Below are 72,089 nucleotides of genomic sequence, written 5' to 3'. Positions count from 1 at the left end.
CAGGCTACAGACTCTTAATGTAGTCTTGCTGAAACGTTCAATTTAATCATTTCACAAATTAGTGGATTATGTAAAATAAAATAAAATAATTCATTAAATGACATAAAATGAAATAAGACAATAAAATAACGTAATCACCATGGATGTGTTATATGCCGAGTACAAATTCCATAAAAAGAAATAAAACAAAACAAATGTATTTCGAGGAAGGATTCAATAATCTTTTCTTTATCTTCATATAAAAAGACGACATGTCCTCTTTTTTTCCTCTGAGTCTCTTCTCAAAATAAGGCATATTAAGTATGGCGATGGAGAGAAAACCATCTACTTTAAAAAAATATATATATATCTTTAAAAATATATACAATATATTGTATGATATCCCTTTGCTTCTTTCAAGGATAAATATTCACATGCTTGTATGGTAACAAAGGCAAAAGAAAACTCAGTGAACGAGAATAAAGACATGGATTAAAAAAAAACATATAGTTGCCCATCAGATCAAGCAGGATTCAGGCCTAATTTTAAAAAAAGGGTAAAAAAAACCCCTATTAACAGCATTGATCACTTTATGGCTCTCCCATGTCTCGGCCCCATCCGTCCTCATGCTTCTACATCCATGAACGAAACACAAGTAAAATCATACAAAGCGTGATGATGAAATAATCATTTGTGCCATGCATGATGTGCACGCCTTCTTTTGCGGCACGCACATTACAGGGACGTGTCTGCTACAGCTCCACTCGCACATCCTTATTACTACACCAGGCAGGCAGCAGTGCCGTGCGTGCGCTGTGCCAGCCAGGCGTCGCTGCCTCACCTTGGGGACATATTGTCCCTTGTCACCAACACCTCGGGGACAGAAGGCAGCGTGGCGGGGCGCCACAGTGGGGGTGCGTAAGGTTGATGAAACCCGGCAAAGCTAATGAAGGCGAGGCCTGTGGCTTCCGTGGATCAGCCATATGCTTCTCTGAATGCAAATTACTGTCAATTCAAACAAGTATTTCATCTTGATGTATGCAAATGTGTTTATAAATACAAGTCTTGTAAATATAGTATTACACCCCTAGGCCTAAACTGTTTTTATTTATTTATTTATTATTTATTTTTAAGGCTTTCTGTAATTTTTTTTATTCAGCTGTACCTTGAACCTTGCGATTGAAGTTTGATAATTTAAGTCACAGCTCTGTGAGTGCCATTATTTATTTACTCCACATAGACTATTATGCAGCGTAGCACCCTCACTAAACTAAACACACTTGCTGAAAACCAAAAACGAAACACATCAACACACACACTGAAACCTACAAATGGTTTGAATTAAAATGTTTTCAGGAAAATCATATATGACTTATGAGGAATGTCTTGTTATTTTAAAAGGGCTGCTATTATCCAAAGAAAACTGAGGCATTCATATTGAAAATCCTGTTAATCTTATTTCAAGCTACTCAGTATTGCCTCTTCTTCTTATTATTATTATTACCATTATCGTAATTGTCATTATCATTTTCACCTGACAAGGTTTTTCCAAGAAACAATTATTTTTAATAATAACATCACCCTGTCACAGGATTTGCTTATATATCTGCATATTGTGCAGGTACTATACCGTACATGCGATTGGTCTTGATAGGAGGACAAGTGTGGTTATTGTAAAGTTAACATGCCACAGTCATCTCATTAGCCCCTGTGCTCTGGTGCTAATTTGGAGGGTTATGAATGGGATGTTAATTAATCACGCTGCTTTCAGAGTGTGGTGGCCCATTGTGCTTCTGTGAGCATGCATATCAACCAGACTGTCACCCGCCCGCCCGGGCCTTGCAGTCACTGCCACTCTGCTTGTATACGCTATTTAGTGAGAAGAGAGAAATAGAAAGTGTTACCATACGTTGGTTGTGCCAGCAGATTCAAATGTGCTGTTGTGTGTTCGTTTTGTGTCATAACACCACACACAACACACTTTGAGGATTATATTAATAAATTAAACTATAGACTACTTTCGAAACATATGGCCTATGTGTAATATACCAACATAATCACATTACACATGAGTTTTATGTAGTGCATATAGCATAGCTGTGTCCTTTGTTTAGCAAAAATAAGTATTATCTGGTACGTGCAAAACGTAGGTTACATGTGTAATGTGTAATAGGCAGATGGGTCTATTCAGTCTTTGCTGAAAACACTGTACTAAAGTGCTGCTTGAAAGTATGTGAACCCCTTGAGCAGTGCAGATGTTTATTACCATGGTTTTCTTAGTGTATCGTCACCAGTTTTTTTAATGTATGAGATGTCAGACACATTATATTTCATCAATTGCTTGTATTTGTTCAATGAAACGTTTAAGTACCCAGGCTCCGCCCTCCTAATGATGCAACACCTGTTCTTACTCAGGCAAAAATCATGTCCAGGTACATTCTGAGCTCCGTCGGGCTGGGGAACTCCACCCACTTTGTCGGGAAACAATCAAGTTTCAGCATCTCCATCAGTCCTGTGTAGGGGCGTGTTCAAGGCAGTGATGTGGTTTAAGCAGAGAAAATGTTTGATTTAAACTTCGGCGCAGCCCTTTTTGGCATCGACCAGTTGCAAACCGGGGGAGGTGGGTTAACCATGCCGTTTGGAAACATTATTCGTTATCTTCTTGGTCAGACCATAATCTTGCTACGAGATCTGAAAGTCGATGAAAATCAGGTAAGTGTTTAAGTAGCCCAAAGACTATTAGTCAGGGTCAGTTTTCCCAAAAGATGAACCCTGAAGGCAAATCGTGTTAATTTTTGGTATACAACTGATTTAGGGGTATTCAAGGGTGCTGAATCCAAATCTGTTGTATACCGGGTGCATAAATGTACGGAAATGCCTCAAACAGGCAAAATCCAAGATGGCCGCCGACAGCAGGTTAAAATCTCGCAATCCATTTTCTTTTTGGCTAAACAAGGTATGAATATGAAAACAACACTTGTTTTTATGTTTTCATATATGTTGTTTATATATAAACGTAGTTCTGGAGGAAGTCCGAGAGTGATTGACAGCTGTCATTACTTGCTCCCGCCTTCGCGCATATTTAAATCCCTCCTTCCCTCTTTCGCCTGTCATGCGCGAAGGCTTTCCGAATTGTCCCACCACCTCCCCATACTCCTCCATTTCACTAGAACACCCAGTTACACTTCCTCTATACTACACATAGGGGGGAAGCGGATCTCATCCCGCATGAGCTCCGTTTAAAGCATCCCAGGACCGAGGCCAGCTAACATGCCAAACATGCATATACTATACGTAACTGTACACCAAGCACTCAAGGACAAACTCGTGAAATGGGGAACCCCATTCTGTCATCAGATTTAAGGTCAGATTTGAAGAAAATGCTTATATCATAGGCTGGCAGCTTTTTTTTTTTTTTAAAGCAGAGAGCCTCATATTGTCAGTGATTTTGAGCATTTTGATCAAACTTTCAAGATCCACAGAAAATAATGTCTGATGTCTTTGTGAACACCAATACTACCAAAAACTGCACTGAACGGTCTATTTTCACCTGAAAAAAGAATTTTGTGTCTACCTATTTATATTCTTTAGTTACTGGCAGTAGAACATAAGATGACGCCACCAAAAAAACCCTGATTTTTGACCCAAAAATAGTACTCTTCTGTGTCCATATTTTTAAATTCAGGACAAAGTGCCTTTTATTGTGTTCATGTTTGGTACACAGCATTTCCATGAGTTTTGAAAGATGCTCAATTTAAATCTGCTGTATACCAGGCTCAAAAAATCCCCATAGTACCTCAAAATGAAGGAATCCAATATGGCTGGCATCACCAGAATACAGTATACATCTCTTTGATTAAACAAGGTAAAGTCTTAAAAGCATTATGTAGCTATAGGTTTTCATACATGGGGAAATAATTTCTGTAATCAAATTCAAAATTATAATCAAAGGTAGTCAGTGTAATAAGTTCAGTGTAGTCTGAATTCATGTTTACAACCATTGTTTTTCAACGTTTTTTTTTTTCTGTCAGGCCAATTTCTATTGAGATGTTTTCTCTAGGCCTATTTCAATTGCTTATTATAACACAATGAAATGTTTTTAATAAATCCACACTTTTGGACATCTACGCCTATGGCATAGCTCCAGATGCTGTGGCCAGCATAGGTGGCAGCCTGGTATACAGAGAATAATTTCTGTATCTCTGAATGCAAAGAAAACCAAAGAGATCATTGCGGCCTTCAGGAGGCACACCTACAGGAGGAACAAACTTAGCCCCTCTCTAATCCTCCTGCTGCATCAACAGCGCTAAAATATGATGTAGGACAGCCTCCAACCTGTTTCTCAGTTCTTTGCCTTGCTGTCCTCTTGGTACAGATGTGTCAAAGCAAGGACCAAACAACTCAACACATATTTGTTCAAGGGCCATAACCACATTTCACACACACATGCACAGAATGACCATTCATTAGTATGTGGTGTAATGTAATGTAATATAATCTAGTATCCATCAATCCACTGACCTCTTTCCATCCATCTGGTGTTGTGCAATAATTGATACAGCACAATATATTGAACTGAGTTTTGAAGTAATACAGTATACACAAGCCATGTATAATGGTTGTATTTGTCGCAGAGTGGGCCCCCCTGTAATATCTACATTGAGCAGGACAATCAATGCAATAACTTTTGGATAACTAATTTGCAATGCCAACTTGAGTATGTCCTCTGTGTTCTGTATATATTCACACACACACACACACACACACACACACACACACACACACACACACACACACACACACACACACACACACACACACACACACACACACACACACACACACCGTATGCACTCCCTTCTCTGTTCGCGTTTTTGTGTGTGTGTGGCACTACTACTTGTTTATTCGTTTCACCTATGTGTCTTGTGAATTAAATGTGTGCTCTGAAGTCAGTTGCTTTCAATCTCATTGAACATGTGCATAGTGACAAACTGTTAGGTTTAAGCTACCAACATTTATCTCTAACAACCTGTACAGAAGAGACACAGAGAACTTGAGTTAAATTTAAAACTTGCAAGGAGGGTGGCCAGGAGACTGCAATCAGTTACAATGTTCTAGCTCACTCTGAAAACAGTCTCCTTCTCCTTGCTTTTTATTGAAGGATATCCCTGGTTACAATTGTGGTTTCAACTGGTCTAAGGTGAGTAAATTTTTAGATAAGTACTTTTACTTGAGTACACATTTTCTGTACTCTTTCCACCTCTGCTCATCACACACCTCATTCAATGCCAGGCACTGCATAGTGCCAAACATGTGAAGCAATGTTCACACTTACGGTATTAAACTAATGACAATGATAGATATTTGACATAGCTTTAAGCTGTGGTATTGTTTTATCCTAGGTCGGTGTTCAGTTTTAGGTCTTATTATAACGGGTGCTGCCCCTTTAACTAATCCAACATCACAGGGTCCCTTAGATCAGAGTTCGGTGGGGACTGGTTTTAGCAAATCTTCCTCCTCCTCTATGAGAAAGATGTTTCATCCTTCTTTCTCTAACATGTGTATTCCTGATTGCATAGTCACTGTCCAAAACAGGGCTTTTTTGGTCAATTTTGTGGAGGAGCTATACCATGTGTTTAACCCAGTCGCCACCCAATCTCTGGCCTCTTCCCCTCTATCCACCAATTTTCCCGCTTCATTCCAGTCCAGATTTTTTTTTTCTTTGCATAATGGGATATGCGGTGTATCGTACAATTTGTACAACCCTTTCACAGAGTCTGGCAGTATCACTGCCGCTGCTGAGGTAGTGTGGACATCTGAATACACATAAGACACTGTTATCTTTGCTGGGGTGACCTTGTCAAGCGCCTCTGTGTATTCAGAGTCTAGTTTTTGCGTATGCCACAGTGTAACGTTCAAATCATCTGGGGATTTATGATCTTGCACGTGTTTCACAGCCCCTTTTCCTTTAACTACATGATGATCTTATAAATTACATTGTGCTCCAGACATTAAAATAAAGTTCCAGATCATAATTGCATTGTAAAGGACTTGTTGAGTACTACCACCCAACTCAAAATACATAATAAGGCAAGAAATCCGATGAAATAAAACAAAGAAACAAGTCACAGTTAAAAGTCAATCAAAACAAAATGATAACCTAAATTGCTAGCAATATTTAGCGCATGTGATCTAACTCTCAGACCAGGTCCAAATTAGGTTTACTCACAGCACCTTTGGGCCATCAAATAACGCCTGCGTTATTTCAAGATCTCATAAGAACAAGGAGATAAGAACAAGGAGAAAGCTTCATCTATTCTTTAGAAGGAACAAAGACATTTCGGTACAGTAAATCATGAAAGCAAAACTCTTTTGAAAAGTTAACATGTTCAGGATAATCCATTTAAAACAATATCATTAATGCACAAACAACGAGTATCACAAATACAAACAAATAGCCTTCAAAGTCTCTTCAGTCCAACCTGCTTCAGCTTTCTTTACGTTCAGTTTTACTTTTCCATTGTTTATATACAGACGGGGAAAATCTGGCGAACCCAGATTCCACAATTAAATTACAGCTCTTTACACCGTTCAACCTCAACCAATACCCTACTTACACAAACCATCAAAAAGAGACCATCGTAACGTTACGCTTTTCTTACACATAAAGGGCCAGGTAGAAAGAGCACGGTGGCCTTCACCACGGTTGGTGATTTCTCACTTAAGACAATGCATTAAACATTAACAATCAATTGAAAACAGTAAAGAAACAAACATAACTTCACAACCCCATTTTCTCCTACCAAAAATAAATGGGTAAGAATGTGTGGAAAAACAAAATCATGACAAAATTCTAGACCTCAAAGTTGAATTGTAGAATAAAATAAAAGGCTTCTTCTTTTTTTTAAAAACTTTGTTTCAACATGTGCACTCACAAGCTTCGGCTAAATCTGAACACAATAGAGTACCTCCACTAAACACCCAAAGAATGTCTTCCACTCTCAGACATATTTAGGCACTCACTCCACAGATACACACGTACACTCCACAGACACATATACAACCTCTCTCACACACACAGTGGGGTGTCCCACTAGGACAATTCATACAACAAATAGGGCCCACACAGACAGACAAACAGAGATCACAGTTGTTAGTAAACATATCATATTACTATATGGTATCTGAGACATTAACTGCTCAGTGAGTAATACAAATGGCTGTCATTTGCTTTTTCACACTAGTTTTGCTATAATTTCCGAGTTTTCAGATCTACATTTTTTTTTTTTTGTTGTGGGCAATGCCTTGCCCGGTGACCCTTTTCTCCACATACAAAGCATTTATCAAGTCTTTTTCTATTCGTACCGCTTTATCCAATAACACAAAGGTGCTATTGCCGTAGAGTCTTCTTTTTGTACTACTTTCCAGTCTTTACACGATAGTTCTTCCAAGAACTTCTCTCTGTCTTTGCTTTGCCCCATTCCCATTTTGAACTAAAATTTGGCCCAGTGGTTCTTTAATACCTGCAGTATTCTAACACTGGGTTTTTACAACAAGGTAGTGATCAACGACCGTTGTGGTAAGATTCTCTTCGACCTTTTCAGGTGGAATCTTCTTGCATACGAGCATCCACAAGGGCTCACTACTTTACTCTTGTTGAATTGGAATGAAACACAATCACCTAATGGTAAATGTATTTCCTTTCACACACACTTTCACACTTTTCTCAACGCGGAGAACACAGAATTTAATTAGTTTTTTCTAAACTAGGGGAGTCTGTCCTCCCTTTCACTTTTACCTGATAGTGTCTAGAATTGTCAGGGTTTTACTCTCTATTTACCGTCTTTCACATTCAATCCTTTTGAATAAAAGACCTACTCACAATTCTCTGTTCTCTTGGGGTATTCCGTCAACCCTCAGATCCCAGCCTGCGAGGGAGGGACCAGTCCCGGAAAGGGTCTTAGTGCTGCGGCCACAGTCTTTCCTGGATCTCACTCGCACGCTGGAATCGTCAGGTATTTTGGAATCCGGTTCGAAGGACCAATTAAATGTTAGGTTTAAGCTACCAACATTTATCTCTAACAACCTGTACAGAAGAGACACAGAGAACTTGAGTTAAATTTAAAACTTGCAAGGAGGGTGGCCAGGAGACTGCAATCAGTTACAATGTTCTAGCTCACTCTGAAAACAGTCTCCTTCTCCTTGCTTTTTATTGAAGGATATCCCTGGTTACAATTGTGGTTTCAACTGGTCTAAGGGGAGGGGGTAATTAGCTAAGCCAGTTGAAACCAGCTTACACAGTAGCATATTTCTTAGCAGAATATCTTGTTATTGAGTTGAAACAGACTGAATGTGACCTTGTCTTTCTCTCCTCCCTAATCGGAGAGCGTTTGCTACAGTTAAAGAACATCCTGCTCTCTCTCTCTCTCTCTCTCTGGCCTGCTGGCACAGAGGAAAAACAATGACACATTCATAATATACGTACACATACAGTATATGCCCTGACTTAAAGCCTGGGCCAAGAGTTAGTCAAAGTGGATAACTTATGTACATTACTCCAACACAAACACCATTCTATTCTATTCTATTCTATTCTATTCTATTCTGTTATATTCTATTCTATTCTATTCTATTCTATTCTGTTATATTTTATTCCATTCTATAACAGTAATTTCCATTGTAAAGTTGTATAAACAAAATATTTAGGCAGACTCGTGTGTGCACTTACTTTCATGGGTGAAAAGGTGGGAGCATTGTGAGGTGGTTTGATATGGAAACATTTAATCATGGTATAAAGCATTAATTATCAAATTGAAATCTGCCTGAGTGTATATTAAAGCACCTGTATGTACGTATGTGTACGTTGGTGTTCCAATAAGAATGTCTTCTCTGCCACACTTGTGTGTGTATGTACTCTCTCAATGTGTGGTCCACATTGCCATGTTATGCTTGATTGTTATTTACGTTAAGGGTGGCGATGTTGGGGTGGCGATGAGGGAGTGAATGTAGTGTATGTGGGTAAGTGTTGTCTTTTCAGTGACAGTGTTCGTATTGTAATGTATTCCGGGGGCCTATTCGAAAACAATGTTATCTTAAGTGGCTAACCTCATGAGACCAATACATTTAATTAATACCGAATTAAATTGAAATAGGGGAAATATTTCAATATAAATGATCAATTTATTGAAAATTAACGGTTGTAATGTCTTTTCATCCTAATCTTAAATCCGAGCACAGCAATGAATTCCCCATCTATGAAAGCCTACAGCTAGCATAATGTATTTAAGAGTTGACCTTGTTTAATCAAAGAGATAGCCTATATCTCTGGTGACGGCGGCCATATTGAATTCCTTCATTTTGAGGCACTATGATATTTTTTTGAGGCTCGTATACAGCAGATTTGGGTTAAGCATCTTTCAAAACCCATGGAAATGCTGCATACCAAACATGACCACCAGAAAAGACACTTTATCCAGGAAGCAAAAATATGGACACAGAGAAGTGTAGTATTTTTGGGTCAAAACCAGTGCTTTTTCGTGGCGTCATTCCATGTTCTAAACTAAAGAATGGAAATAGGTAGACACAAAACTCTTTTTTTCAGGTGAAAGTAGACACTTTAGTGCAGATTTTGGTATTATTGGTGTTCACAGACATCAGACATTATTTTCTGTGGATCTTGAAAGTTTGATCAAAATGCTAAAAATCGTTGACAATATGAGGCTCTCTGCTTTTAAAAAAGCTGCCAGCCAATGATATAAGCATTTTCTTCAAATCTGACCTTAAATCTGATGACAGAATATATGAACACATAAAAACAAGTGTTACTTTCATATTCATACCTTGTTTATGTGACACAGGTCATCTTGCACCTGTTCACCCCCCTCTGGGATCGAACGTGCGATCTCGTCAACTACAATGGTCCGGCAATGGGAGACACAGTACGATACCGCTGGGCCAAGAGACTAGTCTCTCGGCCCAACGGCACGAGACTGTATGAAGCTATCGGAGGGAGGTTTACCAACGTTCCACGCCAACTCTGTGCTAGTTAGCCTCCGTTACACTCTCCCCCTTAAACCTCACTCCCATCCGGGTCACGGCACCACTGTGACGGAGGTCATCTTGCACCTGTTCACCCCCCTCGGGGATCGAACGTGCGATCTCGTCAACTACAACAGTCCGGCAATGGGAGACACAGTACGATACCGCTGGGCCAAGAGACTAGTCTCTCGGCCCAACGGCACGAGACTGTATGAAGCTATCGGAGGGAGGTTTACCAACGTTCCACGCCAACTCTGTGCTAGTTAGCCTCCGTTACACTTGGTCAAAAAGAAAAGGGATTGTGAGATTTTAACCGGGTTTCGGCAGATATATCGGATTTTGTCTGTTTGAGGCATTTCTGTACATTTTTAAGTGCTTAACAAATAGGAAAAAAGAACATGATTGTTAGAGGTGGATTTAAGAGGAGAGGAAGAGAGGAGAGGCAGAGATAGCAGGAAGGCAGAGGAAGAAGAGATAGAAAGAGATCGTAGAGTCAAAGGGTCAACGTAGGTTGCACCACAAATCCCTTTATGGCATGGCCAGTCCAAGCCATAGAGGTAAAACATAAGACTAGAGGTGACCCCGCCCCCCTTTTTAAGACAATCTGTAGCGGCCACTAGGCTCGTTCGTGACGAAGCAGTAAGATTTTTGCTAGGCAGTGGGCATGCGCACTTTGCCAGTTTGATGCATTAAAATGCATCAAACTGGCAAAGTGCGCATGCCCACTGCCTAGCAAAAATCTTACTGCGTCGTCACGAACGAGCCTATTATCTGTAGGTAGACAAGAGAAATGGAAATGAATGGAGAAGGAGGCTCACCTCTGTCAAAAAATGACTTAATAATGTGAAAATGTCCATCAACACAAGACAAGTGTGTTGCTAAATATGTTCATAAAATATATAATTTGATTTTTAAAGGTATTTTATCGACTATGATTTAACCCTTGTGTTGGGTTCATAAGCTGCATACACCTGTGGTGTTCGGGTCATTTTTGACCCGTGATAACAAAACTCAGCCATAAAATACCTAAAAACACTAGTTCTCGTCAAATATTGTTTTTCATCTCATGGCTAACTTGGTATGTATTCATATCCATGGAAATATTGCTTTATGTATTCATCTTTTTGACTTTACAGGTCTTTTATCTTACATCATGCAAATCGTTTTTGATGACCAAAACTATCAAAATCTGCATAAATTCATTATTAATACCTCCTAAAGTGATACAATTAGTGATCATGTTGTCCATGTATTACAGCTGATATGAGAGTACAATAAACCCCCAAATTTAATTTATTAGTTTTTCTCTAATATTAGAAAATATCATCAATAGTGGCATTTGTGGTGTTCGGGTCCAAACCAACCCAAAGAGATTTATAGCAGGATAAAGACCAAATGTCAACTAAATTAGTTTTTCAGTGCATAAAATCAATGTTTAAATATGTTGACTTGGTGTTTTTCAATATTTATATGATTTTAGTGTGGTAAATATACAAAATAACAATTCTGTCAGAGTCACAGCTATTCCGCCAATCTAATGCAAAGATATTGGAAATGAACACCTCAATGAACATGAAAAAAGTCACACTATTCATCTGAATCCCCTATGCCATGAACATGGACCATTACAGTATGTCATTGCCACATCAACTTTAAGTATAAGACCAGTTCTACATGTTTGGGTGCCATTATGAATTTTTGATATGTTTTTTGGAAAAAATAATGTGCAAAAATGTATTTTGCAAACAAATGTGCAAAAAATCTCATTATATAATGCAGAAATTGATTCCCTGACCAAAACATATGAGTAGACACCAGAAATACATCTGTACTCCTTTCACAACAGAGGATATGACGTATTGTAGTGTATGGGACTGTCCGACGGCCATATTGGATTTGTAATATGAAAAAGCTGGCAACATTTTTTTCAGGCAAGAAATATATTTTCCTCACCATAAATCACCAAACTGAAGACAAAGGGCAACCAACAGCTTTTCAGAAATGCATACAACAATCAAAAATCTATGACAGATGTAACTTTTTCTTTTTTGGACCTTTAAAATTTACTAAAATGATAAAACACATTTTTTTGTGTTTAAATGATTGTGACAGAGGATTAGATGAAGCCTTATTCCAAGAAAATAAAGGAAAGTGTGTTTTTTTCACACTAAAACTTGAAAACGGGTCAAAAATGACCCGAACACAACATAAGGGTTAAGTAGATATTTAGCCTGACATTTCAAATCTGGTCTTTGATTAGGCCTAATGTGTTACTTCATATTCACACAGTTTCAGTCCATTTTTTGACAGGGGTGGGCGTGTTCTCCATTGACTTGCATTAGGCACGGTCGCAACCACGCAGGAAAAAGTTTGATCAAAATGTGATTTGCTTGGTCTTAAAAAGGCGGGGATAACTGCGTCGCAGCCAAGCTGGACACATCAGGACGACGAGATTTCAACAGCGGCAAAGAAGGTGGATCTATAGGTCTGTGGGTGGTTCTACCTTTTTTGACAGCGGGTGTACCAGGTCGCCCTCTCGTGGAATGAAATCATCCGGCACAAATTCCATGACGGGCTTACCGACGTTGGCACATGCTTGTAAAATCTGAGACTCTCTCTGCCACTCAAAGAGAAAGCAGATGGTCTTGAGGTAGAGATACAGGTTAACACCTGGTAAATCATGGTTTGACTCTTCGTCAAATTTGTGATGTTTTGGCTTCAGTTCCATGTAATAATTCAGTTAATTAGTACTCACTTTGGGGTTTTCATTTTGTGTTTTGGGACCCAAATCGTCATTCAGATAGGACAGTTTTAAAATGACATAAGACCGCCAAGCGCCAACCCATCTCGCGGGGATTGAACCCAGGTGTTCAATATGTAGCTTTACTATGGCGCGCCTACCACAAAGGCCACTCTGTTTCGTGCACTTTCATACATAAAAGACAACATAAGTCACTCGCAACGGTGTGTTTCCACATTCACCATCAGCAACTAAAGACTTCCTGTGTTCCGATGCAGTTTCGAACCAGGGACATCACGAATGGAAGTCAGGCGCGCAACCATTACTCTAACCGTCGAGCCGGAGGCCTACGGAATAGTACAGGTTTTGTAACCAATAGCATACATTCCTAACATGGCGAAGCTGGAACATCTGACGACAGAGTTGTTTGTTTCCCTTTTTTACTGTTGCAAGTGGGCTGTGCGACCATTCATATGGATGATACCACTCTGAGTATGCTGCATTTGAGCATGAAATGCATTTCAGCATGTAGAAAATGAAGCAAGTTCAACTACACATACATGAATCACATGAGCTATGAACACCAATCACGGCAGATTCCTCACATCATGGAGGAGGTCCCATGCCAACGCAGTTGCTCTTGTGGTACTGCGTGGCTGCTTGACAAAACTTTTGTTCCCGCGATGGTTCAACGCCATGTGACACGACTGCCGCGCAGAGGTCACTCCCTTCAACTGCGTCGTGAACGGAAATTCTAACCAGGATGCTTCACGCGGACACAGTGAGCATGCTCGCTGCCTAGCAAATTTGCTGCCTGGTTGAAAAAACGCCATCATGAACGCCCTTATTGACTGAAAGTGCCTACACTACCTTCGGAAGTTGGGAGGCACCATGTGCCATTTTCTAGCGCTGTCACGAATTGCCGTGTCACCTCTAGTCTTATGTTCTACCTCTATGGTCCTAGCACTGTTATCACCACTGTACCAGGTAGTGAGTTCTTCAATCTGATTACGTTAGCCGGAGGCTGAGTCGCAAATCCAACCTGAAAGACATCAGAAAGATAATAATCCCCAGGTTATTGTAAATTTGAAATAACTCCACATCAGTTTATCAGAATCCATAGTAATGTTTTCAGGTTTCAGCAGATAGCGAGCACAATTGTGAGTTATTAGCGGGAGCCTTATGGGCTGCGTTCGCTTGACAGTGACCCTAGGTGAACTGCAGGCATGGGTCAAACAGCGTGTTTGGAGGCTGTATGTAAACCGGCCATGGTAATAACTAGTAAAGGAGGAGCCACAAGCTGCCAATAGAGGGGTTCACATACTTTTGCACACATTACATTTTCAGTTTTTGTTAAATAAAGTATATTTGTTGAATTATAATGACACAAATATATCTCTTTTTATGTGTGTGCAGTATTTGGAGAGGGTGTTTTACAAATGAAGGTTTGGATGTCTGTTAAATAAAGTTCATCTTTGTTTACATTGGCAGTCTGGAGAGTTCACATACTTTCACCAGCATTGTAGGCTACACCATAACAAAATTGATATAACATTATTGAGAGTCTTAATTAAGAGATTAAGGCTTGGATCATTGCCGTTTTAGTAATACAGTTATGACAGAGACCCTGCACAAAGGGGTTGATGGTGCCCGTTTTAGGTAAATGGATGAATTACTGCACTTTCTGTGTTCGACTCTCGCTTCCAGGAACTATTTTGGAACTATTTCAATGGCGATCTGTGTGTACACAGCTCCATGACCCGCCATTGTACTCTTACTTCCATGGCGCTACGTAAATGGAAGACATGGGCAATGGCTCCCTCCACTGGCAAGAGAACGTAACAGGGACAAACAGCAGTGGCTCAGCTTATTTTTTTATTTTAAGGTATGGTTTTGCCTTTTATGCTGGTGGGAACATCATTATTTGGGGCTACCTTGGTGCTTCAGGCCCGTGTCTGTTTGCTATTATCAATGGAACAATAAACTCACTTGTTTATTGAGACATTTTACAGAAAGAAATGAGGTAGTCTGTCACACAGTTGAAGTGCACAAAAGGATGATGGCTGAAGCAGGACAACAACCCATATTTTAAACCCAATTGAGATTATTTGGCATGAAGTCAAGAAATCTATTCACTGGAGACACCAGAAACCTTGCTGAAGTGGGGCAGTTTTGTAAAGAAGAGGAAGACAAGATTATTCCTGATGATTTTGGATTTTACCCATCTGATCTACTGCAACTATAAGAAATGTCTGGTTAAGGTTATTACAGCTAAAGAGGGTCAACACCTATTTAATGGAAGGGTGTACTTGCTTGTTATTTGCTGTCCTGTGAATGTTTACATCTTATGGCCAATAATAATATGATAACATGCAATTGTTTAGGTGGTATTAGACAAAACATTTTTGAAAGACTGACACGTGACACGTGACACCTTTACAAGTCTTTCAAAAATTGCATTACCAGCAAAATCATGAAGTTTCAAAACAAGTGATCCACCTACGTGTTATGAGTGGTAGCGTACCGTAATTAATAAATATTTGAAACAAAATCGCCATTGCTGCAGTACAACGTGAGCTGTTATTCACCATCTAATGGCTTGGGGGCCCCAAATGGCTGCCTGCCTATAGCCTGGCGGGAAGATGCGCCTCTGAGTACTCTGATAATAATAAAGGCTCAACAATCCCATAAAATAAATATGTTAAAAAATATATTTCTCTCTGTCAGTATAAATGGCTTCATGTGCCCCAATAGTTTTACAAACCCTGGCAACAGCCCTGAGTATACACTATAGCTCTGACACGACAAAATAAATATACAACTGAGATCAGTCCTGACCTTTATTGCGCTTTGTTAGAAAAACACATTTATGTATAACAAAAAGGATGCAAGCACGCAATGCATATTAAATGATATTTGATTATCCTACAAATATTCACTTTATCTATAATGTCATTGATGGACTAACCAAAAGCATACCTTTTTGTACTAACAAAAAATCAACCCCGGTTTTCCCAACTACATGAGGTTATTTCCAAATAAAGCTTCACATGAAGCTTTTATTTGTTTTCTTGATTTCATTATTTGGCTCGTTTTCCTGTGGATTTACATGTAACTGCACAATCTTGTTGGTTCTCAAAAAACATTATTATGTTATTTTGGTCAGTAAGGTACCATGTTACCACGGTTGACAATAAATATAAATATTAAGCTAAAACATTCAGTTTAACAGGATTTGCAGTAACATAGGCCTAGGTAGGACAAGAGCACATGAACATGTTGCAGTTGGTGTGTTTTCAAGGGGAACAGCCATTAGATTGTAGGCTATTGTCTTTGTCACCAGGAACATTGTTTTAATAGGGCGTAACTGTCATCTGTAGGACTTATCGTCTTTGCAGGTTGCATTTTTTTGTTAACACTTTGTTTTACGGCACAGTAATTACATTCTGGGAAACAACAGGGTAACAGAGAGAAGTTACATGGTATCTAAGGGGTTAAAAAGGGGGGTAATTTCAAAGTAAATACTATGCAATAATACACGTCTCAAGAATAACTATGTAACTGCTGTGTACACAGGGTAACCGAGAGAAGTTATCTGTTAGGTACCATGTAATTGCTCTTTCTTACCCTGTTGTTACCCAGAAAACACAGTAATTACGTCTGGTAACTGTACCGTAAAAGAAAGTGTTACCCATTTTTTGTAATGTGTAGAAGGGTGCACCGTACGGTGTATTCGCACAGGGTGGGACAACAACACTTGTGTCCACCATGTGATTGGTACATACTTCTGTGTATCTAAAAATAACTAAGTAGACAGACAAAATGGTTTAACAGAGATGCTAGAAGTTTAAAGTGCCCTTGTCAATCAGTTATTCTGCACATTCATTATTACAAGATTTGTTACAGCTGTAATTAAAGTGAATACAAAAGAGGAACTCATACAATGTACAAGGACATATTAAACAGTACAAAAACATCAAAATGCACTTGACTGGTTTTGAATCTTTATAAATATACTGAAGTTAAAGTCACTATTGTAAATTACAACAGTGACTTTAACTTCAGTATATTTACTGGTGTGCACCTGCATTACAATCAACATATGCTGCAGTGCAATTCAATAGATGTTTAAAAGTTTTCTTTTCTTTTACTAAAGCAGCATACAACACACTTTATTACATGGAAACCTGTAAATGTGCAGATTATTTCATATAGCATATTATATGACATATTACATATCATTTACCTTTGAATATAAATGTGTACCTGAAGGCAGTTAAATCCTGTAATACATACTGTATCATAGCAACACTAGCCTAATATTCTGACCAGTGAAGATATGTCTGGATCCATTCAACAATTGAGGAAGAAGATGTCTTGGTGTCCAAGTCACATTCCAAATAATATATAATATACATTTTTTTAAATCTGTAAAACCTCTTCATTCACAACAGGTCATGCACATAATGCACGCACATTTGGCATTGGGTGATGTTTACGCAGATGCAGATACAAGTACTTGCCCCTATCTTTCAAAATATAGGAATTAAATGTGGTGACGAAGGCAAGCTATGTAATTTTTTTAAAAGAGTGAAAAAACCCAACTCAAACATATCAGAACATAAATATGCTAATATCACGGTAAAGTTCGTTCCAAAATGATTTCAAGGATGCAGACAAGGGAAAGTCTTGTGGCACTTTAGCTCTTCCCAATTCAGTAAGGATAGTGCATGTATGGAGGCTGACTAATTACAGTATCACAATGACCGTCAGTGCAGCGTTGTTGGACAACCTGACCACATTATGAACCTTGGAGCCTTTGAGTGCATTTGACTGAATCAATTAACGTTGTCAGACCCAAATCATTTCTTGACTCGAAAATGCAACATCTCAAAAGCTGTTCCGTTTTATCCAGTTGCCACACTTGCTCATTTAGAACAGATCCTTTAAGTTATTTTATATCTTACATCACATTTAGACAATCATTGGTTGATACAGTTACCATAATATGGGGCATTGACATGGAATGTTGTGTAACCTTTATGCTAGAATTTTTAAACTACTTTCAATGGTTGCATGTTTCAATGGTATTGATGCATATCCTGCGAGCCAATCAGGAAGCAGCACTCTGTTTGGGCCGGTGTGACAGACTACCTTGTGTCCCCCTAACAAGTGGTTACTCCAAATGTGAAAAAGACAGCGATCGGTCATTCTATTAATCTGAATTAAGAGTGACATTTACTTACAAACATTCAGTAAGGGAAAATCCAAAAAGCTTTTGGGAGATATTTTAGAAAGGAATAGGTCCGGTTTTAGCAACTGATTTGTTATGTAACTTTTTGGCTACAATATACATCTTTTTACAAAAGCCTTGTGCACGCCTCCTTTTTCATTACCTCACGAACAATCACCATTGCTTCCAACATCTGGGTCACCAGTTGTTACGGATCGAGATAGCATGTCATATCGGCAATAAAAGGTGAATGGATAAAAAGGAAGCAGTATCATGGAAATGGAAGAGTTCAAATTGGACAACGGCTGCTGAGAAACAACAGTACGCCTAAAGCCTGTTCACACCGAAAGCTATAAGTGCAACAATAATACCAAGAAATCAATCGCTTATTAACTAAAATGACAAATGGAAAAGTGCCTTTCCAAAGTATTGATGGCATCAGTTTTTAGGGGTCATCATTTTCCACAAGGAAGAGCGCGACACTGCATCTTCACGGTTCATCACTTTTTATTATTCTTGGTGCTGACGTTTCTGCACTTAGGCAGTGCCGAAATGTCAGCACCATTTAAAATAAAAAGTGGTGAACCATGAAGAAGCAGTCTTGTGCTCTTCCTTGTGAAAACTGATGACTGAAGTACCCTGAAAAGCTGCACCTGCTGAAAAAGAAGCCTTCGAGGTGTGCAGGCTCTCACAAAACTTTGTCAAAATCAGTTTTTAGAGGGACATGACAGTTGACAGTTCTGTGTGTACATGGTTAGAGTTGTCGCGTTAACAGTTCTTGGTTTGAACAGCCCTTTTTTGCACAGTAATGCAGCCATTGTGCCAAAGAAGTGTTTAAGTTACTCTTCACTTTGATTTGATTTCAGTGTAGTCACTGTTGTCATCCTCCTTTCCCGTCCTCCCCTCCCTGGGCCGCCCTCTGATGAAGTCCAGCGCAGCGTAGTTCAGCTCTGGTCTCTGGAAGCCGGCCAAAGAGCCCACAGATTGATAATCCCCCTCTTCTCCCTGTACCAATGAAACCATCATTTTAGTACTAGTAAAATCACAAAATCAATATATACATAGAATATTACAAAAGTGAAGTGAAGTTAAAGTGATACTGTCCCATTTTTGGAAATAAGCTTATTTTACACCTCCCCTTGAGTTAAATAATAGGGCTTTACCGTTCTCCTGTATTTTCAACCGGTCTCTGGGTATGGCAGTGCCAATTTTACCTCCAAGCTAGCAGTTAACATTGAGTCCTATGAGACCAGTTAGCCGCCAGCTGGTCACATAGGTCTCAATGTTAACTGCTAGCTTGGAGGTCAAATCTGCACTGCTATACCCAGAGAACGGTCGAAAATACAGGAGAATGGTAAAACCCTATTATTTAACTGAAGGGGAGGTGTAAAATAAGCTTATTTCTGCACTGCTATACCCAGAGAACGGTCGAAAGTACATTGGTAAGACACTATTATTTAACTGAAGGGGAGATGTAAAATAAGCTTATTTCTAAAAATGGGACAGTATCACTTTACCCTTCTCATCATAACACATTATCCTCTATTTTCCCAGGCCTATTTTGTATCAGTTCTAACAACATGTAGCCTATGAACTGTCTATAATTGCAGACTGAAAAGAGAGCTTTTCCAAAACATTAAAGACGGTTTCATGGAATATCAACCACCAAAACAAAGAAAAATGTTGTATCTCATGTTGCACAAATGCACGAATTATTAAAAAAAAATATTTATACCTTTCCAAAAATCCAAATCCAATCCCAATTTGGCAGTGAGGACGCCAAACAGGAAGTTAGCTCATATTCTGGCAACGCCTACTTGTATCACACCCTTTTGATGATCTCCACTATCCCCAAAGGACACAGACCAAAGTTGGAGCAAATCTGCCAGTAGTGGGCACTACAATTAGCAAGAATGTGTTTTGGTCCATATTGAAGATGCCAAACTAGAAGTTAGTTCATATCTTGACAGACCTTCGATGTATCTCAGCCAATTTTGGTACAGTTGGCCTTCCCCATCCCCAAAGGAGACACACCAAATTGTTGTGTAATTGTCCAACATGCCATATAGGTGGTGCTACAATAACAAAATGTGTTTTTGGACTTTCTCTGAAGGTGTTTTTCGATGCGTCCTAGCATCTCTATAAGAGGGTATGTCCGTCCGTCGGTCTATCTGTCTGTGGGTCCGTCTGTAACGCATTCCTTAAATTGTAATTCCCTCCTTTGTCCACAAGGCGGCAGAGTGCATAGACGGACACATCTTTGTCTGCCTGTCGGACTTGTTTGGTTAGACAATATGTGACAGTGTGTGTGTCTGTGTGTATGTGTCGCACATGCATGAAGGACAACACATGCTTGAAGGGCAAGCATACTCCAGCATTTTCTGTGAGATAATGCAATGTTGTTATTTTTTCTTTCCGTTTCTTTTGCATGCTTGCTTATGTTTGCATTTTTTTGTTTTCCTTTGCTGTATTTATTTTGTGTGCCATTTTCGCTTTCTTGCAAGTTCCCTTCCGTGTGCCGTGTCCCTTTGTGTGTGTGTGTGTGTGTCTGTGTGTCTCTGTGTGTGTGTGTGTATTAATTTGTATTACTTGCTATTTTGCACAGGATTTTACATTTATGTCTGTAAGCGCTGGTGTTGCATTAATAAAAGCAATTGTATCTTGGGGATCCTCGTCTGTGGTTTTTGCCTAATGAACGAACCTGTGTTTAGCCTTGGTTACTTAAAGGGGTATGCCACTATTTTGGGGCTGAATACAGTTCAAATCATTGGTTGGGGTTTATAAAGGTGGTAAAGTGTCTTATTTTTCATGTTAAGCATTGTCTTGCTTTAAGACAAGTTAAAAGAGGGAATATGTCGCTAAGCTAGTGAAAGTCAATGGATCCGTGTAGCATTGTGCTAGACAACAGCTTACATGAAAAATAAGACACTTTACCACCTTTATAAACCCCAGCCAATGATTTGAACTGTATTCAGCCCCAAAATAGTGGCATACCCCTTTAAGATCACTCCCGACAGATTATTCCCTCTACCCCCAGGTGGGGTAGTCGCAGCAGGTAGCCTACTGCACTCTCATATTGCTTCAGCGCTGCCAGACACAAACTTTGCTACAAAAACTCAATGAGGTGATATGCATACAGCTATGGAACGTCTTTGTAATCACACTGACAGCCCAACGAGCAACAGTGCAAAAATGTGCTATTCCTGTAGTCTCCCTACCTCAGCTGCACCAAATTCTCATTGTCAACTTAGGTACAAGTGTTCATCTTTGCCTCGCTTAGAATATTCGTCTGGAATATACAACGGTTATCAGCCAATCACAATCAAGAAGCAGATCGCAGAGTGTTAGGTACTTTGGTGTATGAACCCTAACTCCATTGAAGTTGGGATGCTAGGCAAATTGTGAATAACAACAATACACCAATCTAATAGCAAAGGGACATTGAATCGACGGCATTTGATTTGATGTGATGATAATTGGCGCCAATTCAATGTCCCTTTGTATCAGGGTATCATTTTCATAACGTCTGATTCTTATATTACAATTGTATAAGGAAAATAGCCTAAATCAGCTGTCAAAACTGAGCAAAATTACTGTTTTGGGGGATATTCATGAAAATGAAAAATTAACATGTCAAAAAATGTGGGACTAGTTTGTTGAAGATGATATTTTATTATGTGGCTTCCACTCAAAATAATGCCTGAGTAGCTTATATTGTTGTTCACTACAGTTGCTTAATATCATTCCATCACTGGAAAGCAGATAATATTGGGATTATTTCAGAGTGGATTTTTTTCAGAGTGGATTTGAATGTGGTATTGATTTATAGAAACAAATTCTTAAGCCCCTCTGCATTTTCCAAATAACTTTTGACAAATTATTCTAAAACTAAAAAAAGCACATTGGAATGGATGACTAATACATCCTAGCCTAGCAGTAATGGCACCCTTGAAGTTTAAGCACATAGGAAATATCTCCAGACAACAAATAATAAGGTCATAGTTGAAATTAACTGAGATTTGATTCTGATGTTCATGAGTGTTCATCTTACATGCACATGCAAGGGAGTATGTGGAGGAACACATCAGCTAACTGCAAGAGTTTTCGTATGGCCACATTTTAAATTCATATCTTATAATGGCCATGGCAAAAACAACCGGGTCTTTAAAAATTGCACCCTTATTAGCGGAAAAACAAACTTTTATGGCTGTAATTAAAGGAAGCACTTCACATTTGAGCCTTACCGTGGCACTTTCTTCTAGGATGGAGTTAAACTTTGAGCCCAGCAGCTCAGTCTTAAGCTGTTAAAAGTTAAAAGAAAATAATAGTAATGATAAAATATATATTAAATAGAGAAATGCATAGACGGGCCGTAATGGAGAAATGCATATAGAAGCTGTAATGGTTAAGAGCAGTGGTTCCCAAACTTTTTCAGCGGAGACCCCCTTTTGGACCACCCCCCACCCCCCACCATAGGCTTAGCCTAGCAATGGATTAAAAAAAAACACTTTTTTGTCCATTAATATGTCTTGATTTTTCATAAATATTTTGTCAACTAATATTTCTAGAAATCCACAGGACAGCAAATACATCTGTTAACCACACAAGTGAATACTATTACTGACCAAAATATGGAATTATGTTAGCTGTTAACCTGTGGATTTCCTGTTTCTATACAATATCCCTTTTGTCCGCAATCCCCATAGGTGTCCATAGGTGTCCTGATCCCCAGTTTGGGAACCACTGATTTCGAAAACAGTGGGATCATATACTCCAGCTAAATGTAAGAGTAGTGCTCATGCCTTGTTAACAACCTCCAGCATGGGTGATGCACATGGCCGTGTTTCCCAGATGCAGTTAAGAGGTTCTTATGGTGCTTATCATGTAGCCAATAAGATCCTGCATATAATGTCACACTTACTCAAAAGTGGCTTGATTTACGAGCTGATTTAATGAAACAACATCGTCCAAGAAGGTTGCCAACATTCAGAATTAGATGTTGAATTAAAACTGCCAAATTGTCACTTCAGAGCCTTTGAAGACATGTTCTTATTACAGTGATGTGTGCTGCATGTGTACATGTCAGCTCTAGGGAACTAATTGGAGAAGAGCCATTGAGTGTCTGTATACTGTATATGCATGCTCAGTATCCCGACTGTGAGGCTTATCCCAGATATGATCAAAATCGGGATTAGGTGTTTGGGTATATGAATACAGAGTATTATATCCCAAGAATCTACATTCTTGGCCTTTATAGAATTCTCTAGTCATATCTGTGTAGCCTGGATACCAGCAACAACATTCTATCGGAAGCCTCTGTATCCGGGATAGTGTTTCCATGCACCAATATCCCGGTTTCTTTGGAATACTCCACCTGGCATATCCGAGTTGCTGAAGTCGGCAAACGTTTTTTTTATATGTTCAAACACAAATTCAGGATATATCATATCCCAATCATTTTCTGGATACTGAACTGCATATAAATGCACTCAATGTAGCGACCCCCCACCCTGCCCCCTGCCCCAACCTTATCAGACCCATCAAGACAGCGGGCTAATTCAGCCGTTCCAAAATGATCTCTGCTGGGAACCCCTTTTGGATCTGCAAATAGTTTTCACCGTAAGAACCTTGAGTAACTGGGAAACACAATCATTGTTAGTAAGAGCATTTTCAAAAGAGTATTAGGCGCCTTTTATACATACCCTGGTATTTTGATAAACAAACATTTTTCTTCGCTACATTTACCAACATTTTTTCGTTCACACCATCAGAAAATCCGCCTAAATATGCTGCCGAGAGCTGTCATGAATATGTTAAGCCTGTGCGCGGTAAGGAGAACGCCATTCAAGTCTTGCGAGTTTTTTCTCTCTTAATGTACAAATGCTAACCAGAGTTTAAAAAAATCTCTACTTTTGCCAGAGTTTTTATGAAGCTGTGTTTTCAGAGGAAAAACCTCTGTGTGTAAATGAAAGGCACTAACGAAGGGAAAGGTCTTTGTTTACCAAATTGCCCGGGTATGTATAAACGGCCCCTTAGTAGGAAAGCAATAAGCAAGCAAAGGCATGTTAAAACAAACATATTGAGATTTTTTTAAAATTATATTCTATTTCAATGTCCCTGTTAGATTAATTAGGTACAATTTAAAGTATGTAACAACATGTGACATTATGCAATTGTACTGTACCATAGTTGTCAGGGTTATGGTTACAGAGTTTGTTTATATGCAGTTCAGTATCCTGAATATGAGGCATATCCCTGTTATGGTCAAATTTGGGATAATGTGTTGATATAAAAACAGAGTATTATATCCCTGTCTACATTCCTGGCCGTTATAGAATTATCTTCAAATGTGTGTAGCCTGGATACCAGCAACAATGTTCTATGAGAAGCCTCGGTATCTGGGATAAGGTGTTTCCATGCATCTATGGCTACGTTTACATGAAAGAACAATTCCGAATTAATAAAAAAAAATAATGATTTCCTCGCTCATAAGTATTCCACTTTCAATTGTCAGCTTTATTATGACAACAAATGGAAGAGTTTGGGAACAATAGCAAATCAGCAAAGAAGTGGTAGGCCACGTAAACTGACAGAGAGGGGTCAGCGAATGCGGAGGGTTTCCGTGAGCTACACACAGAGTTCTAGAGTCCTAGGAATTTCTGTGGCCAGAAACTGGTCGAAGTGTTTGTTGTTTTAATAACAATGGTTGCTCATATCAAGGAGTCACATGACAGACAGCAAACTATATTGATTATTTAAAGATGAACAGAGAGCATTTTTGAAGGAATTTGCTGGTGGCAAGGATGGACAAATGATAATAAAAGCTTGGCTTCGGAAAACAAATCCAATGTGCATTCTCTCATATCTAATGAGTGGAGTTACTGTAGGAAAGCTGCATGGAACTACTCAGGTCTGGTGTATATTTGAAAAAGAATAGCCTCACCATGCCACAGTCGCCTACGCTTATGGATTGAAAAGACGTTTTATATTAGTAAAGCTACCATCGGATTAACTTCTTAATGCCATTAAAACTTAAAACATTATAACTAACACATTTATATAACTCAGGGTTCACAAAGTTCACATTTTTCAGCAGCAGCATTTAACGCTGCCACAGTAGAAAAAAGGTGTATAGGAAAATGTATGCTTGAGGAGCATAGCAAGAATCCCATTGGTCCGACATCCCATTAGTCCGACAGATGCTTGTGACGCTCAGATTACACTGTGGGAACGTCTTTTCAGACAAAAAATACACACGCAAAAACAAGCCTTTGCTGACAGTCATAGAGTAAGGAAATGTATTGGTTTGGGCATACGTTTAACTTTTCAGTTAACAAAAGTGAATAATTATACAATTACAACACTAAACAATTGTATACTGACAGAACATGCCTTAACTGACGGTTAGAGCTAGGAATTGTTTTTGTTTGGACATAGTTTCAATGTGTGTGGTCGGACTAATTAATATAATATTTATTTAAGAAATGGGATGTCGGACGAATGGGTCTCTGTTTTTTAAGACAATACGTATTCAGCGGTCAATTGTCTGACTAATATAATGGGATGTGGTAGTAATGGGCTACCAGACCAATGACAAGGAACTTCCCAATATCCCACTGGGTGTCAGTTATGTCCTAGTTTGAAGCATTGCAGCCTCCCGGTCGAACAAAAATACAAACATGGACAAACCAAGATTTGAGATAATGGTATTTTTCATTTCGACACATATCATCTATGAAAGAGGCAATATTAACACAACCTCATATCCTGTTTAATTTTATATATTTGATTAATATTCTCATAAAACTTGCTAGCAGGAATGGCTTGTGTCAACAATTGTCTTTATATGTGGCATACGCTCCTGCTCAGAATTTAGGACTAAAATAACAGTAATGTTACTTGTCATTTGGAAATTTGAGAGGTAAGAGCACCAGAGTTTTGGAGTCATGGTTGGGCTGGGAAACGACACAGGCCGGACCTGAACCTGTTACCCAGGGTTCAATTTGACTGCACACTGGCCTTCATTTATCAAAGCAGCGTACGACGAGAATCATGCGCACGTCGTGCGTACGTTCTTTTTCTACGACCAGTTGGCATTTATCAAATCTCATCGTAAGCGAAGGAAAGATGAAATCCTACGACTGCTCTCAGACGGTGTACGCCGTTTTCAAGTTGGACTTGAGATGACTATCATCACCAACTGGAGCAGCAGTTGTAGCGCAACAACTCATTATCATAAATATGTGGCCTACATAAGTAGCCTACAAAATGTTTTTACATTGTATATTTTGGCTATAAGCCAACTACCTGTTTGAATTGGTGCATCCTTCCTGGGAGTGCTGCGTTAATTTGGCATAGGCCAAGGTCAACAACTGCAAAAGACATCTAATTTGTGATTTGACGTGATATGTGAATATTTGTGCAATATACAGCCTCATATTGGAACGTGCCTTCAGTCGTGGGATCAATGGGGGCCGACGTTCTTTTTAACAGCTGGGAGTTCAGGCGCACATCAATCAATACAGTAATAATCTCCCGGTTGAGTTTCGCTGTTTCGCACGACTAGTGGTGTCAACAATGATCGATTCGGCGATCCGAATCGATGCGGGGCATGGATGATCCAGAATCGATCCGGCAAGTTCCAGAATCGATCTGGCAATTTTTTAAAGTTTCAATTACTTCCAGGAATATTTCGGGAGCAAATGAATGTTAAATTAAATAAAAGCACTTCAAGACTGATACAGACTGATACAGAAAACAGCCAATAAATTGTTGCTCAGTATCTGACTACTTGTATTGCCTCATCATGGCTGATTAAACATTTGCTTTGTGTTCAGTAGAAATGTAATGCATTGCAAAGCATTGTAGAATTGAATCGGATCAGATCGGATCGGATTGGATCTAATAGAATCAAATCGAATCGGATCTACTACCTCCCGAATCGTGATCGAATCGGATCGTGAGGGCAGTGCTGATCCACACAACTACGCACGACTATCCGAATACACACCTGACACGTGTGTGTCCGATAACACTTTATAGTCGTCCATTTAGGTGGCAAAAGGGATATCCCCTCGAAGGACTGGAGCGCAGGAGAGAGTGCGCACATGAGCGCGAGAAGGACAGTGCACTGGACATGTAAAACTCTCCTTCCCCAACAAATGGTTTGGGCACTGTGTAGGACCCTTTTCTTGACCTCGTTTACAAAAAAAGGTTTATCGTCATATTTTATTTTAGAAAAAAATACAATATAATAATATAGATATAAAAATATCTTCATTATGTCCACTGTAGTCAATCAAACATTTCATTGTAACTATTTGGAAATCAATCTCTTGGCCTACCCCTTCCATATTGAGAACCGAAACACTGTTGACTACTGCTGTTGATTAGGCCTATTTACACGTGTTATTTTGTTGTCTACCTTGCGTAAAGCCTAATTTCAAGCTGTCAATCAACCACAAACGTAGATGTTTTAGCCGTTTGCGTCTCTCCATGTCGCAGACTCAGGGGTGCGGTCTCCTTCCCGCCGTTGTAGAGAAGGTGTGATTATTCTAATTACGATGGTTTTCAGACGCTGGATTTATCAACAACCGCTCGCTCTTAGTCTTACAATAAGTGCATTCGATTAGTCATCAACGCATGCATGCGCATTTAGACAGCAATGCACTCTGGATGAAAATGCTGCATGACGGTTAGATTTCCTGTCAAACTTCAAAATGTCGGTGATGTTGCGTCGACGAGGTGACATGTCACATGGTGTCAAACTATCGCGGGATGAATGCGACTGCAGTCAGATCTTGCAACCTCTGCAGTTGCTTATCCCCTTCAACGCTCGTCTGCGGACTGCCTCCGAGGTCACGTGCCCATGAACTGGTTGGTCAACAACTCACTCACGTGTGTATAGTCTTGTCTCACACCTCTACACAAGTTTGCGCAGGTCCCCACTTCAGCTCCTCCTCACTGCCTGTCCCCCCACTCCTCACACGTGGTCTATTAGTAGAGCAAAGTGCGAGCTCATAGTCACGTTCATATTTGTGGAAGACTCTAAATGCGCTGTTTTAATAACACCCACATCGTGACAACAAGTTCTCGCTCACATGTTTTCTGTCCATCTGTCGACAAAATTCTAAGTCGATCGCACCTAATGGGATTGGAGAGGTAGCCTACACATGTTTAGTAAATCTCACGTGAGCTTCATCGTACGACGAGATCTGCGTTCATTTCTGCGATGGTTTCTACGCAAGTTTGATAAATGAGGGCCATTGTATGGAACATCAACAAGTGCACCACTGTGGCTCCACGTTTGCTTATTCCGTTGTTGACCTCCATTAATAATTGAGTTAGTGCAAATGCAGTCCAGAGTTAAAATAGCACTGGCAGTTTAGTAGTGGTGATTAGTAGAGGACCTGCATATAGGACAAATTCATACAAAGAATTAGAAGCAGTAGTTTGTAGCTGAGCGCCATGTGGATTATCAAGTAAGTTATAAGACACTTAACAATCTATTTAGTCAACCCCAACTCAGAAAAGTTGTGACATTTTGTGAAATGTAAAAAAATTCTGAAATTATTTTAAAAATATATATTTGAGAATAATTCGAGGGAATATCGTTTTTTATGCTTACATGGGACATCTGTGGCCATTTCAAATGCAACATTTGAGAAAAACAATATTGTCTCATTGAAGAGACGTACTTCTGAGAAGTCTGACTCACCCAGATGTACCATATGTGCACGTTTCAAGAAGGAAATTGACCCCAGTGTGTGTTTAAGTAAGCTACGCCCATGTACTACACCGTAGCCAATGGATTTTGGTTATAGTTCAAACAAGGAAAGCTAAAGGGGTCGGCATACTTCAAGTGCGTACTTTGCGCCATTTGGCTTGAGAACCATTAATATATATAAGCCTAATGACATCATCGAAAGTGGCAGACCATTCTTAGTCCCAAAAACTCATTTGCGCCTTGTTGCCGATCTGATCCTGAAGGTAATTCATCGATGTTCAAATCTCTTTGAGACTAGTCGCAACGTCGAAGATGTTGCGTTGCTAGGAGGGCGCGGCCTGGCTACGAAAGCGTGCCCTCCGTTGTTCATGGGAGAAACGTTAGATTCTGTTGCACATTTTGTTGCAGACCACATACTAGGCCTACACAAGACAAAATGGCAGATCACTAACAATGCCATGTGCCATGCAGACCTTTGCAAATAGATCGCGAAACACAACATGCTTTACTGAACAAAGTAGACAATTGCTTCACAGCACAAAATTTTAGGAAGACGATAACATAGCTTCAAGACATTGTATTATCCTCAAAATGATGTAGGGTCCTGTTGTCCAGTTGCTGTATGGGCTACTACACTACTCTTTCAAGGCAACTCTTGTCATCTGCTATTTCTGCCTACCTACTTCCTGGTGGTCGCTGCTGGTAGACGTGCCGCGCCAGAAAAATTCCCCTGCGCACGAACTCGCGCCGCGCCAAGAATTTTGGCCTTGCGAAGGGGGACATGACGTCATTTCGGGTCACATGATGGCGCATGCTATTAGCGTGCGTGATGCACGGACTAACGCCTAGTAACGTGGAGTATGCAGCCCCCTTTACACTCATGCTTAAGAGCGTAACACCAAACCTATGCTTTGACAATTACAGAAAAGAGAGTGGCTCATTGGCATGACAGTCAGAGCACACCCAAGACCCTAGTAATGGCCACACTATCATGCGCTAACCTTTGTAAGACCTTTGGCATCTGTTAAATGTAATTTACTACGAAAATGTAAGTATTTAAATCGGTTCTGGTCAGCAAGTGGTCTTGGGTCATCTTTGAACATCATGTAGTATAGGTGACGTGTGAATCTATAATGAAAAATATGAATAACTTAAAAAAATGAAATGAAACTGTGTCTCCCTCAATGATTCTGTACAGTATTCTCTACAATAATGTGTGGAATTTCATGGTGGTCCCCTTGCCCATTCTGTTGGATAATCCTAAAGCAGCTGTTCTATGAAATAAATGAATAGGCTTTTCTTTTACTTCCTGATCAGTCTAGAGAATTTAGTCGGAAGCAACTGGCCCACTTTTTGCAACTAGCCAATTGCAAGCCAATATTTGCATACAAGGTTTATAGTTTGTCACCCCAAAACATTCCAGATGCTCTTCCTCCGAGACTACAAATAAACTACAAATACAACTAGAAACAAACTACAAATTAAAAAAAAATGGGTGCCATGTTAAATGTTGACAATTTTGATTAAATAAATGGTGAGAACATTTTGTGTAATGACAGTCATGTACCTATCAAGATATTAACAATAGGCGTATAAGACTGCAGAATGGCTTTATAGACATTAAAAATGTACTTATTTTACTATGATGTCGGCCTTCTTGGATTTTGCTTCAAAAAGTTAATGGAAAAAAGGAAACAGGTTGCTTTGTACTCAGATAGGTCCTACAAATAAATGAAACACAAATGGCCAGAGGTATCAGCTCAGATTGGGATGAGACACATTATTTAAGTTGATGAGTTCAATGTTTTTTTGGACGCCATGTTGATTTTTTTTTACAACATATTAAACAATTATTTCAATACAGTAATGTAATAGCTGACTGAAAAGTCTTGTATCCATCGTGAATATTGCAAATACAAGAAAAAACAATGACCTCATAGACTTTAAAACATCAAATACTGTATGTCATTTTTGCTCGAATGTCATGTAATGTCAGCCATCTTGGATTTTGGTACTCAAAATTAAGGAAAAAAATGGAACAAGTGGATTTGAAGACTATGGGGTTTGTAGAACATAAAAACTGAAATGGGAAAAATCTAAATAAAATGTTCCTAAACCTGATTTTTGCTACATGTTGACCCACACTACACACACTTACTTTAACCCCCTATGGATAAGCAGATTAGCAGAGGCACTACTGCATTACCATACCATAATCCAGCAGTTATTCCTTTTAAACTACAACAAGAATGAATCATATCTTCTGTAACCTGGGAGAATCAAAAGTCTGTGCATTTCCTGCTAACGTGAACAGGGCATTAATCATCATTTAGTATTCTACTGACACTGTGCCAATTGTTTGTGAAACCTGTTGCATTTGAAACATTTGAAATGACCACAAATATCCAATACAATAATAATACATAAACATTCAGTAATTGATCCATAGTCATCAGACTAATCTGAAATTCTATGTTGCTTATGTGATATGAGAAACATAGTGTTTTTCTTATTTACAAAAACATTTAACAAAACATTTTTGAGTTGGGGTAGTATGAAAAATCTCATTTAAGAGGAAAGAAAAATATTTTAACAAATTACTATTATTAATTTTTTACCATAGGCATCATCATAGTTATTATTATAATATTATTATTTCTCACCACTTTCTTCCTCAGACTGTGTTTGTCCTTCTTGACTGCGCTGTAGAACATTGAGGGATTCTCCAGTTTAGAAACCAGGTCCTGCCCAGGGTTGTCATTCTCTCTGGGGGACATCATGTGCCAAAAGTCAGACACTCTTTCTTTAAGCGCACGTTCTTTACTTAACACATTGAATCCCATGGCAGGTTAAATTACGTATTTTTTTTACTCACATACGTTGACTCCCAAATGGTAACATGTGTTGGGAAAGTTCATTTTCTATAGGAGCTAATTCAACGTTCAGTTCATACATTTCAAAATGAACTAGTTTGTTCATAGCTCTTAACTGTTTATGGCAAGTTAAATTACTTTTTTTTTTAAACTATTTTTTACTCCATGTGTTGACTCCCAAATGGTACAAAATATTGCTATTGTCTCTGGTGGACATCATGTGACAAAGTCGGACAATCTTTCATAACAGATTTGTTTTGCACCAAAGGGAGATTAACCATTTAATGAACACAGAAAGGGCAGATTTTCACAAGACAAAAGTTTTGCCGCCTATTGAACATAATGTGAAAATGAGCAGATAAGTCACTTCAAAACACCAGGTGTCATGCTTAATCACTGAATCACTCTCACCTCTTCAGAAAATCCATATGTTTAGGGTCATTGTAATCATGGAAAGCAACACAATGAAAAACAATGAAGGTCAATGAGTAATGGTAGCATATTCGCTATTCGTAGAGCAATACATCAAGATTTAATCAATGATAAAAGCCATCAAACACCAGTATGCATGCAGCCCCACATAACAGCTGTATCTCTACCATGTTTCACTTTAGGCACCATGTATTTTTTTCATATTTTTCATCTCAAACACCATACAGTTTTGATGCAGATTGATCTTGGGATCATGATTTCAGAGTATGAGTCCCATTAGCCTTCATTTTGCCTGGCAAACTCTTGGCAGGCTTTTTTTGTGACTGGACTGTGGGAGAGGCTTCTGTGGTAGATGACACCCAAATATGCCATTCCTTGCCATGTGCTGCATTTTGTGTCATGGGAAGTAATCACCCCAGTTTATATTTCTACTTCATTAGATAACTGTGGTGAACTTAAATAACAGCTTCCTATAACCATGCTCACTTAAAAAAAAAATCCACTTTCTCCCACTTCACACAACAGTCTTGTTATCAAGTCTTGTCACTTGGGTACAAGATTGGCCAGCCTAGTCACCAGACATGAACATCATTGATTATGTCTGGCGTAGGATGAAAGAGGAAGCATGGAAAATAAAATCAAAACATCTGGATAAACTCCGGGAGGCATGCAAGGCTGTTTTTTGCAATTCCAAATGACTTCATCAACAAATTGTATGCGTCTTTGCTGAAACACATGGATACAGTCCTTCAAGCTAAAAGAAGTCATATTAAATATAAATTTGGATCTTACAGCACCAGTACTTCATTTTCTGATGTTATGTAAAATATTGGTGTGTTTTGAAGTGATTTATCACATTATTTTCTGGAGGTGACAACACTTTTGTCTTGCCAAAATCTGCCCTTTCTATGTTCATTAAATGATACATCTTCAGTGCAACACACTTATTTTTGTGCATAAAACCTTATTTTGGAAGGTTGTAGCTGTTATATGAGTGAATTCTGAAGCCAAGTGATTATTTGAAAGTAAGGTTATTAGCTGTTGTTCCAAACAGATCGATAGGCGTCAAAACTTTTTGCAACGGTTGTACAGCAGTAGGCCTATACGATTATCATATGATTGATATACTGTACACCTAAAAGAAAAGATGAACTACACGATAAGATAAATTATTTCACCAGTTTTCAGTTTTATATTATATAAACGTTTAAGAAGAAAACAATAATTTACAAGCCATCTTTCACCAGTTTATATGAGTAACAAGAAATCATCCTGACTTAGAGCCAAATCTCCTTTCAAATCCCAGTGTGAAAAAAATATTTGTGCGTGTGTCTGAGAGAGAGAGAGAGAGAGAGAGAGAGAGAGAGACAGAGAGAGAGAGAGAGGGAGAGAGAGAGAGAGGGAGAGAGAGAGAGAGAGAGAGAGAGAGAGAGAGAGAGAGAGAGAGGGAGAGAGAGAGAGAGAGAGAGAGAGAGAGAGAGAGAGAGAGAGAGAGAGAGAGAGAGAGAGAGAGAGTACTTTTGAGAGTAGTAATCCTTGTAATATCTGTCGCCATGATATTGAGGTCAGGGTTAGTGTTGTTAATCCTATGTGTTCAGCTATAATTAATTTGTTAATAAGGCAATGGCTAAGGAATCATGCTGGGGGTGGGAGGCTGTGCTGCTGGGGGGCAAACATCATTTGGTTTGTGTTTGTGTGATTTTAATGTTTGGTTCAGTTGAATAAAGCACATTGGATTAGCGCAGTCTTTTCTAAACTGACCCATGGTATATCCAAAGCATAAAGTCTACTGCCTTAACTATACTGTCCTACAAAGTCAAAGTGCAGTAACTATGGTAACATTGAAACTGAGAAAAATGTCTTCCAAATTCTTGGTATATGGTAGTTATTGAGAAATTGACATAACACCATCTCTAAAATGGGACACATTTGGACTCGAGACTTTGTCACAAGATAAAGGGGGTGTAATGAAGATCCTTTATACCAGTCTAAACTCAATTTTGACAAAATGTAGGCCTAGTTAGTGCACTTTGCCTTAGCATGGCAGTATAGCCTGGCAGTGTCTGCGTTGATCAGCCTTCAGAGAAACCCTAGCCACCCTGTTCACTCTCTACCTCTCCCTCAGTGAAAACAATGGCTCATATGATTTACTGAAGAAAACGATCCTACCAGCAATTTACATTGTCGTTTTTCTGGGATTTTCAATGCTGCAAGTAAATCTGTATTCAATATTACTGGTTGTAGCTCTTATGGTAAGAGTAATCATTACACACAAATATTTGTATTTTCAGCTATGACACCTTTATATTATGCTACCCATACCAATAGGAATGTAATTAAACATTGGATGTTGATAGTACCACAAATCAAATGGTTATAAAGGTCAAAAGGCTACCAACTCTTACAATATTACACTCCTGTGCTCACAGCATAGCACTCCAGTACATAGGCCATTACACTGCCCACCAGTGAGATTTAGAATTGAGTTTAAAACTCTCCTGAAAGTCTAAGCCACTAAATGGCTTAGGCCCTAAATATATTGTAGATATGCTAGAGCGATATCATCCTAATAGATGTCTTAGGTCGCCAGTGTCTCCTCCACTGGTTGTGCCCAGGGTAAAATCCAGACAGGGTGAAATGGCACTTAGTCATTATGCTGCCAAACGGTGGAACCAGCTTCCTCTCAAAAAAATAGAACTGCCCCCAAAAAATCTGCCTGTGGTGATAGTTATCTACTTGTTCCTAGACTGCTAGTATTGTAGTTTCTATAATTTATTTTCTTCTCTCTCCTCTTTTGTCTTTAGCACATCGAATGACAATTATGTATGATAATGTGCTATAGAAATACTATTGCTATTGCTATAGAACACCAGATGCCATGTTGTCTATTGGAACAAATAGCTTAATTTGATTGCCAGCATATTTGTGCACGGTTAACACTGCTGGCATGAACATCAGCAGGCGGCAAGGCATTATGGAAACCATCCTGTAGGAGGTGGTAAAATGTCATTTTAGCTGATAGTTTGGAAAAAAAGGAACCCCGTACCATGACGGCGCTCAGGATGCTGATATCCCTCCCCTCTCTCCAAGCACTGACTGTTCCACCCACCAGACAGACAAGAAGCTAGGACCCTGGCCTCCCTCTCATACATGAACCTGAGAATAACTGTTATTCCTTCGACAGAGAATTATTTCAGCTGTTTCCAGCTGGACTGGCCATCTGTCATACCGGGCATTTCCCGGTGGGCCCTGCACCCTTACATTTCTGAAAATAGGGGCCCACTGGTGAGTCAGTTCTGTGCCCCTAATTAATAGGGGGAGCCCTTTGAGCCAAAAGTGCCTGGGCCCTATTTCTCCCTCAGTCCCAAAGTGTACAGGGTTTGGAGGACATTGTGCAGGTTGGGGGAGGTAATAATCTCTTTCAATTTTACATCTTAACTTACAATTTCTTAGACTTGCACACTACAAGTCTGTAGCTGTTTTCAACTTCAGCTGTTTTGATAATTCATGTACAACATCCAAATCGAGAAAAATATATAAGAGAACCATCTGATCAAAACTGCTTTTCCTCGCTTTTCCCGAGTTGCTTGCATTCCATGTGTCACACACTTGCGTAAATAAGAACAATAATAACAATGATAGATCTACTCAAGTCTAGGATAGCTTCAAGAAGTTACATCCACAACAAAGTATACATTTCCATTGTACCGTAGTAGCCTTTGTAAATGCCAACCTTGGATGTAGAAACTCATAAAGGAGTCAGGAGACAGAAGGGAACTTTTACTCGAGAATATTATTATTTAACTTGGACCTGTTTGTCAACAGCATTAAGCTGTGCCTGTGAGCAACTATTTTTGGAATTTGAAAGACAATTCCTAGTTTATGTGTCTAATTAGCATCCATAAAAATAAAACAAATGTATTTTTCTCAGTAATCCATTCATTAACTGGAATGTGGGCTGAAATGTCTGCCAAGACATTTATCTGCTCATCAGAATATTAAAGGTCAGCACATCCCAGCTAATGGTATTTCAGAGGCGCACGATTCTCAGTAGGCCTATATGTTCCAAATACTAATTAACACATTGTACTTATGATGGCAGCTTCATTTTCACCTTAGATTATTTTCTGTGACAATCTGACTTTGGCTGTGAAGTTCTGCAGTTTGAAAGTATGGCATTATGAGTACAGGAGATTTCTGACCAAAACACCCCCGAAACTCTAATCTGTCAGTTACAAAAAAATGTTATTTGACTTTTAGTTTTACCAGTAACCACATTACCATGAAAGAAATGTCCACGTTAGAGAACTGTACATTCCATTAACCACCAGTAGTTCATGAACTAAGAAATGTTGGGGCAGATAATTGTCCATACAGACAGTCACTTAGTCTTTGTTGAAAGGTTTGATGGTGAAGCTTGTCAGATTGATTGCAAATGATAGTACAATTCAATGACCATATCATTTTGTTCATACAAAATATAATGCACGTCTTGATTCACTGCAGTTCTGTCTGTATTGCCACACTTACTTCTTGTTGCTATGCCCAACATATCTCACTGCAGCAATGATGAATGCAATGACTGCCACTCCTCCAATTGTTCCCACAATAACAGCCATCATGTACTTTTCTGAAAAAAAGTGATTGTGTCACAGTTACCTTACTACGAGGTAATTAACATGATTTCTTAATATATACATCATTTACACAGATTAAAAATAAACAAGCAAATAAATAAACAAATCCTTTTCATGTATGAAAAAATGCAATTACCCACTTACAATTACCTACATAGAATTTGAGGGTGGTGGTAAGTATTTGTGAAAAGGGTAACATTTGTGAATGAGCAGCATGAATTCTGGAAATAAACTACTAAAACACATGACATGTGACAAGTGCACCTTTAAAAACAAACGTCTTGTGAAAGAAGGGGATTTGCTTTGCCATTCCAATATTTTTGGAGGGGACTGAACGGATCATGAAATATTTCACTCACTTTCCTGCTGAAGTTCCAGCTGGACGGTCTCAGTGCCGTATATATTTGTGATGCTGCAGTGCACATGAATACCCGTGCCCTGTCCACTCTTGTCGCGTAGTTTGATCATCCCAGTTGACGTGTGACCATCTGTATGCGTGTAGTAATTGAATCGATTTTCTGTTTCGTTGATGGTGATGTTGAGGTCAGGGAGGTAGAACTCAATGACAGGCTCGGGATTCCCTGTCGCCATGCAGACACACTGGACACCCTCTCGGACAACTGTGCACTTAGACTCATCCAGCAGAACAGGAGCGACTAGAGAGAGAGAGAGAGAGAGAGAGAGAGAGAGAGAGAGAGAGAGAGAGAGAGAGAGAGAGAGAGAGAGAGAGAGAGAGAGAACAACAAAGTAACCCAGCATTGGTCAGTGGAGTTTAAGACAATTACAATAGAAAATTGCACATTACCATATACAATTGTCATGCAATTTTGGCCCCACCATAAAACCCACTAATGTGTTGTTGTACTGCTTTTAGCTTTGATAACAGCACACAATTGGTGTTGAATTGTTTCAATAAAGTTCTACAACGTCTGGGTTTGTCACAGGCATCACTGTCTGGTATGGCAACACCACACAGGCTGAGAGGAAGCCTCTGCAAAGATTAATCAAGACTGCAGAGAGGATTATAGGAACAACACTTCCCTCTATGGACTCCATGTATGTGCAGCTCAGCCAGAAAACAGCATGGAGAATCATTAAAGACCCAATCCATCCAGCGAACTCTCTGCTCAGACACAATCACTGCACATACAACCCGAGACACAGTGGAGCGGCAGTATTTCTACAAAACATTTTTTTTAAACGGCCTTTAAATAGCTTTTAAATCGCAGTTGCATAAAATAAGCCAGTCATTCTTTGGTTAGTCAGACTAATTCACATTGCATTTGGGGTAAAATAGAACGTTAAACAAATTTAAGAAATTGGTCGACAGCGGGCGCTCCAGACATTTTTTCTGGATGAAAATATTTGTCTCCTCAATGCCATGAAATCAGTTTTGATGGGTAACATGATACCATTGGGAAATCCAGCAATAGCCAAAAAAAAAAGGAAACAATTTTCATTTTGCTAAGACTGTGGATGTCAACCGGAAACTAATATTGCTACAGTCAAGGGATAGCCATGTACATTTGAGTGTCATCAGCATAGCTATGATAAGACACTTTGTAGGGTACTGTTTCAAGATTTGACCAAGAGGTAGCAAGTTCAAGTTAACAAAAAATATTTCAGTAAAAGACCCCTGGCCTCTACTAGTAAAGCAATAAAACTAAGTATTTTCCAGTTGGATTGTTGCCTTTTTTCACATTGCCAATAAACTATTGACTCTTACACTCCACTGTGATGTTCAGTGAGCTGGATGAGCGTCCATGCTCGTTCTCTGCCAAGCAGCGGTATTGGCCACTTCCGTGAGGCGTCAGGTCCAGCAGCTCCAGCACAGAGAGCTCGTCCGCCCTGATGGTGCCCACCAGCTCTCCGTCTTTCAGCCACGTGAGGGTCGGCACTGGGTTGCCTTGCGTCTTGCAGTGAACGTGCACAGACGAACCCTCCAGCACTGTGACAGAATTATTCACCCAAGGATCGCGGGGTGGATCTGCAAAAAGTAACACATTTGCAACAGTCATGAGGATATGAGGTAGACATTACATTATGATCTCCATTTTTTTCTTTCTATATTGTGTGTATTTAAATGACGTGTATTGCATAGAGGTACAGGCTATGGAATAGCTCACTGGGGGTAGTATAATTGTAAAAGATGCTAGATGCTAGATGTAATGTGTGTTTAGCACCCCGTACAGACAACCCAAAACACAGCGGGTGGACAAACACACAGACAGACAAGCAGAGTGACAGACAGACAGTGTCACAATACCTGACCAGGTAATGAACCATCTTAATCGTATGGCACTTCAATTTCTATAACAGTCTTTTACAAATATGAGGACGATGTTTTTGTTTGCTCAAAATAACACAGTCACATGTTGACGTTCTTTCTTCAGGTTTGTTTACACAGTAACCCTCACAGGTGGAAATCACATTTTTCGAAAATCTACAAAAATCTGAAAAAACCTTCCAGAGGTGGCTGTGCCATGTGGTACTTAAAAAAACCCATAAACGGCAGGTTGTGTTGTGTGGGGCTGCACTGGGTAGAAAACGGGTAGTGGAAAAGGGCCAAAAGTCTAGCCTGATTATCATTTACGTTCAAATCTCTTCGAGACTTGGTCTGACCAACAGTTAACATTTCCCAAACGGCATGGTTGACCTGCCTCCCTTGGTTTGCTTATGGTTGCTTGCTTCCCGACAAAGTGAAGGAACTCAGAAAGCACTTGCATTGCTCTTGACCTGACTAGTTGCAACGCCGAAGGTGTTGCGTCACTAGGAGGGGGCGGCCTGGCTACCAAAAGTCACCCAATACATACAATACAATGAGGACCAAATTTTGGGGGGCCCCCTGCTTGGGCCTGGGACAAGTGACCCCTATGCCCCGCTCGTTGGCTTCCCAGTTCCCAATATACAGTATAAACAGTATAACAAGTAAAATAATATGAAATTGAGTAAGAACATGGAAGCGAATCAGACAAACGTACACTTAACAGCTAGATACATGGAGGTGTTCATGATCCCATAGCCGTTGTCTCCAACACAGGTGTAGATGCCCTCCTGAGTCGGATCGAGGTCGTCCATGTAAAGCGAGATGTTTGAAGCCGTATCTGACATGAGCTCCTCTTCCCCAAATAGCCAGGAGATGCGAGACACCGGATTGCTGTCTACTTCGCAGTGGAGCACCACCGAGCTGCCCTCCATCACCTCCTGCGACACGTTCACCCACACCGTCTGGGGGGCATCTGACAAAGACAGGAAAACACACACTGTCAACATATCGTTCACCCACACCGTCTGGGGGGCATCTGACAAATGGCTAAAATGCATAATGAGATTTTAGTTAATTCACCATACAGCACTTCTTTTTTTATTCAGTCAGGGGACACACTGTAGCCTATGGAGCAAAATGGTGTTCCTGAAGTGAAATGTCATGTTCTGACTGGGTATGAGACTGTATGAAGCATTGTTGGCCATGGGGAACATTTCTCAGGATGTGTGGGCAGTGTTTCCAGAACTGACGAATGTTTTGCCAACACAGTCTTACACCGAGTGACGTATCTACCATTGAGGACACAGAGGTCATGTCCACTGTATTTCCTCTCAAAATTCGTCATATTAATCTATGACGGAGCCAAAATATCCGCCTCTACGTTGAAAACATTTTATCCACAATTATTGTGCAGCCTCACGACAGTCAGTCTTTGAAGTGAATCAAGGATACAACAGTTGGATTGGAAACAAAAAAATATGAACACTGTTCTAACTCATTGATCAAGTAAATGTTAAACACCTCCTGTTACTGCCCCGCCTACCAACAAACACCATTGTTGATGACTTGATGAAGAAACAGCAACGGCAACCAAAAACGTGCATGTTAATTGCATAAATACAACAATAACAACACTCAGATGATGTCTGGAAATCAGAATCCACCATTCTTGCTAGTCATTAGCCACCCCTAACAGCGTTTTCACAAACAGGATACTAAGATTATCCCCATGAAAATTATGTGTCTTATTAAAGTCTTTTTTTAACTTTATCAAGCAGTGTCCCTTTGGAATCCTTTGCCAGACTTGACAGCTATAACTGCAGTCAAGTTTGACCATATTTTTAAGATGTATCACAATCTTTGACCACGGTATTTGAAAAAAAATCCTGGCTATGGCCCTAATGGCACTGTTGGCTACCTAACACCTAGTAGCTTTGCACTGACAAGAAATTAAACAGCTGAACCAATATGTCAAAATCTGTTCCACAATGTAAGAATTTTCAACCTGACAATGGTGTTTGCAAAGGTCATTTTGAAAAATACATGGCACTGTGGATTCTATATGCCTGTAACAGAATGAAACAATGGCTGAATGGCAAGTAATAAGGGACATCAGCTCAACAAAGATACGACTTCCTTCTCCAGCTACCATCTACTGCTGGTTAAATAGGGAGCATGCAACTCATGTACTGTATATTGTTTAAAATCACAAGTCAAATCAGAACAAAACTATACTTTCATGACTGGATGCTGAATACTCAGTTGAATCTTAATATTTCAAACTATACAGGGAAAACTGGGCATTGATTTTTATGTTCAAGGGGAACCAAAAACACACGTCTCTTAGAACTTACACTTGATATCCAAAGAAATGAGATGTTCGTAGACAAACATGGTATTAGAACTTACACTTGATATCCAAAGAAATTAGATGTTCGTAGACAAACATGGTATTAGAACTTACACTTGATATCCAAAGAAATGAGATGTTCGTAGACAAACATGGTATTAGAACTTACACTTGATATCCAAAGAAATGAGATGCTCATAGACGAATGTGGTGTTTGGGTAGTGCACCCGACAGCCAATCAGCTGGCCGTGATGCATGGGCTTGGGCGTGAAAGTGAGGGTGCTGGAGATGACAGCGGTGTTGCTGTCCTCCAAGTAGTCAGCTGTGAAGAGGGGGTCCGGCAGGTAGTCCGTGTACATCCAGTGAATCTCAGGGGTCATGTCGGGACAGTTGTCTGGGGCGTAACAGGTCAAGTCCAGGCTGTCATCACTGACAATCTCATCTGGTACATCAACGTTTGGTTGATCTACAGTAATGAGGAGGAAGACATGAAAAGAATGAAAATATATGACAAAAAGGCCAGAAGGATTATGCAGGGATGGAGAGAGCATAGAAAGAGATCGAGATAACAAGAAAAACTGGTAACAATCAATCAGAAGATGCAATTTTAGTTTTATTGGGGATGTGTTTGCATAAAGGGATAATGTAACTTTCACTCTACCATAACATTGTGATCATCTGTGACTTTTACCTTGATGTGTTTACGCAGTTAGATGAAAAATGTAACAATTGCCAAGGCTTACAAAAAGCAAACAGACCCTAGTGGGTCTAGGGTCCCTTGTGAGCTTCAGAGCAAGTTATACTTTCTCCAAAGATTGTAATCAGATTGTAAACAACTGAGCTCCTTTCTGGAGCTTAAACAAGGTTTATAGACAGTGTTGCCAGATCTTGTGACAGAAATAAGCAACTGGCGTCCTGTAAACAAGCCCAAAAGAACACGGCCGAAGAAAAAAAAAATTATGCCTTGTGAGAGAAGACCTTGCTGTTTGCGAGTATGTGGTACCTAAAATCCACATAACTGACCAAGGCAGACACAGAGCGTGTCTGCCTTGTTGTTGGTGGCTAACTTGTAAGGAAGGATGATTAAGTTACAAACATCCAAACATATTCAAATCACCGGCATAACAGAAACAAACATCAACCCTGAAAAGAACAAACCAAAAAAAAACCTGTAACCGTAAAAAATTTAAGCTAAAAAAAGAAGCCCAAAGTTGATCTCTAAAAATACACTTAATAGAGTATTTTTGTCCATGTAAATGTTACCACTGCAGTGGTAGATGTAGCCAATTTGTCTGCAGTTTAAAGTTGAGAAAGCTAAAGATTTATCAACCCCAAAAAGTAGGGAAGCAAATGAATACTGTATCCCGATGTGGCACCCATGCGATCCAGCAGTATTACATGCCCCCACAGCAGCAGACTGGCAGCAGTTGCGACTCTAGATCAAAATTACCAAGGGGTTGTTCAGAATAGGGGACACAGCAGGGGCCAGGGGAAAATCTACACTCACACACACATTTAAGTCTGTAAAGTCACTATCCATTCAGGACCGCCAATGTTTCCCTCCTTCCCTCCCTCCTTTGTCCTGAGCACCAGTTTCCCCTCAGTAAGCCAAGACTACTGAGTGTACTGGTGTGTCATTCTCCAAACGTTTCAAGTCCATTAGATGCTTTATCCAATTAAAATGTAAATATTCTTTTATCATTACAGAATATTAGAGCTGTAACGATATTGTACCGAACCGAGAAATCGTGATACACAGAGTCGCGATACAAGGAGCAGTGATATGTCCTTTCAAAGTTTTGTTACCATCAGTCCAGAAAGCTATCACATGATATGAAGTGATGGTGCTTCCGAGCTTAAAATCATCATCCTTGCATTGAAACTTTTTAAAATTATTAGTAGCCGCTTGTAACCTATTCTACCAATAAACTATCATAGTTTTATTCATAATTTTACTTTATAATGTTGTTAAATGTGAAATCGTGGGGTTTATCGAATTGTGGGCCAAAAATCATGATATGAGCCTAATAGTGAGTTGAGTGTATCGTAACAGCCCTATACAATATAGTCTACCATTACATAAACATTATATAATTAAAGTTTGTTTAGGTACTGTAGGTACCTCCCTTCTCTGCCTTTCCTAACTTTTTGTTTGCAAACCCAGCTGTCCTTGAAAAGAAGGTTAATTGGTGCACAACGTTGGAGAACATGAGACATTCTGGGGACAAAAAAAACAGCAGATGAAGGAATGAAATACACCATCCCTCAGTCTCCTTGGTGCAGATTAGACAATCTGGTGTTGCCAGATTGAGAGGCTTCCCATCTGTGAGTTAAAAAAAAGGTTTCGGGCGGGGTTTTCTGTAGATTTAAAGCCATAAAAATCCATAAAAAAAGGTGTTTTTAAAAAACGTTTTTTTCTGCATCTATTGAGGTGGAAATCATCAGTCACATCTGACAACCCTGAAAAGCCCACTGGAAGCAAAAAAACAACAAAAAAACAACAAAAACAATACTTAACAACACCACAGGGTGGATTAATCATATTAACATTCATACCAACAGAACATTTATTTTAAACAATAATGAAACATTATATATGTGTTTTAAGTGACTTACCCAAGACCTTGAGTTCTGAAAAGTCAGGGTAGGTGTATATGTTGGCACCGCCAAGGTCCGCACGAAAGTAGTATTTGCCAGAATGTTCCGGGCCGATGTTGCTGATCTTGAGTGTGCAGTTCTTTTGGTGCAGGTCCCCCAGCAGTTTAGTGCGGCCTTTGTAACTCTCGTGTACAATATCTGTCCGAGATTTGAACACTACTGGGGGGAAGAGCTGGGGGTAGGGTTGTCCGAAATACCATATTCCATGGACTCCTCGATAAGGTCTGATTCCCGAAGGGTACATGAAAGAACAGGGGATGACCACGCAGGAGTTGGTCATGGCGGAGATGTCTCGCGGCATCCACACATTCCATTGTGTCCTAACAGCTTCAAAAAAAGAAGGAAGCAACAAGAGAGAGTTTGATTGCAAACAAAACCACATAGAACAGTAGATTGATTACTGTACAGTGATGTCTAACTTGTCTAAAATATACTGTACATTGTCTTTTCCATGTCATCATTAAACCACTATAATCCATTTATCTACAACCTAAATACATCACAAATTGCTTCATACAACAAGCAATCAGGATGCTTAACACTCAACCCACTCTCCCATCACTGACAGACCACCCCCCACCCACCAGCCAGCCAGGCATTTGAATTCTCTGTATCAGTGGGGATGGAAGGCATAAACGTATATTATTATGGTTTACGTATGAATCCTGCAATGTGGACAGGGACTTAGTTAAAAACAATATAACAGGAATGACTCTCCATTCCACCCTTTCATGTACTTGTCATCCATGAAGTATACTTCCTTAAAAAGGATTGAGAACATGCATGTGTTCATATCATCCCCTTCCTCATTTTAACTGTTACAAGTTTGGAAATTGTATGCTGCCAATTTAGGCGAGTACATCTATGCAAAAAAAAGACCTAACCCCCAAAAAATTGATACAAAAGGTTTTTCAACTGATTTTGTTACCTCTAAGTGTCCTTAATAACATACTAAAAATCTAGGAAAATCTGACTTCAGGAAAGGTGTCATTTTCAAGATCAAAGTTTTTAAAAATAAAGGTTACTACATGATAATTACATTGGCATGAACTAACATGTTTTCAGGATCTGTTTGTTTGGAGTGCTGTTTGGGTGGATAAAGACACTACTGCTATGACAATATCCATGTACTGTTTGTCAGGGCACATCATCAGTGATGAATCATGGTGTCACTAGGTATTTTGGGTCTTTCAGCAGCTGAACTGAATAGATAGGAGCCACAACATGTGTAAGTAGAGGGCAAGGTGAAACGGTTGGTACTGGAGACAGACAATGTCCTGAAAGGACATAGGGCTTTAGCATAGCTTTCGGGTAAGCCAGAGTAGGGCCTGTTGTAGTTTCATAGGCAAGGGTCAGGGCCTTGTATTTAATTAGGGCATGAAAAAGAGGACATGACTGGGAAACTGATGCTATGTGGTCAGAGAATGATAGATGGTCATCAACAATGACACATAGATTTCTTGTGGCCTTATTTGAGGCAACAGTAGCAGAATCCATATTGAGCTCGATATCATGGCAACCTAAATCTTTGGCTGGGATCACCAACAGTGCATTTGGGCAAGGCTCAACTGAAGGTTGCATTCCTTCATACTTGTGGATAGTTCAGAGAGGCAAGCGGAAATGTGTGTGACCGTGGAGTCATCTGGCACAAAGTAACTGTGCTTCATCGGTGTAACAGTAGTATGAGAAGCTGTGAGAACAGATAACATGGCCCAGTGATGTGGTGTACATGGCAAATATGAGTCCCAGCACCAGGCCTTAGGACACCTCTGTGGAGAGGCTATGATTTGAGGACAGCTGACCTTGCCCTTGATACATGCTAAGAATGATTCCACCAGACTCAAAGAATGTCTGGAAGAACTTGAGACACATAAAACTCAATTGTTTATCTAAGAGAGATGTTAAATAATCATGTTTTGAAAAAAAATGCTAGCTGGTGTGTCTGCACAAAGATTTTTAGATTTACTACAAAACAAAAAGAGATGTCCATAATCTCTTCTGAAGATATCTTCTGGCTTACTAGAAACAAAATAAAAGAGTAATTTTGAGCTTGGCTTTTTCAGATTTTGAGGTTTTGCATTTTGAAATGTAATGCATATTTAATTAGATATAGTCCAATTACCATATTAAAACATAACATTTCAGAAAACTTGCAATACATTTTTTTCTCACAAATATGTGAGTAATCACCGGATTAAGTTTCATGGTGATATCGGCAAGCTAAATTTTTTGGCCTATTCACCTGGAGTGTCTCTCCTTAGTGTCTGGACCCTTATAATAAGCCTATGGCAGCCATGTTGAAAAAAACTCATTTCCCAAAGTCAGATTTTACTAGATTTTTAATATGTCATTTAGCAGGTCCAATAGTAATAGAATCCATAAAAAAACCTTTTGTATCAATTTTTTTGGGGTTAAATCCTAAATGTACTCGCCTAATTGTATCGCCTTGAGCTGAGCTAATGTCTATGGTACTTTCCGGTCCAGAGAATTGGAACTTAATCTGAAAATAGCACATAGCAGGAAATAAAACACCCTTACCTTTGATTGCTATAAAAATGAGCAGGAGCAGGCCACACTTCATGGTCCTCTATGCCACAGTTATCTGGAGGTGAAAAGCAAAAGGCATTTACTGTATTTAAAGATGGTAGTACAGGTTAAGTGATTTTAAGATCTAGAAGAATTTTCCCCACTTTTTTGTTAGTGGTACACATTTAAACCATTATCCATTGTATTTTATTTGGTTGGGTACCACAAAACACTTGTGGGCAGCCGTGGCCTAGTGGTTAAAGGGAAAAAAACGTTTTTTTTGTATGTGGGGCCTTATTTCTGGAATAAAACACATCACTCTACACACCCATACCACTTTTTTCCCATTTGATGCAGTCAGAGGGTCAAGTTGGAATCCCACCCTTCCACTCCATATCTCACTCCATGGCTGAAGAGCCCTTTGGCAAGGCATCTAACCCCACACTGCTCCAGGGACTGTAACCAATACCCTGTACTTCAATATCTGTAATATAAGTAGCTTTGGATAAAAGTGTCAGCTAAGTGTAATGCGATGTGATGATGAAGAATGTGATGTGATGTGAAAACACAATATTACTGTGTTTACTCTTTCAAAATAACACAACACAAGTAAGTAATCACAACACAAACTACCCAAATGACTCTAGTTTTTGTACCGTCCCATTTGGCATCATTGACAGATTAAAATGTTTTGTGGTAGTAGTGGCTAAGGCCTGTGGTAGTCTTGCTCTTGCCTGAATTGCACATGGAGGTATCCCATGGTGACTCACTGACAGCGAGGTCAGGAGAGTGAGATGAGATGACCATTCCAGAACCATCACTTTTTATTTCTGAAGCTAATGGCAGATCAACAAGGCCTTCTGTTTTGGATTGTGGCCATGTTGACATGTCCAAGCATTGTCCCATGTGCAGCGTTAAGGCAGATGAGTGCAAAGTTTCCTCCAGTATTTTTGACAAAGTATTTGTCCAGTATTTTCCATGCATTAATCTTTCAATGAATATGGACCAACAGTCCAGTAGCTCATGCATACCCATAACATAACAGTGATCCACCATATTACACAGAAAGGAATGGTGTAACATTAGACTATTTTTTGACTGTTCTCCAAATGGAGTATTAATAGTAGCTGATAAAAGTTCTTTGTTGGACTGATTTTCCCAAATGACTTTGTCCTAGATATTGTGAGGCCTGTCTCTATAAATATTTGGTGTATTGTAAGCAAGATTGTGGTATTTTGTGTAAAAATGACTTTCTTGGCAACCTTCCATCTACAGTAGCCCATCTTTCCTCAAGTGCCTCCTTACTACACGACTTAAAACTTTTTTATTTTCTTTCATACTGCGTTTCACCTGAAGCTGTTTAATAGAACAGGTTTTGTGTTATCAGCAGTGTTGGGCAAGTTACTTAAAAACCGTAAGACATTACTGATTACATGTTACTATCTTTTCAAAATAATGCCTTACATCACATAATTGCAAAATTTAAAATGTCAGGCATTACACCACTTTTGCATTACTTTAATTACTTTCGCCAAAATAACTGTGGGCCTATATATGGATCTGGCGGCTTACATTGAAAATCAAGCTCATGAGTCATGACTTTTTCACCTCCTGTCCAAGAGGTGTTTTGACAGCATGCAGACTAAAAACTAGCCTGGCGACACCACCCTATGTACTCCACCCAAAGATTTTGGATCCGCACCTAGTCTGGCGAAACCCTCCTAGCTCGGTTCGCTCACTGTTTGGCCAATTAGCAAACAGTTGAGAGTGGTGATGCAGAGCTCAACCGCGAAGTCCGTTACTGTTTGGTTAAGGTAACACTATTCACACTTGTTATTTGTATGCTTTTGTGACATTATATTGTAACAGTCATGCTAATAAAGCACAATATGGGTCTTCATTTGAATTCGGAACTCCAATGAGTTTAAATGGCAGAGTTAGATCCAACCATCTCCCACCCTCCACGGAGACAGATTCCTCTTAGCTTTCGCCAGACTGTTTGACGGAGTCAACAGTCGGCCTTCGCCCAGGGTAACTAAAAACCACCAGGTTCAGGAATGCTTCTTTCTGACCCACCACAGTGAACAACATTAAAATCTAGGTCACGGTACAATGCATTGTAACTTATGTTACTTAGCATTGTAATTCAGGTAGATATTACAGATTTTGCCCTGTAATGCCTTACATTACTGAGTTACAGCAAAAAGGAATGCATTATAGTAATTACATTTGTAATGCATTACTCCCAACACTGCTTATCATTCATGTTCTCTGAAAAATGGCTACAAAACTAAACATTCTACCAGGGGATGTTAACCTTATGATCAACACTGTACATCTGCTTTCGCATCTGGTGTCGACATAGTGAACCTGTAAGCAAACTACAAGCTCTTTTGTGCCTTGGGGTATCGTCAAGCGAATATTGATTGTAATATTGATTTCAGAACTGCTCATACTTTTTTATTTATATTTCAATGCATTTCAGCATTAGTAGCCATGAAACTATACTGTGTAACTCCCTCCATCACCATGTACCCTGTGTGCACAGAGCTAGCTTAGTAACAGTGATGTTAAATGTATTTTAAATTGCATTTTGAAAGGCGGTGTCCATCTGTCCATTTTCTTTTCGCCTTCCATCTTGTTGAGATTCAGCAGCACAAGAGTCAGTGATTGTGCAGATACAGCAGGGTGTGTGTGTGGGTGGGTGGGTGTAAGTCTGATCGTGAGGAGACATTGGCAGGGCTGTCTCACTGCACCCACCATGAGAGCATTGTAGGATGACACCAAGGGCTTGACATTAACATTTTGTTCATCTGCCACAGTGGCGAGAGGTTTTCCAGAGTCGCTAGCCATTCAGCCTGTCTACTAACAACAGTTTTGCTGACAATATTTTCTGGATATTTCATAATACAGCTAAGTTCAGAAAATGGAAGTGATAAAACAATACGAGCGGTGTTATGAACATAGTGTGTTAAATAAAACCAGCTATATCAGACAAATAGAATCCGAATGATCTTTCTTGAACTCAAAAATAAAACAAGGGGAAAAGGCAAACACAAGGCAAAATAGGATATGGGTAACTGAGACATGTCATTCCCAAGAATACCTGTAAGTTACCTGCCAAAGTGGCTAGTGAGACAAAAAGTATTGCTAGCCATGGCTTGCCTTGGCTGTCTGACTGCAATCACCACCAGTAAAGAACATTACAGGATGACACTCAGGGACGGATTATGATTCCATGGGACCTTGGGCCAGACAACAAGAAAGGCCCCCCCTCCATGAAATGATGAGATTCAAAATGCAATTGCAATTTCAACACAGTATAAGAATATAAATACAGATGAACAATGAAGTGGGGGTTTTTTTGTAATGTGGAGGCATGGGCTTCAGGGCCCTCTTGGCTCCTGGGCCCCTGGGCCTAGGCCCAGTTAGGCCTATTCAGTAATCCATCCTTAATGACCCCCATCCTACATGTAAAATGTTATGCATAGTACATACTGTATTTACAGTAGACTACATCGGTCTCCCCAAACACACTGTTCTTAACACTGTAAAAATATGCCGGTGTACGGTACGTAGGTGAGTAAGGAATGTAAACAAATATGCTCAAAATAGAGTAAAGATGAAAGACATTTCAGAAATTAGAATTGTGGAAACTGTGGTTTTGGCACCATCGCTTATGTGTACAATGAGGTATGGTAGCCGTTTCCTAACAAAAATCATACGTCAAATGTATGTATACTTGCGCTCGCTTGCCAAATGAGAAGAATGGAGGGAATTGTTTGTGCTGAATAAAGAGTCCTTTGTGAAATGCAAAAGCATATTTCTGAACAGCATGTATTGCCGTTTGTGTGACACACTCATACTCACACTCTCAACATGTACACAGGCAAGGAACACACATCCACAGAAAATACCATATGGACCACAGTCATTGTGTATCCAACTGAACTAATTCACCAAATACACACATGCACAGGCACGCATGCACGCACGCGACTGTGCGTGACTACCCTCCCCCGCATGTACGCACGCACACACACACACGCGCAACAACGCACGTGCGCACACATATGCACACAAAGGTCGGAATGAAAAGTGAATGTATGTTCTTTAAAGTGGGAAATCACCTCAGCAATTGTTTTACAATTTACAAATTACTTCTTGAGAACATTTCAGTATTAACCAGCTGAACAATCCTGTGTTCCTTTAACACATAGCTCTAAAATATGCCGTTAAGAAAGAGAGACATGCATTTTTGGAGAGTGGCTTACTGAACAGATGGTAAGCCCCATGAACCAAAGCCAAAGCTGTGTATCCCAAGTCAACAGGCAGCGGGCCAACTACCTGCGTCTTCACCCAATGTTGACCAGTGATAAGTAAATAAACGACCAAATACAATGCATTTTAAATATTAAAAAAGTGAAAATTTGACTAAGAATTAAGAATTTTAAGTTACTATGTTTTTATGTTTAGGGTTTTTTTTTCTAGCATGAAACAGACTAATATGACTAATATGACTAATCAGGTGAGACAGCGGATCTTTTTAAATTTCTGATTATTGGAGCTCCACAGATATTGACCATCAGTAGTTAGTGCGCTGTTTCATGACCCAATTCCCTTCTGTCAGGATGTAACAATGAAAAAAATATTGTCTTATACATTGGTTAATACAGTATATCAGTCCATTCATATCAGTATGTTGTGCCGACTTGTACTGAACCAATCTTTAACAGAACGACCCCCCACCCCCCCACCACCACCACCACCCAGACTATCTGACTGAATAATGCAAAATAATACATTATTTTGTAATAAAGTATAATAATAATACATTTAAATAACATAATCCATAAGAGATTTATATAGCAGTAACAATAGTATTTGTATAGCACATAATCAATATTATTACGCATCATACAAAACACAAATTATGCCAAAAGTATAATGTGCTTTACATCTCACTCAGTTTCAAATTTAAAATACAATACAATGCATACGTGTATTCAATACAGTGTTATATATGAATGTACTACTTAAAGAGCCCATCCAAAAAAATACATAAACATGTTTGGACTTACCAGGGTGCTGCACTGTATAAACAAATCACCATAGACGTTTCTCAGCTTTGTGTTTCTAAATACCATAGACGATTCTACCCTCATATGTTGTCAAGGCAAATCCTTGACACACGCTCTCTCTCTGTACAGTGTCCAAAGAGGGTCAAACAGCTAGCAGCAGTAGCCCTTCACCCATCTCGGTCCTCTGCACTCGCCTTGCCTCGCCTCGCACCACTCCACCCAACCCGTCATCTACAGAGCCCGGCCATTGTTCAAGTCCTGCTGCTGCCATTGATAAATTCATGATCTGCATCGTCCGTGCGCTTTTGCTGCAACAAAGACTCTCACTGTGTCCAGACACCAAATGGTGGGGATTGTCAGAGAACTGGTTCCTTTAAAACAAATGAAGAAAAAAATATGGATCCAGGTGTGAACATATGTGGATTCAGAAATTAGTCGACCCAAACTGAGGGCTGAAAAGCCTAAACTTTTATACCGTTTTCATTCTCTTTGGGTTCTGGATGAGATGCCAAAGCACCTGAAATATCTGGTGTACAGGGTATTGTCAAACCAGAAATCTTAATAATAAGTAGGCCTATAGAAAAGTTTCATAGTTCTAAGGACAGTTCAAGGAATAACAGGAATCAAGATATCAGTGATTTCAAATATTAAATTGTATTCATACACATATGTTTTAGAAGAAAATTTTACTTTGAGGAATTGGAATCCAAATAACAAAGGGCACACCAGTTGCTTACACTTGAGTGCAATGGGTGGAGTTTCTTATCGATTTAGGCCTGAAAGTATATGGACTTTACATCTTAAACATAAATCTTGTCTAGCTGTCGTACTGTATGTCCATTAGAGAAAGGTGCACGGTACTCATCTATCTCAAACAGTCTATTTAGAGATAATGCAGCTTTTCAAAAGCCCAATTGGTATTTTTTTTATTGTACTTTTATTTCTATTTAATTTTTGTAACACATTTTTGTTGCACTTTCCCTACTGTTATGTATTTGTTTTGATTGCAAAGTGTCCTTGGGTATTTTAAAAGGTGCTCAAAAATAAAATGTATTATTATTATTATTATCCTTTTTTTTTCAAACTTATCAGAACCAAGAAATGACAAAACCTGTAGCTTTTTTGAGTTTACCATCCATGTGTGCTCCCTATTCTATTCTAGAATCTTTGATCTGAACTGTGTGTGTATCTCCGATTACCAGATTAGGTGAAGAAGTTCAAGGGGATGCGTGCATACATACAGATTGGGCCACGATTTGTAAATACACACACCAGTGTAACATTTTAAAGTCAATAAGGCTACTTGAAGTTCATGGTGGTGTTAAATGTTATTGAAAAGGACAAGTTTGTTTGTGAAGGGGCAACAGACATTTTGAGAATGAAAGCATAAAAATGACGTACTGTACATATATGAATATCTGAAGGTTTGAAAAGTATAGTGGTCATTTTGTAAGTCCTCAATGGTATTATGTATTCACTCCAAGAATGTGTGGCATGACAGAGATGGTAAGATCCCTCCCCCCCTAATATTTTCTTAAATCTCCTTTGTTAGTAATCTGAAATTATGTGGAAAATATGCATCAAAATAGCTGCGAAAGAATGTCATTTAAATGTAACTGTTGGTGGGTGCAAATGCTAAGAGACACTCTGAGCTCAACTGCATGTATGCAGGCATGCACACACGCACACAGACACACACACAGGACTGCCCACTGTCTTCCAGACAGAGGAGCCATTGTCACCAAAGCTTTCCCTGAAGAACAAAACAGAGCAAGTGGAGCCTGACACTGGGCAACACAGAGAAGTTGATGTACACAGCTAATTGTCATTTAAAGTGGAACAATGTCTCTTTCTTTCCCCCCTCAGGCCTGGTGGCATACTCCCTCCTTCCATCACCGTTTGCGAGGCTCGTTTAGCCTAGTGCCCGATTGGCCAGCTTGATATACGACGACGCCACATAAATGCTTAGTCTTGTCCTTTTACTGAAGACATTTGTTTGACTCCTCTCTTACTCATCTTAACCATGACAGCAGCAATTCCCATCTAGCAGAAAACCCATATTTGAAGGCGTGCCATACAACGGTCATGGTATTTTACAAAATAAACATTTGATTACAACCCGACAACACACCAGCTGCAAAAGTGCATTTTTTGAATACTTCAATAATGCCATCTCTACATCTCGTGCCCCTCTTCAAGATTCTCACATCTATGACGTCACCGTGGAGCTGAAACAGGCTAGGTAATCTGCCACATCTACTGGACTGGACTGGACACACACACACACACATGTTGTTCTATTCTTCATAGTCTCCTGTCTTCACAGTGACATCTGATGTAAGATGCGCATACTCTGCCATCAGTGATGGAAAGGGACAAAACCTGGGCCCCTTCAGAACAGGGCTATCAACTGTTATCTGCCTACGCAACTGAATCCTCTTTTCTGATTGGCTGATGGGGTTGCAACTAATTCCCTATAACCTGTAAGGCGTCAAACGTGCGACTAAGTTAGGTTACTAATTCTAAACTGTAGGTTGCTATGGCCAAAAGCCAGTCGTTAGTTCTATCGCATTTGTTTATCAAGTCAAGAGTCAGTCGTTAATTCTATCGCATTTGGTTGTCAAGCCAAGAGCCAGTCGTCAGTTCTATCGCATTTGGTTGTCAAGTCGGTCGCCGTAAAAGTTCTACTACATGCATCTGACAGAGGCGCGCCTGATTACGTGCGCACTAAATTTTTCTGCAGTTGGCATAATTCAGGTTACAAATTTACAGATAGGCCCAGCAATACATGGCAAAAATACCCTGTACCGAAATTCTAAGCACCTGCCTCGCCATCAATTGTATCGAAACGAGTCACCTCGTCATCTGCTCCACTCCCATATTGATCTGAAAACGTCCTTTTTTAAAAATTAGGCTACTCTCCTCTTGTGGGGAAGGAACACGTGTGAAAGGGGAAAGGGGAGAGTTATTAAAAATGACCCTAGCGTGGGGAATCTCTCTCTCTCTTTCTCTATCTCTCTCTCTTTTACGCACGAAGTTGACAGGTAGCCTGTGATGATCAGCAGGGGGAAATAGACACGTAATGCGACATGTGTCGATTCAGCATAGAAATGCTTCGCAAGTTTTTGTTTTTAAACTTCCATCCCGCCGTGGTATATGGCCAAGGGAAAATTAAATGATCACAGCGTCGGCCGGCTACCAAACGAAGATTCTAGGCGCGTCAAGTTGGACGCCCGCACAGCAACATTCTATCTTGATAGAACATGGTTCCTACAACTTTACAGACGATAATAGATTAAAAAGTACCCCACCATAACGGCAGATAAGCGGGATAACGGCCTTCGAGGTCGACCGGTTATAGAAATTAATGGCTTGGCGGAGGCAACTTTGTCTCCGCGCTGCGCGCGTCGCCAAACTTCGGAGCCGCCGCCTCGCCATTAATTTCGTATAACCTGTCACCTCGTCGGCCGTTATCCCTTACGTGACAGTGCTTGGGGGCAGGGTTGCCAGATGACTACCAGTCCAACCACAGCCAACGCCATGGCTTGGCCAGTTGCTTGTGCTGTACAGCGTGAACGCCGCAGAATGAGGTCAGGCGCTGTTCTCATGTCAGCCCATAGTGTTTCGATGGGTCTTTCCTCCGCTAAGGCGGTGTCCATTTCGGCCCCCAACACGCCTCGGTAGGCCGTTAAGAGGGTAGACGCGCTCAAGGCTCGCGTGGCTTGGGCGGATGATATGTAAGACCTCAACCACAGGCTAGCAGCGAAAATGCAACCATGGAAACATTTGAGTCTGCCGATGAGTGCTTACATCCGGTGGAGAAACTAGGCAGGTAGTCAGACTGCAGGCATTGTGCCGAGAGTATCTGATGCATTGTTTGTTTGTTACTTACTAATTCAGTCATTGTATTTCATTTTGTAGTAGAGTGGATATTCTATGCTAGGTAATTACCCAAAATAATAATTAACTATTTTGATACTATTTGCATGACTACGCCACAAGGGGAATTTCACCCCAAGAGTATTGACTTCAGTTATAGATCTCTTTACTGTTTGTAAACAGATATGACGTAATTTGACTGTGTGCACATCGTTGGAGCAGAATCGATCATGCACAAAAACTAGGTGTTTTTTTTTGCAAAATAAGAAAATGGATTGTCACTAACAGTGCACCACTGGCATTCCTGATGAGGTCCTCAGTCCAGTCAGTATGTTTAATGTATTCTAACAACAAACATCTCCTATGCTTCTGGAACAGCCTCTTTCCTCACGAAATAGCATAACAAGTGCACTTTCTCTATTCTATCAACTTACACTCTTCAGGACGGCAGGTCTTCTCTCTTTAGGGTGTGGACTGTCTGTTTGTGTGTGTGTTCACAGATTGTTTTACATACAGCCTTCCCACTCCCTATTTTATCCAAGCCTGCAGTTCACCTGTGGGGCGCTGTCGAGAGAGAGCAGCCCATTCATTCTGAATGGAGTCATCGCCTCCGTTGGCGCCCCTAGAGTGTAGTACCACCCGGATGAGTGGAGTCTCTCGTAATGCACGTTTTGTTAAAAACAAAAGTTCGGGTGAAGCGTAATGAAATTTGACAGGTCTAAATTAACACCTGCACTCTATTCCCTGCACGTGTGTCATTCGTCTATTTTCTGCACGTTAAGACAGGCACGCCTACCTACCCACCTGATTCTCATTCTCCACTCAGCCATCATTCGACGGATTCGTAAGTGCAATGACAGTTGCCTTCAATTATCTACACCGCATTTATTACCCGCTCAAATGGAAGCCGCCACCGAGTTGGATGTCCTTGCTTCCAGATCCCATTAACTCGAAATAATTAAATTAAACCCTTTGCTCCGACAGTTCAATGTTCCGACCAATGGCTGTTTGGGGTCAGTCATCATAATTCCCTAGGTCATATGTCCTGCTCCTGTTTTTCTCGGTGCCAAAGAGTTCAGCTGCATGGGCTGCGACGAGCACATAGATCAGGGGTGTCAAACATACGGCCCGCGGGCCGCATCCGGCCCGGATATTTAAAAAAAAAAAAAAAAAAATTTTTTACTTTTTTTTTTTTTTTAAATGAAATAACCGAAATGGGCAATTACGGCCCTCGGGGCAAAATCGAGACCTGCATGACATTAACCCAATGGTTACATATGTAGTAAAGTGCGCATCACACTTCCTGTAACAGGCATTTGATAAAGCTCATATATTATAGACCTCATATATAGAGATAAAATGTTAATACTTCTTATTCGTATTGTATTGGTATTGGTTGTAATTAAATAATAAATATAATTGGATTTGTATTGGTTTCTATTAAGCTCAAACTGGAAACGGGATGTTAGAATGTTTGAAAATGCAGGAAATTAAATATAAGAAATACAACATTTTGGGGGGGAAAACCCCCAGACCCCGTGTCAAAATTAACTGTCCCATATTTAATTAATTGACGGTTGGCAATGAATGAATGAAGTCAAGGAAATTTTGCATAGGATTATCAGTATTGCATTGCTTTCTACATATTCAACACACTTAAAACGTGATAGTACTGAACACTAATCCTCTGCTTAACGTTTTTTTTTTTGCGATGATGTTACTAATGCGGCCCGCTTGAGGTCCACATGGGTTGTATGCGGCCCCCGGACCAAAATGAGTTTGACACCCCTGACATAGATGGTGCGTGGTCAAGCTGTGCCCTTACCAAAACCACCCCTAAACCTAACCTGTCATTAATGCAATGTTTCCAAGTTTTACAATTCGCCTTTGGCTAAGCCCCACCCCCTTCAGTTACAGTTGCTAGGTCGGACAGATAAACATTTTATGCTGTGATATCTACGTGATTTATGCAGTGACTGCAAATCGCAGCAGTGGTTCACTCGTTGTAATAAGAACGTAATAATAAGCGATGTTTCTTCATTAATTAGGACAGAAAACCAACCCTGAAACAAGTTCCTGTTTTGCTTACAACCTAACTGAAAAGTTACACGAGTGAGATGGTGGCATGATTGGAGCACAAAAAAATTGTTTGCTGATCCGTGTGCTTTCTAGTCGAGTCAGTGTGAGGATGCCGAGACCCTTCAAGCCAGACTATCCTGCTGCTTAGACCGGTTTTAGGGAAAACGATCATTGGAAAGTGAATACCTCCTGTTACATCACTAGGAAACTTGCACCTTTGTCACAAATACCCCAGGCACAATTTCGAATCATATTTTAATAATAATATGACCGTAATATCTTGCTAAAACCCTCTTCAAAAATGCGATTTTTGCATTGAGTTCAATGGAGCACTGTCAAACCTGGTCAAACTGTCGACTTTTGTCCAACCTCGTCCGTTTGCTGCGCTGTGATTGGTCAAAAAGCATTTTAGGGCGGGCCTTGGCCAGAGGTGAATTGAGCCCTACCCAAAACCATTCCTAAGCCTAACCTACTTTCCCTAAACCTAATCTGTCACAGACAGCTGCATGACCACTGCGCATATCCGAGATGACGGTAATCTAAACTAAAGCAGCGTTCGGTCGGAACATTGGACTGTCGGGATAAAGGGTTTAATTTTATCAGGTAAAAGGTGTTACAACGGTGAAGAAAAATCCGGGTTTGATACCCAACTAATCTAAGAACTGGACTCAGATGCAGATGTAACGAAAGGTTCAGGAATTTTAATGAAGTTCAAAAGCACAGAAGATTCATAATCCACGATTTTCAAAGGTTAAGCTCCACAACGAAAAAGTCCAATAATGAAGGGCAAAAAATAAAAATAAAAATAAAGTTCCAAAATCCAAAATGGCAAGTTCACAAAGTCCAGGTAATCCAAAATTCCAATAATCCCAAAACAAAAGATATCTTCAGTATAGTGTCTCATTAAAGTAATTCTCCTCAAGCAAAAGTTCTTCAAATCAAAAATAGTCCAGAGCAAAAATTCCACAGAGCAAAATGAGAAAGTTTTAAACAAGGATTGCACAGTCACTCACCGAAGCAGCACTGCAAAGACTCAGTGAAGAACAAAGGAACAGGTAGCTAGTAATACCAAACAAACTTGCAATCAGGCAGGCAGAGATGGGCTTCAGGTGGCAGAGGCAGCGAATCAAAAACAAGGGGCGGAGACATAGCACATGGCAAAATGGATCAATGAAAACAAAAACAAACATGATCACACGCCCACCAAAGAAGAATAACAAGTCCACAATGGCCACTAGATGTCACAATTGTCCCAAAATCACAACAATATCCCGAAAACACAACAGTACCCCCTCCCTTAGGAACGGCTCCTGACGTTCCCAGGACGATCAGGATGCCGGCGGTGGTACTCCCGGATAAAGTCTTTGTCAAAAATGTCCACGGACTTGACCCAAGAACGTTCCTCCGGGCCATAACCCTCCCAATCAACCAGGTACTGAAGCCCACCACGCACCCGGCGGGAGTCCACCAACCGCCGGATGGTGAAGACCTGTTCACCATTGAGGAGCCGAGGGGGAGGGGGGTCTTTGGGGGCAGGGGCATGGGGCGATGAGAGCACAGGTCGCAACAGCGACACATGAAAGGTTGGGTTAATCCTCAGGGAACGGGGCAACTGGAGTCTGTAAGCAACAGGATTGACTCTGCGGACAACCTTGAAAGGACCAACATACCGAGGGGCTAGCTTGCGAGACTCCACCTGCAGGGGGAGATCCCTGGACGACAGCCAGACCCTCTGGCCCGGCCTGAAGTGCAGGGCAGGTCTGCGTCGTCGGTTGGCCTGGGCCCGCATGGCCGCAGATGTCCGCAGAAGCGTCCGGCGAGCCTTCCTCCATGTCCTCCTGCAGCGCCTCATGAAGTGGGTCACCGACGGCACCCCCACCTCCTCCTCCTGTTCCGGGAACAGAGGAGGCTGGAAGCCGAACTGGCACTGGAACGGAGAGATCCGGGTTGCAGAGGACTGGAGGGTGTTGTGGGCGTACTCCGCCCACGGCAGTTGGGAGCACCATGTGGACGGATTGTCCATCGCCAGACTTCTCAGGGTCGCCTCCAGCTGCTGATTGGCCCGCTCCGTCTGCCCGTTGGACTGGGGGTGGTAGCCGGAGGAGAGACTGGCAGTGGCCCCAAGCAGTTTGAGGAACGCCCGCCACACCCGAGAGGAGAACTGGGGCCCCCGGTCGGTCACGATATCCTGCGGCAGACCAAACACTCGGAACACATGTTCAAACATTAGCTTGGCGGTCTCAAAGGCAGAAGGTAATTTACTTAATGGAATGAATCGACAGGCCTTAGAAAACCTGTCTACTACAACAAGAATAACAGTATTACCTTCAGATTCTGGCAGGCCGGTGATGAAGTCAGCAGACAGGTGTGACCAGGGCCGTTTAGGGATGGGAAGAGGATGCAGCAGTCCTTGGGGACGCTGACGAGGATTTTTGCTGCGGGTGCATACACGGCAGGCCAACACAAAGGAGCTGGTATCTTCCTTCATCTCGGGCCACCAGAATCTCCTCTCCAGGAACTCCAGTGTTCTTTCGATTCCAGGGTGCGCAGTGAGATGGGTAGAGTGTCCCCACTGCAAAACTTGAGAACGCACTCGTTGAGGAACGAATAGACGTCCGACTGGACCAGTTCCGGGATCAGGTTCCTGTCGTTGTGCCAGCTTCACTGTGGATTCAATGCCCCAACGGACAGGGGCCACAATTCTGGATCTCGGTATGATTGACTTTACCTCCTCTTCTTGGTTGTTGGCCGTAAACTGTCGTGACAGGGCATCCGGTTTTCCATTCTTAGAGCCTGGTCTGTATGAGAGGGTGAAGTCAAAACGGCTAAAGAACATGGCCCAGCGTGCCTGGCGAGGGTTTAGACGTTTTGCTTGTTGTAGGTATTCCAAGTTCCTGTGGTCAGTCCACACCAGAAATGGATGCTGTGCCCCCTCCAGCCAGTGTCTCCACTCTTCAAGAGCCATCTTAACTGCTAGGAGCTCGCGGTCCCCTACATCATACCTGGACTCAGTGGGGCTAAGGCGATGCGAGAAAAAGGCACAGGGATGCAGTTTCGCTGAGCAGCGCTGGGAAAGGACAGCTCCAACTCCAAGGTCTGAAGCATCAACTTCAACTACAAAGGGTTGAGTGGGGTCTGGCAGTACCAGTATGGGTGCAGAGGAGAAGCGCTGTTTAAGGTTACTGAAAGCTTTCTCGGCCAGGGAATTCCAGCAGAATGGGCCACTGTTTTTCTTGGTTAGTTCAGAAATGGGTGCTGCCACAGAGCTGAATCCTCTAATGAACTTGCGATAGAAATTCGCAAAGCCTAGGAAGCGTTGGACCTCCTTGACAGACCTGGGGGTGGCCCACTCCCGCACAGCCTGTGTTTTAGTAGGATCCATTTTCACCTCTCCACTCCTCAGAATATATCCCAGGAATGCCACCTCATTCACATGGAACTCACACTTGGAAGGCTTCACATACAGGTGGTTCTTCAGGAGACGTTGGAGTACTTGCCGCACATGCTGATGGTGGTCCTGCGGGGTCTTCGAGAATATTAAAATATCGTCAAGATACACAAACACAAAAATGTTTATCATATCTCGCAAGACATCATTGATCAAAGCCTGGAAAACTGCCGGGGCGTTGGTCAACCCAAATGGCATCACCTGATACTCATAATGCCCTGATGGAGTATTGAAGGCAGTTTTCCATTCATCGCCTTGCCGCACTCTGACAAGGTGGTAGGCATTGCGTAAGTCCAGTTTGGTAAAAACTGTGGCACCCTGTAACAGGTCAAAGGCAGTTGACATCAAAGGTAGGGGATAGCGATTGCGAATAGTGATTTTATTGAGGCCCCGATAGTCAATGCAGGGACGCAATCCTCCATCTTTCTTGCCGACAAAAAAGAACCCGGCTCCAGCCGGCGATTTTGAGGGCCGAATAAAGCCCGAAGCCAACGAGTCTTTTATGTAGGCATCCATGGCTTGGCGCTCTGGTAGGGACAGAGAGAAGATTCTTCCTCGGGGTGGCATGGCACCTGGCAGCAAGTCAATAGCACAGTCATACGGTCGATGAGCAGGGAGGGTAGCGGCTTGGCTCTTACTGAAAACCTCCTTCAGATCCAGGTACTCCTTGGGAACATGGGACAACTCGGCAGGATCAAGAGACTCGGAAGGCAAGGGCAAGGATCTATAAAAAAGGCATGTGGCATGGCATGTGGGACCCCACTCCACTATGCGACCAGAAACCCAATCAATGTGTGGGTTATGGAGGTTGAGCCAAGGGTACCCCAAGATCACAGGAAACTCGGGTGAGCGAACAAGATACAGGGTAATCTCTTCTTGATGAGCATCAGACTTGAGAAGTAAACGGCTGGTCGCTTGGGTTACTCTTCCATTGCCCAATGGTCGACCATCAAGGGCAGTGACGGACAAAGGGGAGTCAAGAGATTGTAAGGGGACATTAAGCTTATGGGCTAAGTCAACATCAATGAAATTCCCGGCAGCCCCAGAGTCTACCAGAGCTCGGCAGGAGTGAGAACTCTCCCCCCAAGAGATGGAAACTGGTAAGTAGACCCCCTGACCAGGAAATTCGGGAGAAAGTGTGGCGCCCGTCAAAACCCTCCCTCGGCTGGACGGGCCTGGTCTTTTCCCAGAAGCTCAGGGCAGGAGGCTCGGAAATGATCAGGCTTTCCACAGTAGATGCAACATTTTTCTCTTCTTCGGCGCTCTCGCTCGGTTGCTGAGATGCTGGTGCGTCCGATCTGCATTGGTTCTGGGGTGTCAAGAGATAGTGGCGCAGGACTCCAGGAATGACCAGGGGTGGTAGAATGGTTCTGGCCGGGGATTTGGTCACGGCGCCGCTCTCTGAGTCGATTGTCAAGACGCATAGCATGAGTAATGAGGGTTTCCAGGTCACTAGGGCAGCCTGCAGAAGCCAGTCCATCCTTCACTGAGTCTGACAATCCATGGTGAAATGCTACTACAAGAGCAGCATCATTCCATCCACTGACCGCAGCCAATGTCCGGAAGGCTATGGCGTAGTCTGAAACGCTGCCTTTGCCCTGGCGGATATTCATCAGTTTCTTGGCTGAGTCAGTGCTCGAAACAGACTGATCAAACACTCTAAGCATCTCCTCTGAAAACTTCTTAAAGTCAGAGCATTCCGGGCCCTGCCTCTGCCAGACGGAAGTTGCCCAGGCTCTGGCTTTGTCAGTCAGAAGAGTGATTACATATGCTATCTTGGCTCTTTCAGTAGCAAAGGTGGATGACTGAAGTTCAAAGGTGAGATCACATTGAGTTAAGAAGCCACGACACTCACCAGGCTTGCCACCATATCGCTCCGGAGCAGGAAGACGAGGCTCTGGACCAGAATTAGTGGGTGTCGGATTGGCTTGGTTCTGTGCTGGCTGGGTCGGGACTGGCTGGTTTGGGGCTGGCTGGGTTGGCGCTGGCTGGGTTGGCGCTGGCTGGGCATTTGTGGCTCCGGTTGCTTGGTTTGCCAACTGTTGAATTGCATTGCCATATTGCTGCAGCAGTTGAGCATGACTGGCTAGGGATTCTCGTTGGCTATTTAGAACTTGCCCATGTGTGTCAAGGGTGCTTCCAAAGCTGGTTAAGGCCGCCATTATCTTTTCATACTCTGACACGGTGAAATTAACTCCCGCTGAACCATCTGCTGAGTCCATAATGACTGAGTCTTTCTGTTACAACGGTGAAGAAAAATCCGGGTTTGATACCCAACTAATCTAAGAACTGGACTCAGATGCAGATGTAACGAAAGGTTCAGGAATTTTAATGAAGTTCAAAAGCACAGAAGATTCATAATCCACGATTTTCAAAGGTTAAGCTCCACAACGAAAAAGTCCAATAATGAAGGGCAAAAAATAAAAATAAAAATAAAGTTCCAAAATCCAAAATGGCAAGTTCACAAAGTCCAGGTAATCCAAAATTCCAATAATCCCAAAACAAAAGATATCTTCAGTATAGTGTCTCATTAAAGTAATTCTCCTCAAGCAAAAGTTCTTCAAATCAAAAATAGTCCAGAGCAAAAATTCCACAGAGCAAAATGAGAAAGTTTTAAACAAGGATTGCACAGTCACTCACCGAAGCAGCACTGCAAAGACTCAGTGAAGAACAAAGGAACAGGTAGCTAGTAATACCAAACAAACTTGCAATCAGGCAGGCAGAGATGGGCTTCAGGTGGCAGAGGCAGCGAATCAAAAACAAGGGGCGGAGACATAGCACATGGCAAAATGGATCAATGAAAACAAAAACAAACAAGATCACACGCCCACCAAAGAAGAATAACAAGTCCACAATGGCCACTAGATGTCACAATTGTCCCAAAATCACAACAATGTCCCGAAATCACAACAAAAGGTCTGTAAGATTAAGTGTTGTAGGATCAATGGGAAATTTTCTGAATATTGACGCATCGGACCAATGGTGCGTCGGAAAATCGAGCAGTCCCCCACTGATCTCGGTTTCACCTCCTAGTCTGGACCGCCGCCTATCACCAGTTCACTCTCACTGCCGCTCATGTCCCTGGTATTCATAATGGCATTGTTGACTCACTGTCCCGTTTGTCATTTTCAGAGATTTAGGAAGTTGGCACCCGATGCGGACCCGGACCCTACGCCCGTGCCTCCATTCTCGGGTGCAGTCTTTCTGTGACACACCCTCTTCAATACCTCAAACGGTTATGAATGGAACATGCTTGGAAGCATTGAAGTGAACGTCACAGTAATTCCGTTTTGGCCACTAAACACTTGTTTTCAACTTATTTTAAACTGTAAACACAATCGGTTGACTGTATTTCTGTAGTGGGTATATTTAAAAAGCACAACAAAATTACTGTGTTATTTTCAATATACAGCTCTCAACAGATCTCAATTAATGCACAACCGTAGTCAAAAGCTGTGAAATGCAACAGAAACACAATGGGCACAAACAATTACCAAGTTGTGTTGAATTATTTGAAGCTCGGAAACAACAATATACCGTATGTTGTACTTAAACATGCATGGCTTTCCACAACTGTAATAGAAAAAAGCCTAGCGGGAGCGTGGAGATGTGAAGGATTCTGGGTATTTTGACTCGGCAAGGATGCATCAAGTGTTGCCTTGGAAAATGCTACGAATCAAGAGGGGTCTGCTCGTTTTTCCGACGCCCCATTGGTCCGATGCGTCAATGTTCCGAACATTTCCCATTGATCCTACAGCACATAGTCTCAGATAAATTTTTACCAATTAAATGAAACCCTTTGTCCCGACAGACCAATGTTCTGACCAAAAGCTGCTTTAGATCACCATCATCTCTGAAGCCTGCGCAGTGGTCATGCTGTTGTTTGTGACAGGTTAGGTTTAGGGAAAGTTTTGGTCAAGGCACAAATTTAAAACTTAGAAACATTGTAATAGCCTACTGACAGGTTAGGGTTAGGAATGGTTTTGGGTATGGCACAATTGTAAAACTTGGCAACATTGCATTAATGTGAATAATTTCACATATCACCTTAACAATTTCACTGTATTACCTTATCAAATTGACCTGAAAGAAAACCCACACAGGAAACAGAATTAGCATTAAAATCTGAGGCAGCTTGGGGTACTTGCATTTACAGAGATGGTTACAGATTCAATGAAGCCCCAAGTCTGCAACAGCTTTGGCCCAGCCTTTATTGTCTCGTTCTAACAAGTAATTTTCCTATCATGCATATGTAAAACATAATATGAGGAACATTTTCCTATCATGCATATGTAAAACATAATATGAGGAACATATATGGTCTCGTCTCCCCCTGGTTCCGTGATGGGCTCTTAGTGTCGTCTGGCCTGTGATGGATAGCTTTTACCAGCCTAAACATCCAAGGTCATAGTTCAACAGACTAGTACCCCAAACAGGACGACCAAGGCAGAGATGTTTTCCTTGTGGACCAGAGATGTCACATAACTCAGAGCAAAGGAGAGAGAGAGAGAGAGAGAGAGAGAGAGAGAGAGAGAGAAAGAAAGAGACAGAGAGAGAATAACATAGTATAAAACTCTAACTAAAGGTTACACTTTTATCACATTGTATATTTTCAATAATACATGTATAAATGCAGAGAATTTATTAACAATTAATGACAGGTTATGTTTAGGGGTGGTTTTGGTAAGGGCACAGCAAGACAGACTCAGACGGCATCTATGTGCCCGTGGCAGCGCATGCAGCTGAAGTCTAGGCCTACTTGGCACCGGGAAAAGCAGGACATACGACCTGGGATGATGACCAACCCCAAACAGCCATTGGTCGGAACATTGAGCTGTCGGAGCAAAGGGTTTAATTTAATTATTTCGAGTTAGTGGGCTATAGGATCAATGGGAAATTTTCGGAATATTGACGCATCGTACTAAAGAGAGGTCGGAAAAATTACATGCTACCGAATCAAGATGCATGTTTCTCTGGGGTTCTTGTACTTGGCCAGTCGCGATGACGTGAAAATGGGTATTACTGGTTACAAGGTTAGAACACTAGGCTTTGAGAAATATCCAGAGAAACCTCACTTTCTCTTTAACACAAAATAAGAAAATCAGAGAAAAAGGACATCAGACACCAGTGTTTTTCAGTTCCTCACCAGTGTTGCCAATTTAGCGACCTTGACACTAGATTTGGCAACTTTTTGACGTCCCTGGTGACTAAAAACCTCATCTAGCGACTTTTTGGTGCATCTGGCGACTTTTTAAAAATGCACACATTTTTTAAAGCAAAATTATAGTTTTTCAACACAATTGTAACTCTGCGCCGCCGCCATAAGCATCCCCCGTGGTTAAGCAGGGCTGCAGATTAGCTCTGATCTCCAAACGGTAGCTAGCACTGCCCATTTCTACTGTGAACAAAGGCACGTGCAGTTTTGCAACAACAACAAAAATCAACCAAAGTCGCTATTGGCTTGCTGAAAAGTCTCTAGATGACGTCATGACGTTATGTATGACGTCACATCGTCACACACGATACGCTGATCTCTAGAAATCGTGCCCACTGTAGCTACTGTTCTGACGGCGGCGCAGAGTTATGTTTAATAACAATGATTTTGTAATTGAAAATGCTAATTTTAAAAAGTCGCCAGATGCACCAAAAAGTCGCTTAAGTCGCTAGATGGTGTTTTTAGTCGCCAGGGACCTCAAAAAGTAGCTAAATTGGCACGTTGGGCATGTGGGCACGTTTCCCAGGGATCAGCGTGTCGTGCGTGACGTCATGACGTCATCTAGCGACTTCGAACCACTTTTCAGCGAGCCAATAGCGACTTTGGCTGATTTTTTTGGCAACACTGTTCCTTCCAGCAACTATCTAGCAGCAGCCCGCTGACAGACCAACAGGTGGGGATCCATATAAGCCCTGGTAGCGTTCTACTTTCGGTATTATTCTAATCGCTCGTTTCTGAAAAAGAGACTCTTATCTTTTCGTTTAAAACTCGAGCGGAATCTCCGTTGGCTATTGACATTAGTACTCCACTGAACCTGAGTGGTTTTTTGTCGAACTGTTGCCTGTAACCCCGTGTAAAGCTGGGCTTACACTGTGCGACTTTTGTCCCGATTTTACCCCGATTTGGCACTCGCACGACTTTTTGAGAGTCGGGCCGATTTCTTGCTCAATCGCAGGTCAATCGTGAGTCTCGCATCGTGCAGTGTACATGGGGTAACGACAAGCGATTTCGCCTCACGATCGTGCAATCGCAGGCTCGCAAGAAAATCAAAACGGTTTGAAATTCTGGTCGTGGCTCGTGCGTAAATCGCACAGTTAAAGCAGTGCTACGACCCGATTTGACACTTCACATGCACAAATTAATAGGGCCGTGCGATTCGCTGTTGAGCGCACCTCATTTCCACCTCAGGTGCGCATGTTCCCTACTCTGCAGACGGGGAAACATGCCTGTCGCGTCGTATGGTGGAAGCATTTCGCTCGCATCCGACTGTCGGCTCGTGTAGTGTGAGGACGTGAGTCGTGAGTTGTGAACTTTTAAACAGTGCAATTCCATCGTGCAGTGTGAGCAGAAGCTTAAGATTCACGAGTGAAAATATCGCACAGTGTATGCCCGGCTTTACAGTAGCTAAAACCCATGGGTGAGACGTAACTGACAGCCACTGGGTGCATTCCAATATGCTACCTTGTGTCCTTCACTTGTGCTTATGGCCTCGCCCCGCCTTCTGGCCCCATCCCTACTTCCTGGTACGAGGCCACAAGCACAAGTGGAGGACGCAAGGTCGCTTATTTGAACGCACCCACTGGCTCCTCTGTGCTGTGAAGGAGCCTATTGTGTTGCTGGGTGATGACGTGGCTGGCTCGGCCAGTGCACGTATTGATGACGTCACGCACATCTGGGAGCCTGGGCTCACAGTTAATCAGGTTAATGGTATGTTGGCTCCCCCTAGTGGAGTTGGAGGTACCCATTTTCTGAGCATTTTTGGTTCTTCACCTTTTTTGTGGACGCCGTGTGTCTTTTTTGAGGTGTAGTTTTTTTTCAAATTTATTTGGACATTCGCCCTTGGCCCGCGGTCTGGGTGCGAATTTGGAACTTATATTTTTTAAAGAGGGAACATGAGCTTGATGACACTGAACATGAGGAACAAGGGGAACAAACGGAGGGCCCCCTTGAAACATTTCCTCCATTCTCCCCCTCTTTGGAGCAGGAGGGGAGGTGGGAGAGAGTGGGCCAGAACTGTCAGGGCTTCTGGCTCTTGTTCTGGGATGGCTGGTGGTGGTTTCTTGCTGCCGCCGTGGCGAGCAAGGGTTTGGGCCACTGTCCTGGGTTAGGGCCCCTGGCCCTGCCCTGGCCACCTTGTGCGTTGGCCTCTCCCCATGGGTGGTCTGCCTCTCCATGGCATGGCAAAGGTCTGCTGGGGTGGCAGGGGGCGGGAAAGAGGCTGAAGGCTTTGTCCTCTTGCTTGCGTTGAAAGGACGCTTCTTTCATCCTGGTGAGAGCCGGGCCGAAAAGACCTTTGGTTGGGTCATAAGGCGCATCCATTGTCGGCTTTCTGGGCGTCCCCCAGGCCTAACTAGCAGAGTTTGGCTTAGAACGCTAATAAACCTCCCTCCCGAAGCCTCTATACAGTGCGGTAGCATTGGACTATCGGACCGGCCCTTGAGCTCAGCGCGCTCGTACTGTGACTCCCATTGCCGAACTGATGTAGTTGACGAGGTGGCAGGTTTGCGCCCTGAGGGGGACGAACTGTGCAGGAACACCTCCGTCACATACGCTTCTCTGTCAGCGATTGGTCCACTCTTTTCAAACCAGCTGAGCTCACTCCTCACCAGGGCTGGGTAAATAATTTCATTGAAAATTCACATAATCGATTCACAGGGCACAAAATCGTTTTTTTTTTGTTCTTTTTCTTTTTGTTTAATTTAGGTCTATGGAAAATAACCAGTAGGTATTAGTCAATTAGGCCTAGGCCTACTTATTACAAATTAGCAATCTGTTTACACTGTCAAGCCACAGCCCTTTGACATTTTTATATAAAAATAGGCAACAGCATCTTTTCGGGGAAATCCTTGCACCAAGAAGGGAATGGATTGAATCGATTCGGAATGAATCGAATTGAATCGTGATTAACACCTCCGTCACATACGCTTCTCTGTCAGCGATTGGTCCACTCTTTTCAAACCAGCTGAGCTCACTCCTCACCAGGGCTGGGTTAAATAATTTCATTGAAAATTCACATAATCGATTCACAGGGCACAAAATCGTTTTTTTTTTTGTTCTTTTTCTTTTTGTTTAATTTAGGTCTATGGAAAATAACCAGTAGGTATTAGTCAATTAGGCCTAGGCCTACTTATTACAAATTAGCAATCTGTTTACACTGTCAAGCCACAGCCCTTTGACATTTTTATATAAAAATAGGCAACAGCATCTTTTCGGGGAAATCCTTGCACCAAGAAGGGAATGGATTGAATCGATTCGGAATGAATCGAATTGAATCGTGATTAATCGATTCAACGCCCTAAGAATCGGAATGGAATCGATACAGGAACATGGATGCGATACCCAGCCCTACTCCTCACACCCAAGCACTCCAGAGCATCAAGGATCCTGACCGAAAATGAATTACGAAATAATTAATGTGGTCTGGTAAAAACCAGGTTAGATGGGTCCTGCCGTTCGGCCAGCATATTTGTGATGGTTTACATACCGCCATTCCGACATATCGCCATTCCGACATTGACATTCAATTGTCTGAATGGCGGTATCGATTTTTCCATCTCCGTGTGTCACTCGGAGCAAACGCAGATTTCAGCACCACGCACGTGGACAGCTTCGGACACACCCGTTGAAGGTGTAAGCTTGCGCCACTCGGAGCAAACACATATTTCAGAACCACGCACGTGGACAGCTCCGGGCACACCTTTAGGTGTAGACTCGCGTGTGGACAGCTCCCCACAAGAGTTACGTGGTGTCGGAATGGCGGTATGATTAAGTGTGGAGGTGTGGCTGATAAATATGACTGCTTTTACTTGCTGTCTGAACACTGAGGTACGCCACACCATGTCCTGTTCTTCACTTGTGTCAGACTCATTTTTTCTGTAGCAAAACAGCTGACAGGAAGAAGAAATACACCAAGTGTTGTAAACGATTTACACATTTTCATGCACTCCAGAGCAAAATTTCTTTCCGTCAGAGATATGCGAGTCTCCTGAGAATGACTGTGAAACTGCTCTTATGCACTTAAAATGTTTAAAATGTGCCCGCAGTTTGGTGTTTCTGCAGTTTTGTGTTGACTGACGAACTACACACACACACACACTAGGCCTATATGTAGTAATAGACCTATATGTATATATCCTACCCATAAAAATTGGCAGGCCTAACCCTAACCTTCCGAACTAGGCTGACCCCTCTGGACTCGAATGTTGTGGAGTTTGCGACAGTTCTGTTCACAAAGACTTTTCCCAGAGTGTATGGCTGCACTGTTTCTCTTTCGGTCGAATTGTTGGACACAGACTGTGACTCTATGGGGTTCAGCGCCCACGCGCTACCGCTCTTGAAGCCTTTTTAAACTCGCCTATTGGCTGAGTTGAGCTGTCACTCATAGGCGCCCGCCTCCTATATGAACCGTGACAGCTCGCTCATCTTCACATTTTAGCTCTTCAAGACTCGCCAACAAGCCTTCGGAAGAGTACTACACCGCAACTTTCTCGACTATACCCTGACTCAACAGGTAGTTTGCTTGCAAGAAGACCTTTCTTGCCATTTAACGTCAAGGTATTGAGAGAAAAAAGAAAAAGAAAGAAAGAAAAATAATATTTTTTCGTGAGGTGAGTATTCGCCGCATTAGCTTGCAAACCTCCCTGCTAAGACACCTGCTAGCATTTGGCCGCCGAGGCTCGCCACCTGCCTGCTTCACTTTTCTTCATACCGTTTTTCGTTCGGACAGCCGCACAAGCTTGCTACCCATTTTTATTTTTTGGACGGACTCGCCATGCACTCCGCATCGCGCATTGCGCCCAAAACGGCACCCATGCCCGAACTTGTGCGGTCATTTCATCGACTCCAAAGACCTCCAAGGAAGCGCAGGCCAGCACACCCCCATCTGCATTAATGGCCTGGTAGTGGAGTGGGTAGACTCCTTCCGTTTCCTAGGCACCACCATCCATCAGTCCCTGTCATGGAATCTGAACACCAGAGTCAGCCAAGCAGGCATGATCCACTTTTACAGTGCCACCATTGAAAGCGTGCTCACCTTCTCCATCTTGGTGTGGTATGGTAGCTCCACCAGCCAAGAAAAGCAACATCTGGAGAGGGTGGTACGCAGGGCCTCCAAAATCATTGGCCGCAGTCTTCCCACTTTAGCCTCACTCTACAACACCAGACTTGCTAGGAAAGCCAAAAACATCACCTCTGACCCTACACACCCAGCACACCACCTATTCACACTCTTGCCTTCAGGGAAAAGGTACCGCAGTATCCCAAGCAACACCACACGCTCTAGGGACAGTACCTACCCACAAGCCATCCGCACTAGCACTTTACAGCTTCTCCACTACCTGGCCTTCCTACCTCCTTTGTTACTTTGCACAATGCTACTACTGTTCTGTACATACCATGCACTTTAAATATTCCATTGCACTTTTCTACGTCTTCAATGTTTTGTATGCCATTCCCTGTTTATTTGTTTATGTACCCCCCTGTTTTTCTTCCCCCCCCCCAGTTTAGTGTCTTTTGTTGTGTTGTTGTGTGAGCACACCAAGTAACATTCCTAATAACTGTATTTTTATACTGCTGATATGGCTAAATACACTTGAACTTGAACATCACCCGGCCTGTGTTAACTGCCTGTGTCTCCAGCATGCCTGCGAGGCCCTGGAGAACCCACGGGGATGCACGGACTGTTCTCGGTTCTCACTTAGCGCATTCAGGCCAACTGAGAACCGTGCTGGAGCCCGTCCCAGCACCTAATCGCGAACCGACCGTCGTGTTCACGCCACAGATATTTGCGTTCGCGAACCAGAAAATTGGTTCGCAATGCGAACCGCAAAATACTAGGTTTTTCTCTGCGAACCGTGACGACAGCGTGGTCGTCAGCAGGTTCATCCGGGTAACACAGTCACGTGCGGAAAAAGTTCAGAGCCCGGTATGA

At 41.4% G+C, this 72,089-nt stretch overlaps 1 protein-coding gene across 3 annotated transcripts; it reads right to left on the bottom strand.

Annotated features, from left to right (window-relative positions):
• Positions 1-15,586: 15,586 nt before the first annotated feature.
• On the bottom strand, positions 15,587-51,723 carry mag (myelin associated glycoprotein). Of its 3 annotated transcripts, XM_063199743.1 has the most exons (11): positions 51,540-51,723; positions 46,471-46,534; positions 43,891-44,259; positions 41,444-41,740; positions 39,640-39,897; positions 38,385-38,645; positions 37,018-37,314; positions 36,552-36,651; positions 31,380-31,482; positions 22,235-22,291; positions 15,587-18,995 (listed from the first exon to the last, which is right to left on the bottom strand). In XM_063199743.1, exons 2-11 carry the CDS (start codon positions 46,511-46,513, stop codon positions 18,837-18,839), a joined length of 1,944 nt encoding a protein of 647 aa, XP_063055813.1. In that variant the 5' UTR covers positions 46,514-46,534; positions 51,540-51,723; the 3' UTR covers positions 15,587-18,836. The 3 variants fall into 3 exon arrangements, with proteins under 3 accessions (XP_063055813.1, XP_063055814.1, XP_063055815.1); XM_063199744.1 differs by lacking the exon at positions 22,235-22,291; XM_063199745.1 differs by lacking the exons at positions 22,235-22,291; positions 31,380-31,482 and having other exon boundaries at positions 18,834-18,995.
• Between the last annotated feature and the right edge of the window lie 20,366 nt (positions 51,724-72,089).

This window comes from Engraulis encrasicolus, chromosome 5 (genome assembly GCF_034702125.1).
Source record: "Engraulis encrasicolus isolate BLACKSEA-1 chromosome 5, IST_EnEncr_1.0, whole genome shotgun sequence".
Taxonomy (NCBI): domain Eukaryota; kingdom Metazoa; phylum Chordata; class Actinopteri; order Clupeiformes; family Engraulidae; genus Engraulis; species Engraulis encrasicolus.
This window is presented reverse-complemented; position numbering and strand designations above follow the sequence as displayed.

What these genes read in the sequence shown, in the direction of transcription:
- mag (XM_063199743.1), bottom strand. Translation starts at nt 46,513, where the DNA reads ATGAAGTGTGGCCTGCTCCTGCTCATTTTTATAGCAATCAAAG. An exon ending in CATGTATCTAGCTGTTAAGT is followed by an intron (nt 38,646 to 39,639) that starts GTACGTTTGTCT and finishes TACTTTTTGCAG; the next exon opens with ATCCACCCCGCGATCCTTGG. An exon ending in GTTGGGCATAGCAACAAGAA is followed by an intron (nt 31,483 to 36,551) that starts GTAAGTGTGGCA and finishes GATGTCCCCCAG; the next exon opens with AGAGAATGACAACCCTGGGC.